We start from the raw sequence: 72,089 nt of genomic DNA, 5'->3' as shown, positions 1-72,089 counted from the left end.
CATATATATGATTTGCAAATATTTTTCCCATTTGGTAGGTTGCCTTTTCATTTTGTTGATGGTTTCCTCTGCTGTGCAAAAGCTTTTTATTTTGATGTAGTTCCACTTATTTATCTTTTGTTGACTTTACTGTTGGAGTCAGATCCAAGAAAATCATCATTAAGACTAATGTCAAAGTGCCTACTTCCTATGTGTCCTTATAGGGGTTTTATAGTTTCAGGTTTTACATTCAAGTCTGATCTATTTTGAGTTAATTTTTGTGTGTGCTGTAAGATAATGTCTAGTTTCATTCTTTTGCATTTTACTGTCTTGTTTTCCCAACTCCATTTATTGATGAGACTATCTTTTCCCCATTGTATATTCTTGCCTCCTTTATAAAACATAAATTGACTACATATGCATAGGTTTATTTCTGGGGTTTCTACTCTATTCGTCAGTTAATGTATCTGTTTTTATGCCAATACCATACAGTTCTAATTACTATAGTTTTGCAATATAGCTTGAAATCAAGAAGCCTGATGCCTCCAGCTTTGTTCTTTCTTAAGATAGCTTTGGCTAGTTAGGGTCTTTTATGGGTTCCATACAAAAATTTTTTTTTTTCTATGAAAAGTACTATTGGAATTTTGATAGGGATTGCATTGAATCTATAGATTGCTTTGGGCAATATGGACATTTCAACTGAATTAATCCTTCCACTCCATGAGCATGGAATATCTTTACATTTCTTTGTGTCATTTTCAATTTCTTTCATTAATGTTGTATAATTTGTAGTATACAAATCTTTCATCAACTTGTTTAATTTATTCTCAGGTAATTTTTTTTTTGGTGCAATTGTAAATGGGTTGTTTTCTTCATTTCTCTTTCTGATAATTTGTTGTTTGTATGTAGAAATGCAACTGATCTTTGTATATTGATTTTGTTGTATCCTGCAAGTTTACCGAATTCACTTACTGTTTCTAATAGGTTAAATTTTTTTTTTTGCACGTGTGTAGTCTGTAGGTTTCCTGTATATAAAGTCATGTCATCTGCAAACAGTAGCAATTTTATGTCTTCCTTTCCAATTTGGATATCTTCTAATTTTTTTTGTCTGAATGCTCTGACTAGGACTTATATATTATGCTGAATAAAAGTGGTGAGATTAGGCCTCCTTGTCTCATTCTTGATCTTAGAGGAAAACATTTTAGCTTCTCACTGTTGAGCATGATGTTAGCTGTGGGCTGTCATGTATGACCTTTATTATGTTGAGGCACATTTCCTTTATATCCACTTTGTTGGGAGCTTTTATCATAAATGGATGTTGACTTTTGTCAAATGCTTTTTCTGTATCTATTGAGATGCTTATGATTTTTATCCTTCATTTTGTTAATGTGGTGTATCACATTTATTGATTTGTGGATGTCAAGACATTCTTGTATCCTTGACATAAATCCTACTTGTTCATGGTTATGATTCTTTTAAAGTATTGAATATAACTTGCTAACATTTTGTTGAAGATTTTTTCATCTATGTTTATCAAGGATATTGGTCTGTATTTTTATTTATTTATGTACTGATTGATTGTTGTGTCCCTGTTTAGTTTTGGTATCAGGGTAATGTTGTCTTCATAAAATGGGTTTTGGGGACACCTGGGTGGCTCGGTGGTTGAGCATCTGCCTTTGGCTCAGGACATGATCCTGGGGTCTTGGGATCGAGTTCCTCATCAGGCTCCCCTCAGGGAGCCTGCTTCTCCCTCTGCCTGAGTCTCTGCCTCTCTGTGTGTGTGTCTCTTGTGAATAAATAAAATATTTTTAAAAAATAAAATGGGTTTGGAAGGCTTTAAGGATTCTTTATTAATACCAAAATGTTTGATAATGAAGGCAAATCAGAGAAAAATTCCAATAAAATATTTGAGTAAAAGTATTTTTATCTGTAGCTATGGATCTCTATCTCAGAGTTCCTGTTGACAAGGGAGCTGTGGTTTGTAGGTAGCCAAATCTGAGAAGTGTGGAGACAAGAATAATGAATAGTGGTCAGGTGATGACACCTTGGAATGTGAATTCTTTGGAGGCAGGTGTGGCATCCTCTATACCTCAGAGTCCTCCATACTGCCTGGTCCAGAAGAGGCTTTCAGTGGAGGATTACATTCAAGCCTTGGATTAGTAATAGAGGGACAGTAGGCAGGGGATAATTGTTTTATTTTAAAGATGAAGATCTGACGCCTAGAAAAGGATGATTTGCCTAAAGTTTCCAGCGATTAATAACCAGGTCAGGCCACATCTCACACCTCCTGCCCCCCAGGCCAGTGCCTTTCCAGTCCTCACAGCACTGTTCATCATCACCACCAATGGGAAGGGGATCAGCTCCTCCCCACTCATCCAGATTCCACCCTGTCTCTGGAACAATGAGTGTCACAGGCAGAATAATGCCCCCCAAGGGGCTCCGAAGGATGTCTATCTTCCAGTCCCTAGAACTCATAAATGTGTAAGATCATGTGGACTTAAGGTTGCAAATCCATCTACCTTGAGATAGGTTCATTCATTGGGATTATCCAGCTGGTCCAGTGCTGTCACAAGTCCTTTAAGTTCTCTCCTGTACAGCAGGAGAGAACTAGAGATATCAGCATGGGAAAGACACAGTTCAGTGCTGCAGGTGTTGAAGACGGAGGAAGGACCATGAGCCAAAGAATGCTCTAGAAGCTGGAAAATGCAAGGAAATGGATTCTCCCCCAGAGCCTCTAGAAAGAATGTAGCCCTGCCAACACTTTGATTCTTAGTTCACTGAGATTCAATTTGGACTTTTGACTGCTAGAACTACAAGGTAATAAACTTGTGTTGTTTTGAGCAAATGAGTTTGTTGTAATATGTTAGAGCAGCAATGGGAAACTCATACAACAGATACTCCTGATTCCTGGCTGGGCACCTCTGACAAGAGCATTGTGACCTCCCTCAGTGAGAGGAGGGTGTGGACAAAGCCCACCTCTTTATAATTAGTCATCATGCTTAATTTAATTGTTTGCTGATCCAATTAGTAATTTATCCATCAGCTATGATTAAATCGCTTTTAGGCCAAGATCAGGGAATACTCCTAGTGAAGCCCAGGAGGAAAAATACCCTAAACGGAGCCTTACATGAACCCTTCTGACAACAAGCCTCTGAAGTGGGTATTGTACCCATTTCACTGACAACGAAACTGAGGCTCAAGAGGGAATCAATATGCTGTTCAAAGTCCCATGGGGAATGGCAGCTTGAATTCAGGTTTGCCTGGGCTGGCTCTTCTCCATACTACACACTCCAGCCTCAATCGCCTCCTTGCTCAATGTTAAAGAGGAATTTCAGAGTCCCTCCGTGGAGACTCCTTCTCTGCCGCCCACTACAGACATGCTAAGTTACCACATGTGCTCTCTCTGTGTGGCCTGGACATCATCCTTCATTGCCCCCACGGAGGTCTTGTCCTCTTAATTAGATCACACACTCTGGGAGGCGGCACTGGCTCCTTCTGAATTCTGCTCGGTGCCTGGAGCCTGCTTTAGGGGCTCACCGAATTCCTCCAGGAGGAAAGAATCAAATCTACCAGGAGAGCAGGAGAAACCCCTTCCTCTACTTTCTTTTTCTTCATTTCCTTAAAAAAAAAAAAAAAAAAGATTTATACGTTTATTCCAGGGAGAGAGAGAGAGAATGAGCAGGGAGGGGCAGAGGGAGAAGATGCCAAGCAGGCTCCATGCCCAGCACAGAGCCAGACGCTGGGCTCAGTCTCAGGCCCCTGAGATGGTGACCTGAGCTGAAACCAAGAGTCCGACACTTAACCGAATGAGCCACCCAGGCACCCCATCCCTTCCTCTTCTTTCAATCTATGGGGAATTCCCACCCCCTTTCCCTGAAAACCTAAACCCACTTCTGCAAGTAGTTGTCACTGGGTATTATAACAAAGGTGTGTGTGTATGAGCCTGGAAGAAATTCTTTTAGTAGAAGTTTTAAAAACTCAACATTGAAATGCTTTGGGGAATGCTTTGATATGCATGAGGGAAGTCCTCTAGAGTTTTGTTAGGGTCTCTCTCTCTCTCTCTCTCTCTCTCTCACACACACACACACACACACACACACATTTCTACAATATGAAAGATTCTCTTTGCCTCCTCCATACTCAAATGATGGTCGGTTTTAATTCCAGGGAATTTCTCTGTTGCTGTCCTGTGTGGATGGAGAGGTCTTCTTTGCTTTGCTCAGTAAAATCCTTTAATTCCTTCATTGCCGAGTGCTACGAGAAGGGCCAAGGAGTTTGGACCGCAAGGTGGGGCAGGAGAAAATACCCTGGCTCTGAACCAGAGGACTAGGATTTCTCCAAGGTCAGGCACCTAAATCCCAGGCCCTGAAAACTCCTTCCCCTGTTTGCATGAAAATTACACATGTGAGCCCTCCAAATCTACTTAATTGACAAATTGATGTGTGTCTCTGGAATTGTTTGTGCAACCGGCTGCATGTGAATCTGAGAGAGGCGAGGGCGTCAGAAGGGCGAGCTGGGATATTTTAATATTCAGTATTTCCAGACTCAGCAGGCAGCAGGCTAAATCTGTCCGCTGATGGGCAGACATGAATTATGAAACCACTCACGTAGGTTGAGAGGTTGCCCGGGGCTGGGGAAGTGTCGCCACCAGTGTCCCCGCGGGCTGGCTGCGGGTAGGGTCGCCCCCCCAGCAGGGATGGTCCAGGACAGGTGCGTGAGCAGGTGCGGGTGTGGCCCTCATGCAGCGCCACCAGCAGGAGCCCCGCAACGAGCTGGGCAGCGGGATCCCAAGACCCAAGGGATGACCCCAGTTTTCTGTGCGGCCAGAGGGTGAGGCTGCCCCCTAGTGGCAAAGGTCCACAAGGAGGGGAGGCCCTGAAGTCAAGGGGTCCCAGGGACCTGTGACCTCCTTCCTGCCCTAGGTTCTGACACCTACACCTCCTCCCTCCACAGGGGCAGTGCGGGCTGAGGGGTGCCCCAGGGTGAGCCTGGAGGCTGGGAGGTCAGGTCTAATCACCAAGGAGAGAAACCTGAAGGCCAGGGGTAGGGTAGGTGGTGGTGGTGGTGGTGGTGGTGGTGGTAGTGGTGGTGGTGGTGGCAGTGGACAGCCTCCAAGGGCCAGGGAAGGGAACCAAGGAGCCCATCCTCTGCAATCATATTTACCAAGTCAATAATAACCATTTACTGCTGATCTGTGTCTGCAATGGTGCTGAGCACATGACACGTATTTTCTCAATTCCTCACAGCAATCCTATTCATTAGATATCATTATTTCCCCATTTACAGACAAGAGGCAAAGAACCCCAGTTCATCATTACCATGTCTGTGGTAGTTAACAGTTGGGTAATACTTAATGTAACACAGGCACATTACAAGCATTATCTCACAGAATCTTCATGCTTATTTGAGGATGTAGGTTTTATTATTCCTTATTTCCATTATATCATTGAGGAAGCAGAGGCTTAGAGAGGGTGTGTATCAGTTGTAAGCATTTGCAATGTAGCAAACCAGCCCCAAAGTTAGTGGCTTGAGACAGAAATCCCTCATTTTTTTAGCGCAGGGAGGGGACAATTTGGGCTGGGTTCCCCTGGGCAGTTCTTCTAGTCTCAGCTGGTCCAGGGAGAGCATCATGCATCTGTGGTCAGATGCTGGCCAGCGAGGGAGCTCTGCTTCAGGGGATCGGTTAGTCGGAGGCTGCGGTAAGGGTGGAGGTGGGTGCATGGGTGCCTCCTCACCCAGCTGGCTAGCCTGGCTATGAGCTGGGCAGGGGGTCTGAGGGGGAGCCTGGAGACATGCAAAGCCTCTTGAGGCCCTGGGCTCAAAACTGGTACGAGGTCACTTCTACTGAATTTGATTGGCTGGAGCAAGCCTAGGATCCACGGACAGGGAATATAGACTCCTGATGGGAAGGGCTGTGAAATCACAGGGCCAAGAGTGAGTGTTGATACAGGGAGGGTTGGAGAAGTGGGGCCATTTTGACAATGTATCTCTAGGTGGGTACCAGGAACAGGTCTGGGAACAGGTCTGGGTGGAGTAGGATTCCCTGGTGGAAAGAACAGTATATTCAAAGGCCCCCGAAGACTTCTTCTAGTCAGGATAGAGCACGTGTTTCTGAAAAGTTGGTTGGGGTGCCTGGAATATAGGAGGGGAAATTTGGAGGAGTTAGGGACGGGGTGTTATTCCAAGCACTTCATCTGGGTTAACTCCATCGTCCCAATAACCTCATGAAGCAAGCAGTGTGGTTACCTCCCCTGTTTCTAGATGAGGAAAATGATGGAGAGGTCAAACAATAGTCCAAGTCACACAGCTAGAAGCAGCAGTGTCAGGGTTCCAAGTCAGGGGGTCCAGATATAAAGCCTCCACCCCGAATCACTTACCACCCTGCTGGCACCACAACAGGTAGGAGAAAGGACATGGGAAAGAGGAGTTCGGGTGTACAGTAGGAGGGAGGATGTCGGAACTACTTTCCTGAGGGGCCTAGAGACACTGGGATAGAGATTCCCTGTCACCTCCTATTCACCCAAGACTAAGGCTGCTTGTTTTTGTTTGGATGTGGGAAGAAGCTGGGCTTTCTGACTCTGTGACCCTTACAAATAAGAGCACAATAGTATCAAGTGTATTCACTAAGATACTTTTTCTTTAAGCAACAGAAACTGATTCCATCCAGCTCAAGTTTAAAATGAAGTATTTTTCTTTTTTAAACATTTTTATTTTATTTATTTATTTAAAAAAAAATTTTTTTTAGGTATTTATTTATTTATTTATGATAGTCACAGAGAGAGAGAGAGGCAGAGACACAGGCAGAGGGAGAAGCAGGCCCCATGCACCGGGAGCCCGACGTGGGATTCGATCCGGGGTCTCCAGGATCGCGCCCTGGGCCAAAGGCAGGCGCCAAACCGCTGCGCCATCCAGGGATCCCTATTTATTTATTTTTAAATAGGTTCCACACCTGCTATGGGGCTCAGACTCATGACCCCGAGATCAAGAGTCCCATGTTCCACCGACTGTCCAGCCAGGCACCTCTAAAATGATGTATTTCTTAGGAAAGTGCTGGGAGAGCTCACAGAATCAGATCGTCCTAGGAAGGGTAAGGGCTGCACAAGGCCCTGGGACCTCAGAGGCACCAGTTGCTGGGCTCACTTTTCATTTGCTGCCAGTCCCATGACTTGGGTCTAAAGACTTCCAATCACTATGACTTATGTTTACATCTTGGCTTCCTGTGGGAGAGAATCTGGCACAATTTGGGTGGCATGTTTTTACATTGGACAACCTGTATCTGTCCCAGGAAACAGGGACATGAGCACAGCCAAGGCCACTGGGAGAAATCACTATGAAGCCATCCTGCTTGGTGTCTACTGCTTGGCAGCAGCATGAGCGCTAAGCACCCCTACTTACATCCACCCGGACAGTTCCAAAGACATATTTTTTCTCAAGGAAAGGAAAAGGCTTTCTTCTCCCAGGGATCCAAAAGTTCTAGAGCTTCTGACCAAACTCTCACCCGCGGCTTTATTGCAGATATGAATTCTCAGCAAGAGCATACGAATGTGATTTTATTAATTGACTTTTTTTCCGAGTCTAGCAAATAGTTTTCATTAAATTATAACAATCCAAGGCAGATGATATCCTTAAGCTCAAACAATTTTGCCATACAAAGATTATATTTATATTTGAGTGCTTTTCAATCCTGACTTCCTAAGTGATTGGGTTATAAAATATTTATTAGTGGTTCAAAAGCATTGCTTTTGCAAATTCAGTATCTTCTCTAGGATAGGTTCTAGGGCAGACGGCTCTTTTTGGCTGAGTTCACGGTGTGATGTGCAAAGGTGCCTCCTTGCATTTACTGAGGGGTGAAGCCAGGCTCTATAGGTGATCAGCTCCTCTTCTGAGCTTCATATGTGCTTTGCCCCTAAAACTGAAAAGGCCACTTGCACAGATTCCATGAAATCCATGGTTTTCAAAAATAAGTTTGGCTACTTAAATTTCTAGATGGGAGTTTCTTATAGATGGGCACAACCGGCTTCCATATAAATATTTTATAACTGCTCATTCCAATTCTTAACATAAATATGATTTTCATGAGCATGTAGTCTATTGGGAGAGTATTTGGGGTGGGAATTTAAGACTCAAGATACTCACCAGACCTGGATTTGCCACCATTCAATTCATGATAAGACCTTGAGCGAACACGCTCATATTTATTTTGTTTATTTCAATATATCAAACTAAAATTGGTAAATATCAGTTAGGAATGTGTTTAGCTACAAATCAGGGAAAACCTGAAAGGGGTTTATTTTTTCCTTCCTTTCCTTTCCTTTTTTTTTTTTTTAAAGATTTTATTTATTCATGAGAGACACAGAGAGAGAGGCAGAGATATAGGCAGAGGGAAAGTAGGTTCCCTATGGGGACTCCAATGCAGGACTCGATCCCCAGACCTGGGATCATGACCTGAGCCGAAGGCAAACACTCAACTGCTGAGCTACCCAGGTGTCTCAGGGTTTATTTTTTTTTTCTTTCTTTTTTTTGGGAGGGGGTTGTTTATTTTTCTAATGAGACAGATCAAGAGGCAGGGAGTCAAGAATTAGGAGTCAAGAAGCACCCCCCTCCCAAATAGTCTTCTCGTTACATCTTGTTTGCCAGAACCGAAATATGGCCACCTCTACTCACAAAGGAACCTGGGAAGGTGATCCTTTTATTTGAGCATATTAAAGCCCTGAATCAAAATAGGGGTCTGTCAGTAAAGAAAAATAATGAGTGTGGGGTAGCAATTTAACTGTCTCCTTTTTATCCCAAAGGGGCAGAAGGAGACCATTGCTTATTGGTTCACTTGGTCTTTTAGCTGGCAGTGAGCATTGTGTTAAGTCCTTCCGCTGGTCAACTCAGGTAAATTAATCTATGTGTGGCAGACAGGAACTCTAGTGGAGAGATGAAGAAACCCAGTCTTGGAAGCATTGAGAAAATTCCTCAAGGTAGCAGAGAGGAATGAATTCAAAAGTATCTCCTTTTTCTATTGACTTTAGGAGGGCTGGATGAGGTCTCTGGTTACTCTGAATAGTTTCTGTTGGCCTTCAGGGGAGGGGTTAGAGCATTCTCTCCCTTCTTTCCTTCTAAAGATGTTATTTACTTATTTGAGAGACACAGAGACATAGGCAGAGGGAGAAGCAGGCTCCCTGCAGGGATCCCAATGCAGAGCTCGATCCCAGGACCCCAGGATCACCCCCTGAGCCAAAGGCAGATGCTCAACCACTGAGCCACCAAAGTGTCCCTCTCTCTTCTTTTCACTCCTCACCCTGAAGAAGGTTGGGCTTGTGGGTAAGAGAGGATTCCCAGAGGCTCTTATGTCCATGTTTGTGGGTGCTGGGATTCTTGTCCAGACCTGGTCTTCCCTGAGGACATCATCATTCCTTCCCAGATTTCCTGCAACAGAGTGGTGGCAGGTTCCTCCTTGGAGCAAGGAGCAGGATCACTTCCTCACTGTTGCCCCACCCAAACTTCATGCTGGGCATTTGCAGGGATGGGAGAGAAGGAGAACAGGAGTCATTTGCCCCCAGCTCTCAATAGCAGGTAACACTGATTAGCTGGCCCCTACAAAGGGGCGACGTTGTAAATAGTCAAGCACACAGTGTCGGGAGCCTTTGGATCACACCTGGCCAGTTCCTGGCTACGTGACTTGCGAGTTGATTGCCGTACAGCTCAGTTTCCCCATCTGTGAAATGGGAGGTTAACAGTACCTGTCGTAGGGTTGTTGTGAGACTCTGCACACACAAAGCACTGAGGACCATGCCTACCATAGCCAACACTGGTGCGTGCTTAAGTCAGCTCCTTCTGACTGTCCTCTCCTCCAGACATCTTTATGATTAACTTGCTTTTATAGATTCTTTCTTTGGAATCTTGAAAGCCAAGTCTCCTGGGGGTTGTTCTTAAGTTACTATTTGTTTTTAATGAATCCTGGAGTTATCAATTAATGCCTCGGTTCCTGCTGTTAATGCAGAGCAAGAAAAAATAATAGCTAATATTTCAGCTCTTACTCTCCTGCCTTTCCAAAATACCGATTAACAGTACAGTGTGAGCTATGCCCCCTGGAGTGGTGTCATATGGTGGCCCTCCGATTAGTCAACTTGGGAGGGATGGGTTGGTAAATAGTGAAGATCACTTCACAGTTGGGGCTGAGCCTTCATGTTTCTCATCCAGTATTTTCCTTGGCACCAGCTCTCCTTCCTATACACACACATTGCAGTCATGAGTGTATATGCTCACATGTTTGTGAAATATATTTCTCAATATGGATCACGGTGGGCCCAAGGAAGACCACTTTCCATGTGCTGCTTTTCTGTGTGTTCTCAGTCACTGCCAGGAAAATGCCACCTGGAGACAAGAGGTCAAAGCACTGGATCCTCGTCCCTTCTCTGCTCTCGCCTCAAGCCATGATATTGGGCAAGGGACCCACCCAGTTGGGCCTTCAGCTTCCCCTTCTATGAAATGATCCGTAGGGCCCACCCAGCTCTGCAGTTTTCCAGGATTTTCCAAAAGATGCCTTTGGACTTTGGAAGTGCAGCGTGCTCGGGAGATGTTGGTTTTCAAGTTTTCCTTTCGAGGATTGCCTTTGTGTTTTGAGCATCTTGTTGCTGAAACATATAATCAAGAAAGAACAGACTGAAGTTCCTTTTCCCTTCTCCAAATGTGATGCTTAAATAAAATGCAGTTTCCTGGAGCAGATACAGAGGAGTAGAAATGGATAGGGTTTCTCCTCTCTTTGAGCAGTCCCAGAGGAGGCTGCAAACAGCAGGGCATCCCTTCAACCAGATGGGCCTCTGAGCCTGGAGAGCCAGGCAGTCACAGAAAATAGAGAAATCAGTGGCAGAGATGAGGAAAGGCTGTCTGCTGTGATGTCGGCTTATTCTCGCAGCTGAATATAGTCAGCCTGGAGGCTGGGGAGAAGAGGGAGATTAACCCGGGCTGGTGGGCTGGGATGTTCCAAGTCACAGTTCTGATCAGATGAGACAATGGCCCAGTGAGCTAACTTTGGATGCAAGGCCTTCTTGAGAGCAGAGCCAGTCTCAGGAGACGTTAGGACACGGCAGGGTGAGCTGGCACTCGACACCCCTCCCCCTTTAGTGGCTTTGCCTCATTTTTCTTGGTGTTGTGAACAGCTTTATGTATCCAGGATTCTCCAGAGAGCTTCCCATGTGCCCCACCTAGGCCAGTCTTGATTTATCCAGTGACACTCTTGATTTCATATGTTTTCCTACTCCCTTCCTTAGACCATTAATCTTATTAAAATTTTAGTGGGGGCGGGTGGAGCATGGTGGGGTAGAAGGAGTCCATGGCCTTTGGACTCAGTCTTGGGTGATGATTGATTGTGGTCTTTTTGCTCATAGTCATGGGGCCTTGGGTAAATTACTTGATTTCCCTCAGCCTCGGTTTTCTCACCTTTGAGATGGGTACAGTCATACACAACATAAATAGTAGTTCCCCTCATCCTTGGTTTTGTTTTCTGCAGTTTCAGTTACCTGTAGCCGACTGCGGTATAGAAGCAGGTGATCCTCCTGATGGATTATCAGAAAGTCAAAAGTCATCTACCACTAGGTCGAAAGGCCTGTGTTATTCACCTCACGTCATCTCATCATACGGCATTTAATCATCTCACATCATCACAAGAGAGGTGAGCGAAAGAAATAAGATATTTTGAGAGAGAGACTATATTCACGTAACTTTTATTACAGTGTATTGTTACAGTTATTCTATTATATTATTGTTGTTCATCTCTTACTGTGCCCAACTTATTTTTTATTTTTTAAAGATTTATTTATTTGAGAGAGAGAGAGAGAGCATGAGCATGGGGGGAGGGACAGAGGGAGAGGAGAATCTCAAGTAGATTCCCTGCTGAGTCCAATGCAGGGCTCAATCTCATGACCTTGAGATCATGACCTGAAATGGGTTGAAATCTAGTTGAAATCTAGAGTGGGATGCTTAACCGACTGAGTGACCCAGGGCCCCTACTGTGCCTAATTTATAAATTAAACTTTGTCATGGCTCAGTATGTACAGAATAAATATAGCACAGAGCTTGGTACTGTGATTTCAGGCATCTGCTGGGGGTCTTGGAATGTATCCCTCACCAATAAAGGGGCTACTGTAGCATTATTGAATTAGATGAGATACAAAGGTTGCCTCAAAAAGAAAACCACCACTAGAAATGCCATTTCTTCCTACTTGTCCCATCTTATACTTCCTGTGCATGAGAATCTGGGGAATTTAGAAAATATACGATGCCTCAGATCCACCCTATCTCCTGGTGGGAATCAGTGCTCTTTAAAAGCTCCTCAGGTGGCTGTTGCAGCCTGAGTTAAGACCCGCTGCCCTCAGGCATTGCTGATCAAGGGTGTGCTGCTCCATGTCTCTGCTGCCTCTATTCCCATCCCCATTGGATCTGACTCCTAAAGTCAGTTTGCCTTGTGTGTTTTAATCTGACAAACGGCAGGTGATTAATCAAGGTTTGTGTGCTAGATCCCTCCCTGAGCCCTGGGTATTTATTTTCATTGGCACCTTGACAGGAGTAGGGCCATATTCTCTTCCGGCACTAAGGGGAGGGAACGGGTGGATAAAGATTTACTGAAATGTTGTGGCAGAGATGATAGGCTGCAGACAAGACATTCTCTGGGACATTAGCTGAGAATCAGAGGGGCCCAGTAGGACTGGTGAAGCAGCTGGGCAGATTTCCTGTCTTCATTCAGCAGTGCTGGAGCAGGAAACCTAGCAGCCAGGCTAGGACAAACTTCAAGAATTTAGAACTCAGGGGGTTGGGTCAGGATGTGCCTGACTGTGTGGTGTGGCCCAGGAAGGGAGGCAGGTGTTTTTGACTGACGGTGGCTTTCTGAGTTAGTCCTTCTTTCTCCCAGTTACATCTTGCAGGAGACCTTCAAACTGTATACTCTTAGGCTCCTGGGTGGCTTAGAGGTTAAGTGTCTGCCTTTCGCTCAGGTTGTGATCCTGGGATCCTGGGATGGAATCCCTTGTCAGGCTCCCCACAGGGAGCCTGCTTCTCCCTCTGCCTCTCTGCCTCTCTGTCTGTATCTTTCATGAATGAATGAATGGATAAAATCTTTAACAAACAAACTGTATACTCTTGACCCCCCCCCAAGGTCATCTAGAGATAATTTCCATACAGCCCATAGTTTCCTGCATCTCTCAGCTTGGGGGTGTTCTCTGGCCTTGGGAGCTTGGCACTCACTGGGTGGCAGGCTGGAAGTATTGGGAAATTAATTGCTTGGGTGCCACCTTCACATGGAGGAATGTCAGTTGGTGGATGAACACCCCCAGCTTCCCTGCCCTTTGGTGGGACAGTCCTAAGCCATGTTCTGCATGGTTTCTTAGACGGTCTCCTGCGTGACAGAGTCCCAGATGCCACAGTGACAACACCCCTCATCATGAACCTTTTGCTGGCTTTCCTCCCTTCCCTGTCTCGCTTTCCTTCTGAAGTCTTCATGGATAGAGGAAGGAAATCATGGTAAGTGTAGTGCTTTCCAATCTGCGAGTTTTGACCCATGAGGGAGTTTTGCATCCATTTCTTTTTTAAAAAATTATTTAATTTTAATTAATTTATTTGAGAGAGAGGGAGAGCAAGAGAAAGAGCAGGGAAAGGGGCAGGGGGGAGGGGCAGGGGCAGAGAGAGAAGCAGACTTCCTGCTGAACAAGAAGCCTGTTATGGGGCTCAATCCCAGCACCCTGGGATCATGACCTGAGCTGAAGGGAGCCTACTGAGCCATCCAGGTGCCCGTGATGTCCATTTCTAAAAAATGAAAGGGAATGAATGTGACATAGCAGAGTGTGCTACATGTTGTGAGGGCACACACTGTTATATGAAAATTTCATTTCAGTCACATGTGAATATACTCATATGCTGGTGAAATATATTTCTCAACATGGATCATGGTCAAAAAATTTGAAAACAAAGAAACAAAAAAAATGAAAACATTGCCATCATGGGCCTCTGTGGTTTTTGTCTTCCCAGAATCCATTTTCCATCTTCCTGAAGTAATAGCACTTCAATATTCCTCTCAACAAGGAAAGAAGACAGTGCCCCTAATTAGACCTAGTCTTGGTGGGACAATCAATCAAAGTGTTGCATCACTCCTTGGTCAAAAGATGGTCTCATGACCCATGACAGCTCAGTCAGATTATTGTTCCAGGGAACTTGAATCTAGAGAGGACACATGAAAGGGCTAAAAATCATTAAAGATGGTTCACTCAAAGGGCATGGATGTCTGGATGTTCATATCTATATGTTTCCTGAAACCTAGATCTTTAAACTTCCTTAACTTTTATTCCCTTCTAAAATTTGGTTGTTGAGCCATTGGGTTGGTTCTGTGAAATACCTGTGAATTTCTTCCTTCCTTCCTTCCTTCCTTCCTTCCTTCCTTCCTTCCTTCCTTCCTTCTTCCTCCCTCCCTCCTTTTGTCTTTCTTTTCATTTCTTTTTTTTCTTTTCTTTTCTTTTCTTTTTTCTTTTCTTTTCTTTTTTTTTTCTTTTCTTTTCTTTTCTTTTCTTTTTTCTTTTCTTTTCTTTTCTTTCTCTTTTCTTTTCTTTTCTTTTCTTTTCTTTTCTTTTCTTTTCTTTTTTTCTTTTCTTTCCTTTCCTTTCCTCTTTTCTTTTCTTTTCTCTTCTCTTCTCTTCTCTTCTCTTCTCTTCTCTTCTCTTCTCTTCTCTCTTTTCTTTTCTTTTCTTTTCTTTTCTTTTCTTTTCTTTTCTTTTCTTTTCTTTTCTTTTCTTTCTTTCTTTTTACCCTGTAGGTAGGTAGATCTATCTTCTGTTGCTGGAGACCAAAGAACTCTCCCATACCTGAGGACTTTGGAATTAGCTGAGCCTAACTCTACTGTCACTTGCCTGAGTGACTGGAAAATGACTTCTCTAAGCTTCAGGTTCCTCTCTTGTAAAATGAGGATAGGAATGCCAGATTGGAGGATATAGAGGATGTTTATATGGCACTTGACCCTAGACTTTCAATTAATGGCAGCTACTATTGTGAGCCAAATTTTAATCATCTCTCCCTGAGTAGTCATGATTTTCCACTTATTGAATATCTGTAGAGTAGATGAATGAATCCATGTGACAAGATAGATTTTCACAACTAAAACCCATAGCTGAATTTCTTTAAGGAGTTACACCACCTTGGGTATTAAACATGTGATTTGTTGCTCAAAAACTTAATATGAGAAAATCTCCATGACCTGGGGTTAGGCAAAATAATTCTTACTAAGGACAACAAAAGCAAACTCCATAAAAGAAAAAAATTGGATAAATCAAACATTATCAAAATTGAAAACTTCTGCTCTGTGAAAGACAATGTCAAGAAAGTAAAAAGACAGCCTAGAGACTAGGAAAAAAATCTTATACAAATCACATAATCAACCAAGGACCCATATTGAGGATACATAAGACCTTAAAAACATACAACCTAATCTAAAAGTGGGTGAAAGACTTGAACAGACATATCACACAAGAGGACATATGGAGGGCAGAGAAGCACTTTAAAAGATGTTCAGCATCATTAGGCATTAAGGAAAAGCGAATTAAAGCCATAATGAGTTGCAACTACATACCTATCATACTGGCTACAATAAAAGTACTGACAATATCAAGCATTGAAAAGGATGCAGAGCAACGGGAACTCTCCCACGTTACTGATGGGAATAAACTATGGCTCAACTACTCTGGAAGATGACTTGGTGGTTTCTTATAAAGTTAAACATACACTTGCCACATGGCCCAGCAATCCCACTCCTGAGAAATGAAATGAAAACTTAGGTTCACACAAAACCTGTCCACATTTTTACAGCAGCCCTGATCATAATTATCCCGACTTGGAAACAATTCCAATGTCATTCAACAGCTAAATGCGTATACAAACCGTGGTCTATTCATACAGTGTGCTAAAACTCAGTAATAGAAAGGAATAATCTCAAAGAGGTCATGTTGAGTAAAAGAAGCCAGTCTCAAAAGGTTACCCACTGTATGATTTCATTTGTACAGGGATTAGGGGAGGGTGGAAGGTTTGGCAGTAAAGAGCACCAAGGAGTTCTTTGGGGGTGATGGAACTGCTCTATATCCTGATGATGGTGGTGGTTACATGAATCTATACACATGTTAAAATTCAGAGGACTGTAAATGCAAAAAACCCCACAAAAAAACCTTCCTGTATGATAGTTAAAAATCTCTTTTCATCATGTAGAGTGAGATTGTGTTCATTTGGATATTTTTGTGTCCTGTAGATCTACCCCAACCAATACAGTAGCCACTGATCACTTATGCTAGTCCCAACTGAGGTGTGGAGTAAGTATCAAGTGCACATCAGGTTTTGAAGACTTAGTACAAAAAAAAATGACATGCAATATCTCAATAATTTTTTAATCCTGAAATAGTACTATTTTATATTGAATTGAATATTTATATTGAAACAGTACTATTTGGGATAGATTTGGTCAAATAAAACATATTATTGATTAATTTCACCTCTTTCTTTTTACTTTAAAAAATGTGGTTACTTGAAGGCTATCACTACAATAGGTAGTTTGGGTTGTATTTTTATTAGACAGCTGCTCTGGATGACGCAGTCAGGGAGGAATGGGGAGGTCTGGATTTTTCACTCTTCATCTGGATCTGCAGGTGCAGGATTGCCCTCCTCAGGGCTGAACAGGATGCACCCAGGGCTGAACAAGACTGCATTTGGGGGCCGCTCACCCCCTCCCAGTCTGTCTGAGAGGTGAATGCCTCTTTCCACAGCTGCTTCATTTCCTGTCTGGCTTTTGGGAGGCTTTGGAGGAGAAGCAGGTGAGGGCAAGGTGAGACGGGCTTCATCAGAGGTTGGGGTGGTGGTGGCATCAAGTGATGGGTTAGACATGAGAGAACCTCGGGCCTTTGTTAGACTTGAGCTAGAATGCCATCTTAGCCACTGGCTAGCTGTATAGCTCTTGTTCTTTCTTAGCCTGGGTTTCTCTGTGTGCAGGAGAGAAAAACAGGTCTTGGAAGGGTTTCCTGGCCTGTGAGGGCTGCGCTGAGGGTGCCTAGGAGAGCGCAGGGAATGCACCCAGGAGGCCTTCTGGAGGTGGTCCTCTTGCTCCTTCTACTAAGGCTCCTGCACCCCGGGCTCTGGTCTCCCTCCCCCTCCCCCTTAGTTGAACCCCGCAGCACTCTGCCCAACTTTTCTCCCTGATTCAGCACTGAGAAATGCCAAGGCAAGCGTTCCCATGAAGCTGCTTGTCAGCAAACACCCACTCCTGCCTCCGCTGCCCCCCCCATGTGTCAGAGACGGGCTTGGACTCCACGCGAGGCCGGGGCGCTGCCAGCTCCAGGGCTGACTCACACACACCCCTGCACAGAGGCTTCAGAGATCAGAAATTGGAGACTCCCGAAGAGTGCGGCAATCCAGGGAAGGCGAGAGGCCCTCCGGCTCTCAGGGGGGCTCCTGCTATCTCCCTGGATTCCATTTCAAAGGCATGAAGGCCTTGGTTTGGGATGTGTGCGCCTGGTCTGTCTGGTTCACTTTTTCTCCTTTGCCTTTCGTTTCAATTGAGCTGCTGCTAGTTATTTTGTTGCACGCCTCCCACTGCTCAGTGTTGGCATCAAATGGTAGGTAGGTACGGTGCAGCCTTATCAGCTGCATAGTTTGTCAAAGAAGCTTATTGGGTACCTGTTTGGGCAGGCACTGTATGGGGCTCTGTGGAAGGGATGTCCGAATTGGAGGTCTCTTGGGGCTCCCACGCATGGTGGTGGTGGTTGCTACCTGGTAGGGCTATATTGATCACCACCAGGACTTTAAGAGCCACAGGGTTCTGTTGGATCCCCAAGTTCAGGGGGCCGTGTGGCTTGAGGACCTCAGATTTAGGCCTGGGGTGGGACTCAGGCCATCAAATGAGGCCCTCTTTCGGGATGGAGCAGTGTGGTATGGGGGTCAAGGACATGGCTGTTGGCATCTGGCAGCCATAGGGTGTTTGCATCTGGGCTCCTCCACAAGGGGTCCTCTGGCTGCAGAGCCTGATCTGGGTAGGCCCCGCTTTCTCGGCTGACACCTGGGTCATAATACCACTTCTTGCAGCTCATGGTGAGAATGTGACACCTGCCCTTTACTGAGCTGCTGCTGTGTGCCACAGACCTCACTACTTTCCAGGGGGTTTCAAATTTAATTCCTCTAACAACCCCACGAGGAAGGTATTGGCTTTATCTGCGTTTTACAGGTGAAGAAATGGAGGCTTAGGGAGGTTAAATACTATGCCCAGATGTAGATTCTAGTGCTCTGCTCCACACACTGCCTGACCCAACCTTCTCCATGTGGATGCTCCGGTGGGGACAGGGACGAGGGCTTCTGGAGCACGTGGGGTGGGGTCTTGGACAGCTGAGATTCCTCCCCTGGGAAGCCGGGAGGTGGCAGGGGCTGGGACTGTGCGTGAGCTAAGGCTCTGGACCTCTGAAGCATCTGCATTGTTCCATCCGACTTCATTGGCAAAATACACACTCAAAGGTAAAATTGGAGAAATTTAAGATGGTGATTACAGAGCGTCAAAACCCAGGCATGGGTGACCCCTTGAGGGCTGGGCCTGTGTGACTGCACTGGGCAAACAGTCACAAAACTGACCCTATTTTAAATGCTTTTTATGGCATGAACTTTTCTAAAGTGAGAAGTAAGTGTGTGTGTGTGCGTGTGTGTGTGTGTGTGTCTGTCTGTCTTGCTGTGTATTGGGTTTCCTAAATTGGGAGTGGACTCATCTACATGGATGTGTGTATATTAAAACATCCAGCAGCAACTCAACCAGTGTGACTCTGGGAAAATGAGTGCAGTGTCTGGTTATCTGCATACATGGAGTCTCTGCTGTTGGTTCAGTGGCCACACTGAAGACGCCTGAGTGTGCAATGCTCCTTCCTGCCCAGTTCAGAGTGTTTAGTTCACACCTTCCTTGGGAGGGAGAATAGTGCTGTGGCTAATAGCTTCCCTCCAAGGACTCCAAATACTTGGAGTTATTGATCAAACTCCCGACTCTGCAATTTTCTTGCCATTTGACCTTGGGTCAACTACTTAACTCTCTGGAAGCTCAGTTTTGCCATCTGTAACATAAGCGAATGGTACCCAAATTCTCTGACTCTTTGAGGATTATAATGACAAGGGCATGAAAAGCATCCAGCACAGTGCCTGGCATGTATCGACACTCAGTAGATATTGACCGCTGTCATTATTCTTGAGTTTAAGAACAGCAACAGAACTTAAGAATTGTGTGTGTGTGTGGGGGGGGGGGGGAGGTAGTTAATTATCAAACTGGAATAGTACCAAGGATAAGATGGATGAATGAATTCTGAGAACTTTTCTCAGTAGTTTATTATCTAATAATAATGCTTGAGATGTGTTCATCATTGTATAGTCCACAAAGCACTTTCTTACACATAATTCCACTCTAGCCCCACAACACCCTTGCAAAGTAAGAAGAATGAGAAATTTATTATCCTGTTTTACAGATTGAGAAACTAGAGGCCCAGAGATTAATGACTGCTCATTTATTCAACAGTCATTTAATGGGCACTTACTGTGTGCAAGACACTATGCTAGATTTGGGGATAAAAATGAGTAAGAGGGTTTTTTTCCCCTGCCCTTTTGAAGAACTTATTGTGGGTCAGGGTAGCTAGAGCAGGCTTGCAGGAGGATGCTGACCTTAAGGTAATGTATCTGTCAGGATAAATCAGGTGATGGTGCAGAAATAGCAACAACAAATTTCTGGGACTTAAAGAAATGAAGATTTATTTCTCATTCATGCTATTGGTCCATCATGGGTCAGCTAGTGGCTCTGCCCCCCTAATTTCACTCTGAACCAGACAAGTGGAGCAGCCGCAGGTTGGAACATTGCCGGTTGTGGTCGTAGAGGAAACAGATCTGAAACTGGGAGGGTCTCACACCAGCAATCAAATTCTTCAGTCATGGGCCAGACTTTTAATATGGTTGCACCCAACCACGGGGGGGCAGAGCAGAAAGTAAAATTCCACTATGTGCCCAGAAGGCAGAAAGCTGGAAATATTTGGTGAGCAGATGAATAACTACTCCAGCTGGGCAGGCTCTGAAGGATGGGTAGGAATCAGGTGAATATTGGCCAGGTGGGTTTGGTGGGGAGCGTAGAAGGGTGAAGAGGAATTGGAGCCTTAAAGAGAAAGAGGCTGAAAAAAAAAAGAGAGAGAGAGAGAGGCTGGTAGGAGGTATGGGGGGGTGGGGGTGGGAAACAATGGGAGAGACAGGAGGCAGAAATGCGAAAGGCGCTGGGGGAGGAATAGTGAGTCTGCCAGTCTCACTGGAAGAGTTTGATTCAACAGTTTATTTAACAAGTACTGACTCAGCTCCTATGTATATTAAGCGCCGGGACTGCAAAAGAAGGAAAAGCATGGTGCCTACCTTTGAAGAGCCTACAGTCCAGTAGGAGAGCTAGATTTTGTACATGGAACAAAGAGAATCAAAGTATAAGAATATTCTTATTCAAAGTATAAGAATATAAGAAGAATAGTGCTTATGTTTGCCGGGTACTCTTCTGGGATTTGTACATATTTGAACTTATGTAATCATCTTGTAGCTTCACAAGGTAGATGCTATCATTCCCATTTTATGGGTGACAAAACGAGGCATGGAATGGCTAAGTGGAGAGCAGAGGTGGGCTTCAAGTCCAAGGACTCTCAGTCCAGTGTCTGTGCTCTTAATCCAAAAGCTTTACTCTACTGTTTTTTGTTTGGTAACTTGTGAGTTGGGGCTGTGCCTCTACTCTTGGATGGCAAGTAGTTTTGCCTGCAGATCCAAAATGATAGATTGTTATTGGCTGCTTGGAGCTCTGTGTTGGGAAGAGTTCCAAGACCAAGCTGGGACTCAGGGAGGAGAGAATGATGTGATTAATTAGTAATGCCTGCCACGGCATGAGAGGTGGTATTGTCAGCACAATGTATTTGGTAACCCTCGTCTATTTAATGCCCAGGGCGAAGTGGATTTAATCAATTTATTAACAATAAAGACAAAACCAAACAACTAATTCGTTGACCGTTTGCCTCACTTTTCAGTCTGTTTTCTTTCTTCAAGGCTCCATCACGTTTATGGCAGCCTAGGTATTCCTTGCTTGAGCAGTTAGCTTTCCTTCCTGGAGATTAATGTTTAAAATATCAAAACTGTAACCCCTCAGGCAATCATAACACCTTAATTGTCAAAACAACAAAAATATCAGCCATGGCCAATGTTCAATCCATTGCACCCCTGGTAAAGTCATCAGCCGGGATGGCATGGCAATGACAATAATTAAAAAAGGATTCTAATTGCTGAGCCTGATTTCTGTGCAAGGAAGAAACCATCAGTTAGCTTGGGGAATTCAGCCATGAGAGAACCCAGCTGTAGCCTGCATCATTAGGGGAATTCCTGCCCAGAAATGTTGTAAGGCTTTCCTCTGAGGGGAAGGTTCTAGAAACATTGTCTCCCTGCACCTCCTTTTCTTGGCTTTTCTTTCCTGGGTACCACTTCTACCTATACTCAGACTTTCATTTCTTTCATATTATTTCCCATAATTCCTAGGAATGGATCCCAAATTTGGGTGCATGGAGATATAGCTAGAACTTGGAGCTCAGAGCTCAGATGATGAATAGGTTTCTTCTCCCTGGCCAGCTCTGATCAATTGCTCGTGGCTACTGAAATGCTGAGTTGAGAGGGTTTGCAATGGACGCAGCCCGAAAGCATATAGGGATTTATTAGTGATGTCTGCAATGAGCGTGGGCTAGGGACAATAATTTGTGTAAGCTTCCACTGGCTCTGCCAAGATGGAAAGCCTGCACTGTTCCTACAGCTGTGATGTTAGTGAATGAGCTTAGGGTTTGGCCTGAAGAGGTACTAGTTCGAGTCCTATCTCTTCGCTTGGAAACGTCACTTACCTCCTTTCAGTCTTAGTAAACCTTAAGTAAACATAATACTTCTTGTCAAGTGGTTGTAAGAATTGTAGGGATGATGTACATTCCTTCAACAAATACTTGTTGAGCACCATGGGAGGTGATGGAGGTACAATGGGGTGGTACATTATGGACATGATTCCTGCCCACACGAGCTTATTGTCCAGTGTGTGTGTGTGGGGGAGGATATATTTGTTTTCTAATGCTGTAACCAATTACCACACATTTAGAAGCTTTAAACAATATACATTTTTGTATCACACGTTCTGTGTATCGGGGGTCTGGGCACAGCTTAGCTGGCCCCTCAGCTCAAGGTCTTATAAGGTTAAACTCAAGACATCCACTGAGTTGTTCTGTTCTGATCTGGAAGCTTGACTGAGGAAAAATCCACTTCCAAGCTCATTTAGGTTGCTGGAAGAGTTTACTTTCTTTCCATGGTAAGACTGTAGGCCTTGGTTTTGGCTGACTATCAGCTGGATTCCATCAGGCCATAGAACATTGATTGTCTCAATGCACCCCCAACCCCCATCTCTTTTCTTAACTTTTCTTTCCTGGTTACCACTTCTAGAAGCTACCCATAGAAACTGCCCATGACAACTAGAGGCTTCTTGTAGCTCCCTGGCCATATGGGCTTCTTCAACAAGGCCAGTTACTTCATCAAGTCAGAAAGCAGAGTCTCCTGCTCCAGTCTGCTGAAATGGAGTATTATGTAACCTAACATATCCACGGGGGTGACATCCCTTCATCTTGCTGTATGCTATTAATTAGAAGCAAGTCATAGGTCCTACGTATATTCAGGGGGAGGGGATTATATGAAGGCATGGAAAACACAGGGTCACTGGGATCATTGGGGGGTCACTTTGGAGTCTCTCCATCACAGGGACATACAAACAAGAGTTTGTGTATAAGAGAGTACACGTATGGGACACGTAACCACAAGAATAACAGTAGTGTGATAGTTGCTATGATGAGGAGATTCAGAGTGTAAGAAGGCCTAGATTGGGACACTCAAACAGTTTCAGGGTTGTCAGGACTTCTTGGAGGAAGGATTTTTCAGGCTGAGACCCAAAGGATGATCAGGGTTAGCCATGTCATAGGATTTTATCCAGATGCTACTTCTTCTCATGACTGTGTGCCACCCAAAATTGGAACACGTCTTCAGATAGGATCTTTCAAGCACTTACAGTGAGACCCTTTCCATATTTGCTCTGGGATCTTTTCTTTGTTAATGGACCCCAAGGAAAATCAGCTCCTGGACTCAAGTTTTACAAGATGACAAGGAGATGAGTACTAGGGTGAGAGGGAGATGGCGGGTCAGGAATGGGCTTCTAGGGATTCTCCGTCCAGCTAGTGTCAATTCCCACTGGTTCTCCCTTGGAAGGAAGAGAAACTGATGGATAGAATGAGAAACCCACTATCTGGTTCAGAGTGGGCCTATAGTTGAATAATCTACGGCCCAACCAAAGCTTTTCCCATTCCATACAGATCTGTTTAGAAATAACGAGAACATTGACAGTGCCATCCAAAGTCATGTCCCAATTTGTTAAGCTTTTAGGAGGCATTACTTGCTGTTTTTGAGAATAATGCATTATAGTTGTGAACATTTGCTGTATGACAGGCACTGGCTAAGCCCTAAGTGCTTAGATGGATTATCTATCCCAAGAAGAAGCTTCTCAGACACCTGGGTAGCTCAGTAGGCCAAGTGTCTGCCTTCAGCTCAGGTCATGATCCCAGAGTCCCTTGCTCAGCGTGGAGTCTACTTCTGCCCCCCTCCCTGACCCTCCCCCCATTCTCTCTCATAAATAAATAAAATCTTTATTAAAAAAAAAAAGCTTCCTCCATGTCTTCTAACACATTAAATTCTGGTAGAAAGATTATCTGTGCCTTTCCTTGCTGCCTATTAAAACCTTCCTCATCTTGCATGCTCCACCTCAAGTCCTACCTCTTTTAAGAAACTGGCCATGAGCACCCCAGGGCATATCATCCCTACCACCAAGTTTATCACCCCATCAGCCTCTATCTTCCATCACTTATAACAAGAACCATAGCATTTTGGTGCTCTGACTCACCTGTCCCTTTCTAGCTGCTCTTCTACCTTATACTCTATCTATCCCCAATCAATCTGACCACAATAACCCTGGTCTCTCTTCCTGCAATTCTTGCCTCCCTCTGCTCCATCCTGGGTATTGTGAACAGATTGGATTTTCTAAAGTTCAGTCTCGATTGTGTCACTTTATCCCTCAAAAACATCCAGTGCCTAATGTTTAATCCACACCAATTTTTCTTTTTCTTTTTCTTTCTTTTTTTTTTAATGATATCTACATGCAGTGTGGGGCTTGAACTCATGATCTTGAGACCAATAGTCACACACTCTACTGACCGAGCCAGCCGGGTATCCTTAATCCACACCAATTTCACTTCCAGCAATTTATCTCAGGCATATTTGCCCATGTGTGAAATGATGGCTGCCGTACATACCGAGTGCTGGATCACTGGTAGTAGCAGCAGACCTGAAGCAACTTGCACATTCATCAATAAAGGCTTGGTTAATAAGATCTGGTACATTTGTAACTGTGGTTTTTAAGCCTGGTTGCACATTCAGGTCACCTGGGTGTGGTATATTAGAATGATCTCAATTTCTCTGCTATTTCTCCTATTGAGAAATAGAGTCTAATGCCCTTTTTCTTGTTTGGGGACTTGCTTAAGTAATAGAAGGGGATCAAATAGATAGTCTGAGACCTCCAAGGCTAGGTTATAAGAAGCTTTGTAGCTTCTGCATTGGCCTCTCGGAACTTAAGTTCTGGGATGAGCCAACTGCTAGGTAAGAAGTCTGATTATCCTCAGACCACTATACTGTGAGGAGGCCCAAGTTAGCTGCATGAAGCAGGGTGGGTTGGGGGAAAAGAGAGAGAGAGAGAAAAAGGGGGAGGGCTCTATTCAGCCCCAGCCCAGGCCCTAAGCATGTGAGTAAGGAAGCATTTTTATATACTTCAGCTTCTAGAAATATGATGTAGATAGTAACCAAGGCTTCCAGCTGATGTCAGAATCAAAGCCCCAGATCCGTGGCTCCAATCAAACCATTCCTGCTATCTCCCATCCATTCAAACCACCCCACCAGAGTGTGCCCTCCACCCCCAGTCGCTGTGGAGCATAGACAAGCCATCCCTACTACACCCTGCCTGAATACTTGGCCCTCCGAATTGTGAACATAACAAACTGGTCATTGTTTTATGATTCTTAGCTTTTGAGGTGGTTTATTGTAGAGAACAGATAACTGGAACTCCTGGGGATCTTTTAAAATCTTCCCAGGCCATTCTAATGAACAACCATGCTGAGAATCACTGGTCCATACAATTAAATGCTATCTATCCATTTGAAGTGAATAAAGAAGCTCTCTTTGGGGTCACCTGGATGGCTCAGTCAGTGGAGCATGTGACTCTTGATCTCAAAGCTGTGAGTGTGAGATTACTAAAAAAAAAAAAAGCAAATTAACTTTAGAAAAAAACTTTAGAAAAAAAGAAGCTCACTTTGTTCTGCTCTGGTATGATACCTAACTTATATTGTCAAGGGGTAATTAGAAAGTTACTGGAACAATTTTTATTTTTTTTAAAGATTTTATTTATTTATTCATGAGAGAGAGAGAGAGAGAGAGAGAGGCAGAGACACAGGCAGAGGGAGAAGCAGGCTCCATGGAGGGAGCCCAACGTGGGACTCTATCTCAGGTCTCTAGGATCAGACCCTGGGCCAAAGGCGGCACTAAACCACTGAGCCACCCCGGCTGCCCAACAATTTTATACTGTGCTACCATTTGTGTAAAAGAATTATGTAGGTACGGATCGTTTCTGGAATAATATATAAGAAAGTGGTAAGGAACTTGTGTTGGTACCAGAGAGGGAGACTGCATGGCTGGGGATCTGAGGAAAAATTTTTTTACTCTATGATAGCATTCATATTTTAAAACACATAAATGTGCCAGTTTAATGGTAAAGAAATTCTGCCTGGAAAAAAAGAAAAGAAATTATGCCTGTTGCTTACCAAATCCTTTAGCCTGATCTGGCCTCAACCTTCATTTCTAGGCTTACTATTCACTCCTCTGATTTTACATTAAAAACTGGTTGTGTTAAGAAGAATAACGGCCCCTCTCCAAGATGTCCTAATGCCTGGAACCTGCAAGAGGGACTTTGCAGATGTGATCCAATTAAGTAGTTTGAGATGAAGACATAATCCTGGATGATGTAGGAGGGCCCAGGGTAATCCCAAGGGTCCTTGTGAGTGAGAGAGGGAAATAGAAGTCAGGGAAGGAGAGCTGGGGAAGTTAGAGGTTGGAGTGATGTGGTTGCTGACTTTGAAGATGAAAGAAGAGATGCCCTGAGGCAGGGAATTTGGGCAGCCTCTGGAAGCTGGAAAAGTCAAGGAAACAGATCCTCCCCTCCTCAGAGCCTCCAGAACCAAGAGATCCCTGGGAACACAGTGACTTTAGCCCAGTGAGACCCATTTCAGACTTATGACCTTTAGAACTATAAGGTAATAAATTTGTGTTGTTTTAAACACCAAGTTTGTGGTAATTTGTAACAGCAGCCATAGGAAACTCACACACTGGTGTTTCTCCAGATGGTGGTAAAATAGGCCTTTCAAGGGAATATTAATGAAAATAATTAAAAAGTTCTCCAATATAAAACAAACAAAACTAATAGATTATAGTTTTTAATCAAGTTAAATGAGGTATAATTTACACACAAAATATGTATCAAAGTGTATGCATTTTATGTGTACAGATCAATGAGTTTGACATATACATACAACCATGTAATCTAGCATCCCAGTCAAGATATAGAACATTTCCATTACTCCAGAATGTTCCCTTGGGCCACTTCCTATCCCCACAACTCGCCCCAGGTAACCACTGACTTGCTTTTTTTCCCACTAGACAAAGTATTTTTTTAAAAGATTTTTTTTTTTTTTAAAGTAGGGGAAGGAGCAGAGTGAGAGGGCAATGAGTATCTCAAGTAGACTCGGTGCTGAGCCCAGAGCCTGACGTGGGGCTCGATCCCTGGAGAACAAGATCATGACCTGAGCTGAAAACCAAGAGTCAGATGCTTAACAAACTGACCACCCAGGGGCCCCTAGAGAAATTATTTTTAACTGTGGGGTTTCTCAGGATCTTTAAAATGTTGAGAGGGTTGTGAATGTCCAAGGAGAGGTGCTATGATCAGGGGTTGCATGTCCAGATTTTTTTTTTTTTTGACCATGAGTCTTTTTGTTCTAGAGAATCTCACAGAATGAGGGGCTCTCAGAACACACCTGAGAAGTGCCTTTCTGCTCACCTGCTCAGCTCAGGTGTTTCCTCCCTCTTGAAGTGCCCATCTCTAGCCTTTGAAAATGTACTCATGGACAAGCACCTCCATGAAGTAGATCTTTCTCTCTGCTAAGTCTTATATTCTCTGTTTCACATCTGCAGGACACACATTGTATAATAGTTAATATTATAGCAACATTACATTTGCATTATAGACACATGGCTGTATGGTCTTTTCTGAGGGCAGTGAGTGCTATTTGCTTTACTATTACATGATTACGAGGAAATGCTCAAGTGTTCATCAAAGTCAAAGAAGCTATGCTCCAAAGTAACTGTTGAGCTGCCCTAAACTTGGGGCCGTCACTGGCTAAAACATTTTGAGGCTCTGCTTCAGACACCCATAGCCGTGTGAATTTAATAGGCTGATGGTGAATGACTCCCTCATCTTCTTACCGCATATCAGCCCAGCACATTCCTGAGTCCTATGGATTTTATTTCAGAATGGTCTCTCCCATCCTTAGCTTCTTTCCTATGTCCTCTGCCAATGCCCTGTTCAGGTTCTTACCATGTCTCACTTACATTATTACAACAGCTTCCTAGATGGTCTCTCCTCAGTCTTGCTCCTCCTCTTATCTACATTCCATTCTAATGCCAAGATCCTGATCTTGTTCTTTTGCCTGAAAATCTCAGCACAGTTGCCCTTTGCTTGTAAGATCACATTAGAAGGGCTAGTGTGGCAAACTTGGTCCTCCCCACATGAGAACCTTTGCCTCTTAAGCTTCACCTCCTGTTCTTCTTTTCCATGTCCCCTCCATTCCAATGACTGTGGCTTCTCACAGCTTCATGGGCACACTGCCCTTTCAAGGTGCCATGTTGTTCCTTCAACTTGGGATGCCCTTCCCCTTCTCCATCTGGCAAACATCTAGTCATTGGATGACTGTTCCAAATATCACCCCAGGAAGACTTCTCTTCTTCCCAAGGTGCAATGAAATCTTTTGCTTCATTACACGTCAGTAGTAACTGTATGCATTTCTTTGGCATAGCTCTTACCTAACCGCATCACAATGTAGTGTATCGGTTTAGATGCTGTTTCCCTCATTACAACGTGAGATGTGTGAAACACAAGTGACCCACTTTATCTCTGTATTCCCAGCACTTAACACAGTGCCTAGCAAAATGTCTTTGTGACTGATAATGCCTAGTATTTACTGAGTTTTTACTATGTGCCAGGCACTGCATTAAGTATCTTTGTGGGTTAACTTGATTAGTTCACTTCTTACACAGCCCTATGAGGAAGATTGTTAATGGTTCTGTTTTGCAGAAGAGAAAACAGCCTTGGAGTAGTCAGAAACTTTCTGGTACAGCTGTTTTTGTCTATTTCACCCAACTGGTAAGCGGCAGAACTTGTATTTCAACTTGGGTTTATCCCATTTGTTCTCCTAATGCTCCTTACTAGTATTTCATGAATGAATGATGGGATAAATGAATGAATGGTGAACACAGCCAGTTATTGGGATATTTAAAGTATATATCTTCGAGCAGCAGACCAGGACCATTTCCTTGGCTTGGAAAAGGAAGAGGAAACGTCTCAGCAGAGGTAATAGCACTAGGAAAGCCTGAAGACAAAGGGGTACGACTCAGAGAAGTGAGAAGACATTCCCACTTGTGGGGAGGACCAATTCTCATGTGGGGAATGTCTCTTACTACAGAGTAGTAAGTGACAGTGTCTAGAATCTCAACTCAGGGAAGGTTCCAGGATGGGGCCCTGAAGCTTGGCTCCTGCTTCTAGCAGCCCCCTTCTCCAGGGAAATTCCAATGCTAGGCTAGGCATTTCCAGTTGCAGGTTCAATGAATCAAGAAGGAGCTCCCTGTCTTCTGGGGAAGGCCACCCCTTCCTTCCCTGCCAACCCCCAACGCTCTCCTCATCTCCAGACCTGAAGGATAGTGTCAAGAAGATGTCGATGTGTCACCAGGAAGAATTAGTGTTGCTCAACAAACCTGCACTTCCCTGGTCTGTTCACTCTGTCTTCTATCGTGCCATTTCAGACCTTATCCTCCTGCTTATACTTGTAGCATTTATTTCTTCTCTCTCTCAACCCATTAACTTGATTCCTATTTCAGGGAAAAATCACAGACACTGGAGGAAACCTCTGGGAGCTCTGTTACTTTATTTACCAGGTTACTCACGTTGGACACATATGTTCGACCTTTTCCGGCATTACTGGTCAGACTCTCCATGCTCCTTTATCAGGCTGGACTCCCTGGTGTGCTCCATCTCATCCTCCACCTTCGAGAATTTCATCAGCAATTCTTCCTCTCCGGCACTCATCAGTGGATCACTTTTATCCACATACACACATGCTGTTATTTCTCCTCCCCGGGGCTTGCATGTACTGTTCCCTTTACCTGCCATGCTATTCCAGTAAATATTTGCAAAGCTTGTCTCTTTGTTTCCTTTGGCTCTTTGCACAAATATCATCTGACCATGCTGTTTAAAAGTGCAAAAATCGCAGAACTATGCTCTCCTTTCCTTTTGGAAGCAACAAGAAAGAAAAATGTGAAAACAAAGATTTAAAATTTTTTAAAAAGTGCAAAAATGTCACCCTCCCCATCCCATTTTAATTTTACTCTGTAGTATTTATCACCTCTTGACACGTATGGACTATTCATTTGACCCTCCAGGGCAGGGATTTTTCTTTTTCTTTTTTTTTCATTGCTGTATCTCAGCACCTAGAATAGTACCTGGCACACAACAGGCCCTAATGAATGTTTGTAGAAAGAATGATTCAGTGACTTCCCTTCCCTGACATCCCTGCTGGTTTGTAGCAACGGTGTGATTTTTCCTTACAAAGAGAGAGAGCTATTCAGAAAGATATTACCACCCACCGCTTTCACTCAGAAGTTCTTAGCACAGAGCTTCTCAAACTTTGATGTGCATTTGAATTGCCTGGGGGCTCTTGTTAAAATGCAGTTTCTGATTCAGCAGGTCTGTGGGGCCCGAGACTCTGCATTTCTAACCAGCAACCAGGTCCTATAGATGTTGGTGATCCAGACCGCACATTGAGTGGCAAGGCTGCTTTGGTCATCTTAAGCATTGGTCTTTTTTTTTTTTTCTTAAGGAATAGAGTGAGTATACATATTTACATAGTGCATTTACATATTAACTGTGTAAACATGACACTGAGTTTAAGCAGTTCTATGTTCAATGTGTTTGTAACTGTAGTTTACTAAGTTTGTGCAGTTTCATCCAGGGTTATATACGCCCGGGGACGAAATGTTGGTAGTCTGTTGAATGATGACTGTCCATTGTCTGGGCAGATTTAGTTCAGTTTAGTTTTGGGGTGTGTGTGTGTGTGTGTGTGTGTGTGTGTGCAAGAATAACATTATTGAGGCTAATAAGTTTCCTAGCAATTGTCTGATGCAATGTGCCATGTTTTGGCAGGAAATCAATACAAAGACAAGTCCTGCCTTTCCGCTCAGATGATTATTACATCACTCTGTTTCTGTCTAGAGAACAATATGGAGTGTTTCTTATGATAATCACCAGAATCAATTAGTTTTAAAATCGTAGAGACTCCCTACACTGTGGGTACAGTTTGTGTGTCCCATAGAGGGGAAAGGGGAAAGGCAGGCAGAGACTGAAAACCAGCCAACACCCCTTTGCCAAGTCAGGTGTTCTGGCTGGAGTTGCATTGCCTTTTTCACCTAGAGAGGGTGCTTTTTTGCAAACTGAATAAAAGTAGCTGTTGTTTGGTGACTGGTCCTAAAGCTAGAGAGCTGCAGAGGAAACAGGGAGTGCTGAGCACAGCATTTGGGTATTAGGGAGGTGGAGATACAGAGAGCCAGAGCACTTGTTCTTATCAACGTCAGCATCTAACATTCATTGAAGTCTTAGGATGCACGAGGCCCTAAACCAATTGCTTTACATACATTGTCTCATTTATTCCCTATCACAGCAACCCCCAAAGTTAAGTAATAGTATTATTTATTTCATCCTTCTTACAGAGGTATAAAACTTGGAGAGGTTAAGTGACTTGTCTGGGGTCACAGAGCTATGCTAAATGTAATTTTTAAAAATACACATTATAATCTTCAGGTACATATTAAATTAATCGAATTAAATTAAAGTACAAATTGTATCATATCAAAGATTTTATTTGAGTCATTAATTAGTGCAAGAACCAGTAAGATGTTAAAGCTTACCCAAAGAGCATTAGAGAATTTGGGTATATGCAGGTGATTTAACAAAGAAATATAAGGATGGTATGGTAGCCTGGAAAATGCTCCTCCATCCTCCGAAGACGTCTATGTTCCGATGCTGGAATTTATGAGTACATTACCTTAAAGGTAAAAAGCACTTTGCAGGTGTAATTAGGTTGTGAATTTTGAGATGGGTAGATTATCCCAGATTATCTAGGTAGCCCAATATATTCATAAGTGTCCTTATATGGGGGGGGGCAGGAATATCAGAGTGAGAGACGGAAGAGCAGAGGCTAGAGTGATGTGCTTTGCAGATGGAGGAGGAAGAGGCCACAAGCTACAGAATGTAGGTGACCCTAGAGGCTGGAAAAGGCAGGGCTACACATCTTCTTTTAGAGCCCCCAGGAGAAACCAACCCTGCTGACACTTGATTTTAGCCCAGTAAAACTGATTTTGGACTTCTGGTTTCTAGAACTAAGATGAATTTATGTTGTTTTAAGCCCGAAGATGTGGTACATTGTTATAGCAGCAGGAGGAAATTAATACAGAAAGATTACTGGATTAGATAGAAAGCTGGTTAATGTCCAACAGAGCCATAAACCATAACCCTTGGAGCTAATTCTTCCACCAGAGTTAAATGATTTGCATCTTTACTGAACCTAAATTTACAAGTTAACCTCTGCCCCTGCAGAGATGAAAATTGCCTGGTCAGTACAAAGTCAAGTCCAACACTGCACCAAAAGAACACCCAGTAGTCCCTTCTGGATATTCTCAAGGTTAGGACACTCTTCTAGATAGCTAGGAAGTGAAGGAGCTGGGATTTGAGCAGGGTTTTTCCAAGTGCAGGGCTTACCTTCTCACTAGCATCAGTTGGTAGAGTAGCAAGGTAGTCTGGGACAAAGCAAATTGTGCATGGGAACTGAGAACATAGCCCAAAGACTGTCAAGGTGAATTTACCAATTCTTTCATGGTGCATTCCCTGAACACAGGACTTTCTCCCTTCCTGGCCAATGGTGGAAGTTCCTACTTAGAGGCAACTGGCTGGCTCAGTTGGTAGAGCATACAACTCTTGATATCGAGGTTGTAAGTTCAAGCCCCACACTGGGTATAGAGATTAGTTAAAAATAAAATCTTTAGGGGTGCCTGGGTGGCTCCATTGGTTAAACATCTGGTCTGATTCTTGGTTACAGCGTAGGTTATGACTTCAGGGTCATGGGATTGGGTTCTATGCTGAGCATGGAGTCTGCTTGTCTTTCGCCTCCCCTCCTACCTCTGTTCACATTCTTTCTCTCTCTCTCTCAAATAAATAAATAAATAAATAAATAAATAAATAAATAAATAAATAAATAATAAAATCTTAAAAAAGAGAAATTCCCACTCTAGCTTTCTGAGAACTTAGAGTCAAGCTTTTAAATAAGTGGTTAAAGTAAGTTCCCAGTGGGTGTATCTTGAGAGGTGTAGTATGAAGCTGAACTCTCACCTCTACTCCTCCCCACCTTGTTTAGGAGCAAAGGTCCCTGAAAGTCTTTTCTTTAAAAATATCTTACTTGGTTAAGCATCGTAATACCTTGTCTAGCAAATGCTTGATAAAAGTTTGAATTGCATATGGTTTGGGGGAAGAGAGAAGTGAAGACTTTGGGGTTGGGGAATAACTAAAGGAGCAAGTGAGAGGTGCCAAGAACTAGCATGGCCTTCTTAAGAGATGGTGTGCTGAAGGTTCTGACAGGTGGGCGGCTTTTATAGGGGAGTTGGAGCTATGGTTAGACTGGTAAAGTGTGGGCCAGTGTCTTGATGAGGGCTGGGGAACATAAGTTTACATTATAAGGCAATTATTCTTGACACTGAGTAAACATTAGAGTAAACTGGGGAGAATTAAGAAATGCACCGACCCTATATCAATTTGCTAGGGTTGCCATGACCAAGTACCACAGACTATGTAAACAAAAATTTATTTTCTCATGGTTTTGGAGGCTAGAAGTTTCAAGATCAAATTGTCAACAGGATTGATTCCATCTGAGACCTCTTCTTGGCTTGTAGTTAATCATCTTTCCTTGTGTCTTCATATGCTCTTCCCTCTGTAGCTATGTCCAAATTTCCTCTTCTTATAAGGATACCAATCAGATTGGATTAGGGTCCATCCTAAAGACCTCATTTTAAACTTTACCTCTTTAAAGATTCATCTCTGAATATAATCACATTCTGAGATACTGAGGGTTAGGACTTCAACATAGGAATCCTGGGGGGACACAGTTCAGTTTATAACAGACTCCATCCCCAGAGGCTGATTCAGGCAATCAGGAATGGGGCTGAGACTTTGATATGGGAAACTCCATTTTAATGTATGCCCAGGAATAACAACCACTGCTGTGGGGTCTACGCTGCAGGTGATTGGGAATGAAAACTGAGGAATAAGTGGGTAGATTTCTGCTGGTGAAAGCCGTGTACCTGGCTCACCAGGATGGCTTTGGGAAGATCATTCAAAGATGTTGTGCATTAGTGGTTTCCTCTGTGAAGTGAAGACAATAGCTTGGCCTGCCTTCAAGCAGGAGGCCGGACTGGATATTTTTTGAGGTTTCTTTCAGTTCTAAGATTTCTTATTCTGGAAGCAGTGGTAAGGTCAGTTTATGGTGGTGGTGAGTGTTGGAAGAGACAGGGAGAGAGTCACTTTTAATGTGCTCATGGCCACCACTGTAGCATCCCAGCCCTACCACCATTACCATCATTAGCAACATCACCAACATCACCAGGTTCACCACCATTATTATAAGCACCATCACCATTGCCAGTGTTCTCTCTATGCCTGCTGCCATCACTCCTCCCGCACTGGCATCAGCATATTATCATGAAAAGCAACTCCATCAAACTCAAATCCCTGTGCCTGTGCTCCATATTTCCCTTTCCAAGAGGCTGAAATGTTCCAGTTTAAGGCTGGGGCATAATCTTTCTTTTAATTTTTTCATTTAGGACTTGGTCAGTAAACAGTGACATAAACCCAACCAGACATGGAATAAGCAAAACAGAAACTTCTTGGCTCAGAGAAGAGCAAGGGCAACTCTGATTTCAGGCATGGCAAGATTCAGGGCTCAGATATAATCATGTGTCTTGCCTTTCTGTGTGGCTTGTGCTCTGTTGGCTGAGTCTCAGGTTCCCTGTGGTGGCAAGATGGCAGCACTAGCCTTGTCCTCTCAGATTTCTTGTATAATGGAAAAGAAAATAATAGAATTAAATAATTCAAAAATATTTATTGAAGGGTGCCTGGGGGGGTTCAGCTGGCTTAGTGTCCAGTTCTTGGTTTGAGCTTGGGCCATGATCTCAGGGTCCTGGGATCTATCCCCCCATCAGGCTCACTGCTCAGCAGGGAGTCACCTTGGGGAATCTCTCTCTCCATCTCCCTCTGCTCCTCCTGTCTCTCTGCCCCTCCTCCACCTCAGACATTCTCTCGCTCAACTAAATCTTTAAAAAAAATTTATTGAGGGCTCACTGTATGTCACAGGCTCTTCCACATGCTAGGAATACAGAGAGAAAGAGAAAAGCTTCCTCTTGTCATGGGGCTTTCACAGGAAAGCCCTTGAGGGGTCTGATTGGATGTCTTTGGACACCTGCCAGCTGTGAACCAATCACTGTAGCCAGGAGTATGGGATGTGTTAATTGGCTTGGGCTGGGTCATGTGTCCCACTTAGGAAATGTCGGTTTCTTTCTGAGTGCAGGGACTAGTCATAGTTCTATTTGTGGTGTGCCCTGGGGCATAACTCAGGGACTTGTCAGTAGTAAGCAAATGAGAAATAACATGAAAGGAGTGAACAACTGAGTAAGCAGAGGAGAGAAAGTGTGTGATAGGCAAATGTATAAAAACACTTTAAAAGTGGACAGAGGTAAACAAATCAAACCATAAAAGGATGGCTATCAGCTGCCAATCAGAAAACGGATATAATATTAACTGTAGATTATTTCCTAAAAATATTTGCACTGTGTGTTTCTTATCAGGATAAGAAAATCCTGCTCGTTATTCTGGGGAGCATTAGAAACAAAAGGAAAACTGTGGTTACTTTCTGAGTTGTCCTTGGGCCACCAAACCCAGGGATCGCTCTGGGACTCATACTTTGAGGAGCAGGTGAAAGAAGAGATGAAGAGGGCTTACAGCTGGCAGCTAAATATGTTGATGTCATTATGTAAATGTCTGCTACCTTCATCTTTCCTCTTTCACTCTCTCTGCCTGCGATGGGCAAGTAGGAAACATTTCTCCCCAGTGCCTGAGGTTCTTAGGCACAGCTTCTCAGTTCCTTTGATACAGGCTGCCCTTAGTGTTCCTTTTATGTGTATTTCAATTGGTAAAAAAGTAGAAGGCAAGAAAAAAGTCTAGAGGAAAAATTTATACCTCTAAAACTAGCATGTCAAAGAGCCTTTCATTGGTTCTGGATACTCAAAGTTCAGTTTCACGTATCTTGTACAGCATCTAGATAGTTCAGCACTTGCAGGAATATGTGTGTTTTCATTCCACCATTCAAGGAAGGACATGCAGAGGATGCATCAGAAGAGGTAAACTAAATTATTAAGAGGAACCTACATTTGAGCAAGAGCTCAAAGTCTATGAATTCAAGGATGGAAAGACCAAAGCTTTGAAGAAATAAGCAAATGCTATGAATTCACGAAAGACATAGAAAATATGTCTGTAAATGAACTTGTTCACCAAATTTCAAGACTCAGATAAGAGGGGCACCCATGAAGTTTCAAAAGGCTAAAAGAATCACAAATCCTGAGTGTGTTTTCAAACAATGGGGATAAACACTCGGAATTCCATGACTTTAGAAGTAGCAATGTTTGAAAAGATAAAGTCCTTTGAGAATTTGGATAAATTCATGGATGACAGACCAAGAGTGAGTCTTCAGAGCCTGGAGGATGCTCTAGATGCAGCCCTGCCCACAAAGGACAATCACATCCACCCTCAATTCTGTCAGAGATGGAGTGTAAGACAAGTGTCCAGATGGATCATGGGCAGGCCGAAGACAGCTCTCAGCAATGCTTTGAGAATAAGCGAGGAGATCTGCTGTGTATTTGAGGGTTTGGTTTTTTGGGTTTTGTGGGTTTTTTTTGACTCGATGGTTACCATTAGAATTAATACCATGAATAAATGATTTAGCAAATAAATAAAGGGGAATGCTGAATAAAGGGTTTTTTGTAACTTTTAATTTTGAAATAATTATAGATTCATGGGAAGTTGCAAAAATAGCAGAGTCACATATACTCTTCACCCAGCTTCCCCAGTGGTGGTATCAAGCTGTAGTACAATATCAAAACCAGGAAACTGACATTGGTATGTTACTATTAACTAAACTACAGATCTCATTTTGTTCTTATCATTTTTGAAGTGAGTGTGTTTGCGTCTATGTAATTGTATTCATGTGTAGATTCCTATAACTACCATCACAATCAAGATGCACAACTGTTCCAGGGAAGAACTCCTTCACACTGCCTCTTGCATTCCCACTTCCCTATCTTCTCCCATCCCTGGCAACCATGAAGCTATTCTCTATTTCTATGGTTTTGTCATTTTTTATCATGTTACAGAAGTAGAATCATACTTCAAAAGGCATGTGACCTTTACAGGCTGACTTTTTTTCATTAACATCATGCCCCCAAGGACCATTCAGGTTGTTGCGTGTGCCAATGGTTCATTTTCGTTGGTGGTGAGTGTTTCATCATGGATATACGAGTTTGTTCCACCACTCACCTATTAAAGGACATTGCAGTTGTTTTCAGTATTTTGCTATTATAAATAAGGCTGCTGTGAACATTTGTGTACATGTCATTTGTGAATATAAGTTTCCGTTGTTCTGGGATAAATGCCCAAGGACTGTGGTTGCTGGGTTCTATGGTAAGTGCATGTTTAGTTTTATATGAAACTGCCAAACTGTTTCCCATAGTGGTTGTACCATTTTACATTGCCGCTAGCAATGTCTGAGAGACCTAGTTTCTCTGTGTTCACGTGAGCATTTGATATTATCCCTATTTTTCTTAAGATTTATTTTTATTTATTTGAGGTGGGGAAGGGCAGAGGAAGAGGGAGAGAGAATCTTAAGCAGACTCTGCACTAAGCATGGAGCCTGATGTAGGGCTCAGTCTCACAGCCCTGAGATCATGACCTGAGCTGAAACCAAGAGTCAGATGATTAACTGACTGTGCCACCCAGGTACTCTTGATATTATCCTTATTTTTTACTGAGCTATTTGAATAGGTGTGTAGGGATACATCATTGTGGTTTTAATTTGCATTTTCTTAATGACTACTGATGTTCACTAACTTTTCTTGAGCTTCCTTACCATCTGTGTCTCCTCTTTTTTGAGATATTTGTTCATGTCTTTGGGCCATTTTCTAATTGGATTCTTTTTTTAAAAAAAGATTTTTAAAAAAGTAATCTCTATACTCAACATGGGGCTTGAACTCACAACTCTGAGATCAAGAGTCACAAACTCTACCCACTGAGCCAGCCAGGTACCCTTTAATTGGATTCTTTATTTGTTTTTGTACTGTTTGTTGAGTTTTGAGAGGCCTTTATATAGTCTTCATACAAGGCGTTTGTCAGATATATGACTTGCAAATATTTTCTCCTAGTCTGTAGCTTGTTTGTTCATCCTTTAAATGGGGTCTTTCACAGCAGAAAACAAATGGAGGTTTTAAATTGCCATTTAGAAAAGCCTGACCTGTACTTGAGAGCGCTGGGCATGGTCTCTCCATTGGTTACCACTCATCAGGGCAGATCATGGGTCTAATTCCCATTTGGATGTGCTCAGTCAGCTTTAAAATAGCTCACCCCCCCCAGGGGTTAACTCTATTCAGTGGCTACAGGTCAGTGTTTTTCAGAACATCACAAAAAAGATGAGCTGACAAAGAGCCGTCCACCACTGAGAGAACAATTCGAAGGGCATGTCCTCACTGATCCAGGAAGTGAGTCTGGAGCATCATCTCTTCTTAGAAAACTGGAAAATGCACCATCACCAGGATGGCGTGAAAGCCAGCATTCCAAATGCCCGGAGGGTTCTCAGGCTGTTTCACCACAACATCAAGTAACAAACAGACTTGAATTCACCGGGTGAATTTAGCCAAAAAAGAGGGCCAAAACACACATGGAATTCAAAACCAGAAATAATCTCGAGTTTGAGTCATCCAATGCACTTGTCTACATTGATTGCATTCACCAGCTAAAAGTCAAATCCACTCCATGAGGCAAATGCAGCCTTGACTCAGGTTAAGGGTTGCTGCCATGGGGACTACAAGAGTAGAGATTTTCTGACACACTGCCGGCATGAAAGGAATGGATTACAGCTCCGTCTTATGTAAATTTCCACTGGGGGAAAAAAGATTAAAAGGAAAAATAATCATGCTTTAGTCATTTTCATTTAAGGTAATAAGATCCTTTAATTCCTTCTTGGAAAAAGAGGCAACAGCTGTCCTGTCATAAATAGTAAGACACTTGACTTGACATTTTGCAGGAAACCAATCTTTAGCTGAAATTTTGACCTAATGGTGCACTAAGTTATGTTTTTGAAGAGGAAGATAGATTTTCTCTCAATACATGACATAAGCCGATTGGCCCCAGCAGGAAGAATTAAATACAAATTGTATCAACCTCAGTGTTTGAAGTAGACAGAGAAATCTTATCCTTCCTGCCTCTCCTGTCCAGACTGAGTGGGATCTGGAGGAGGGCGAGCTATCAGATAAAGACTATTTCACAGAATTGGTAAGTGGATGTTGGATGTTTGCTTCTGCGACATTCATTGTCTTTCCATTTTGGCTGTAGCTCCCAACTCTGATGTGTGGGTACACCTCACCCAGCCCTCAGCCTGTGTGGCCACTTGAATGAACGACCACACGGCCCTTGCACAGCACTTTGATTTAGGCGCTATCATTATTGTTATTACCATTTGCCAACGGGAGGACTTCTTCCCAGGCAGGGTGACTTGCTCAAGGTGTCAAAGCTGGTAAGTGGGAACACCTGGATTGGAACCCAGATGGTCTGACTCTGGAGTCTATGGTTTCAAGCCTTCCCAGTGTCTGCCTCTGTCAGGCTGGATGTCCATCTTTAATCTCCACCTGTAGCCCAGAATAATAGCTAGTCTGGTTGTTTTTCTCAGGGGCCCAGAAGTGTGGAGTGTTTTTTATGTAAGTCATCTGGGGAAGTTGATCTTATCTTGGGAATTCTACTGGCAGCTGAGGATGGAGGGAATTTTGTTTTTCCCTGTTCCCCTCTGGGTTCTACAAGGAAGATAAAAAAGTTTGTTGGGGGATAATATAGAAATGACTGTATTCTCTCCTTTCTTAGGTAATGGGTAAGCGGTTTATCAGCTATCTTGCTCCACACATCCTCCTTATAGGAACCCTGTGTTTTAGCGCATGAATAGTCACATGCTCCAGCCAGGCCAAAGTCTTTCCTGGAAATTTTGTTAGAATTATGGAGAAGGAAAGTTCTTTTTGGAGACAGTTGGCTTTAATTCTCACATTAGTCTGGAGCTGTGAGAGACTGTCTTCTCTAGGAGCAGAGAATCTGCCTGAGAATAAAGTCAGAACATGGGAAAGCAGAGTGGAGAGACATGTTGTTATCATGGTACCCCTGGATTTAGCCATATCTGAGATTTAAATTAATCCTGAGTCTAAAGTTGTGTGAACTGGTAAAGTAATTTCATGTTTGTGTGGATTCCCTGTATGCACGACTATTAAATTTGATTTTCTCCTGTGTGTGTATGTGTGTGTTTGTGTGTGTGTGTTTAAATTAAGTAAGCAATATGCCCAATGTGGGGCTTGACTTCACAAGCCCAAGATCGAGAGTCATGTGTTCTCCTAAGCCAGGCAGGCACCCCTGATTTTCTTCTGTTAATCTGTCTCATGCCAATTTGATTCTAAGGCCTGCTAGAAGGACCATAGCACAGAGGAAGGTCTTCCTCCCCAACAGCTGGCAGTCAGCAGGATCACTTTAACTTGCTGGCCACTTCTTGCCCTGGACTCTGCTACATCTGAGAGGTGCTTAGGACATCTGACAAGCAGCTAGCAGAAGGTAAGATTTCTTACCATGTCAGCCTCCTGGACTCTGTCTGCAGAGTCCAAAGGAGCAAGAATGGTGAGAGTCTTTTTCTCTATTTCAAAATTTAGGTTAGTAGGAGAAAAATATGTGTGGAACTAGTTCCTTGGTCCTAGTAATGCTTTGGTTAAATTTGATAGAGTATTCTCTTGTTACTAATCTGTTGCCTCCCATGGTCTTTGTATGTGTCATGTGATGTGTACACGAGGTGAAGTGTGTTGCTAAGGGCCATCCTGGAAGCCTAAGCCACAAAACTGGTGGGCACAGGTCAAGTACTTAAAAGCTGTTAGAGTGCTCGCCACCTTAAGAAGACTCCCCTGATAGGATAAGTCATAGGAAAGGTTATACTGACCCTAGGTCATCTGCCAACCTCAAGAAAAGTTCTGTGTGGGCACCTGGCCGGCTCATTTACAGTTGGTCACGAGATCAACTCATGATCTTGGAGTCATGAACTTGAGCCCCATGTTGGAGGGTAGATTGTACTTAAATTTTTAAAATTTTTTTTAAAACTTAGAAAAAACCTTAAATATAATTTAAAAAAGAGAAAACTTCAGTGGATTGAGGTATGTTGTAAAACATCATACCGTCTCCAACCCCCTGGAACAACCCTCTTAGGTATTGGTGTGGTTCCAAGGGACCTAAGGCTTGGCCAAGACTGTTGATGTGCATATATTTTCCCTTCATCTCCTCTGTTCTAAGAGCTTGGCTTTGTGACCATGAGAATATTCTCTTTGGTTTCCACTATTGGAGAGTGCACTTAGCAGGGTGCATTTTGGTGGCCAAGCAGATGAGGGAACTGACTCCGACTCTCTCTCTCTTCTGTCTGGCTGTGCCAGTTCTCATGAGAGGTTCCAGCTCATAGGAACTTTTGTTGTCTAAGCCTTTGCTGCTTGTTAGTGCTGGAAAGTCCCATTCCAGTATTGTCTACACGTGTCATAGTAACAGGCCTATGACTGGAGGCATTTCACAATTTTGTGGCAGACTGGACGTATCATTTCTACCACACCATTCTTTCCACCTGTACAATGAAGGTCCTCACTTTCTTAGACTAATTTTGGGAGCAAAATTCTGGATCACGGGCTGTATCACCTCTGCCCTTGGATGCATCTTGCATTTTTGGCTAAGCCATTAAGGCTTATTGGTTTGATTTGCTGTTAGATTCTACTTGTCAATGGCCAGATGATGAATCCTTTCAATTGGCCATACTTTAAAGAAAATATTCTTTATAGAGAGCTCTCAATTTTCTTAGTAGTATAATGGCTAGCCTTAGGGACTCCCTTGATAAGATAAGATCACAGAAACTAGGCTCAAGGCTCAGAAACAAATGTCCATATCCAATGTAAATTTCCCTTAAAATTTGGCCTCATTTACCTATATAGGACCTCATCAGCCCTATAAGACTTACAGGGAACATTCAGCTCTAATCTCTAGGTTCAAAGTGTACATGTTGCTCACATAGATGCTGAAAGCCAGGAAATACATTTAACAAAAGCACATGAGACTGGCAATAAGGTTCGTTTTGCTCCTACAGTCCAGGAATTGAGAATTGGGCTCTGCCAACTTCAGGCATTCCTATGCAGTGTTCTTTGCATGTGTGTATTAGAACCCCCCACCGCATTGCAAAAGAATTTGTACCTCTTGGATGGTGGCAAAGTCTTTTAAAGATTTTATGTATGTATATATGTATGTATGTATGTATTTGAGAAAGACAGCATGAGTGAAGGGAGGAGCAGAGGGTGAGGGAGAGGGACAAACAGACTGCACTGAACCAGGAGCCTGATGCAGGACTCTAGGACTTGATTCCGAGGACCCTAAGATCATGATCTGAGCTAAAACCAAGAGGCCAGCACTTAACCAACTGAGCCACCCAGGCACCCTTAGTGGCAAAATCTTTTAAAGTATAAGCTTCTACTTTTAAAAGATCCTACAAAATTCAGAGAGAAATGTAAAAGGCTAATGGCTTATTTGCTACCTTCCCTTCAGAGGGAAAAGGGACCAAAATTTCTCCTAGTCCCTCCTACAAATGATCTGTGAAAAGAAAAAACCAACAATGTTCAGGGACTAACAGAATTAGAGGGCTTTTATTGAAATCCTTTACACAGACAAAAATCTTTTTATTCCAATTTTAGTTAAAAATCTTCCTAATATAACAAAGCAAATTTAGCTAAAAAGTCAGGCCAATTGCATAACATTTAGGCTGTAATATAGTTGTTTGGGGGGAATTAAAAACAACTCATTATCTTACAAATCTCCATAAAACCAGAAATGGAACTCCAGAAAGAAGTCAAGCCTCATCTATCTGCCAATCCCCAACCTTGCCTATTCCTCTGAAATGTTTGTGGATATTTTAAAGATCAAGATTGGAACAAAATTATCCTGTACTCAGGAGAGAGGAAGGTGAATTTAAATCACAATTTCCCTGAAACTCTGAAAAAAAAAACAAAACCCCAAAACACTATTTTGCACTCTTTCTGTACCATGAAATATAAATCTTCTGTCTTTATAATGTAAATACAGTCTACAGTTGCCTGAGACTGAAGAAATAAAAGGGGTTAAAAGAAATACAAACTGCTGGAATGAATGGCTTTTGTGCCCAGACTCTAGCACCTCTTAGACCCATATGTTCCAACTCTTCACCTCAGACAAAATATAGGTGCTTTCTCTCTGCCTTGGTGATGTAAATTTTCTGCCCTCATCTTTTCTAGGACCTCAGAGCAATTCTTTGAGGTAGAAACAACTAGGAACTTTAGGGAAACAATTTTCTTTTCTTTTTTTTTTTAAAGATTTTATTTATTTATTCATGAGAGACGGGGGGGGGGGAGAGAGAGAGAGAGAGAGAGAGAGAGAGCAGAGACACAGCAGAGGGAGAAGCAGGCTCCATGCAGGGAGCACGACGTGGGACTCGATCCCAGGACTCCAGGATCACACCCTGGGCTGAAGGCAGGTGCTAAATTGCTGAGCCACCCAGGGATCCCCAGGAAACAGTTTTCATTTAAAAAGAGAGAGAGAGAGAGGGAGAGAGGGGGAGGAATTTGGAAATTGGGCTTTTAATGTCTTTCCCACAAATATTAGTAAGAACAAAGGCTAAAAGATTGTTTACATCTTGTCTGTGTATGTGTCTATATGTGTTTTATTTTTTTCTACCTCCGGATGATATTGCTGAAATTCACTTGTATAAGAGCTCTATTTAGTTGGTTGAAGGCAAGCACTTGTAAGAAGTGGGCATTCCAAAAGTCAGAAACTAGCTCAAATGTTTTATCAAGTTCACGTAAATCTGGGATAGTACTAAAGCTAATTTAAGGTTGTTGGTTTAATTAAAAGAAAATTTTCTTTGGAGTTATACATTAAATGTTAAAACTTATTTTACCTGTGCTTAATGAAGATCAGATGGGTACTTGTCTTTGTTGCAAATTTGTCCAAAAAAATTAGAATAATAGTTGACTTTGTCAAATGTCTCATGAAGTTTTGTAGGTAATCTAAACATAATTGTTAAGAACAAGTATATTAAATAGATGTAAATAAGATTAAAATGTTTATATTTATGGGTAAACTTACAAAACATTTTGGAGTTTTGCTAAATTACATGATGAGCCAAGTTTGAGTATCTAGATCATTTCCAAGTAAGATAAGATAATGAAATATTAAATACTAGTTTGTCTACTTCTGTCTTACTGTAGAGAAACTAAAATGAATACAATTTATTAGTAAACTTGGTTTGTGCTTTATTTAAAAACTGTACTGTGAAAAATACATGTTTAGAAATTATAAAAATTTTCATAAATTTTCTAGCCAAAAATATTGGTATAACAAACCATCTTTCAATTGCTCACTGTTTAGTTTACACTAGAAATGAAGGTTTGTAAGTATGAAGAATTCCAGTAAATGCAATAAGACTTCTAGAGGGCAGCCCAGGTGGCTCAGCCCTTTAGCACCACCTTCAGCCTGGGATCTCCTGGAGTCCCGGGATCGAGTCCTGCATCAGGCTCCCTGCATGGAGCCTGCTTCTCTCTCTGCCTGTGTCTCTGCCTCTCTCTCTCTCTGGGTCTCTCATGAATAAATAAATAAAATCTTAAAAAAAAAGACTACTAGAAATAAGGTAAACAACTTTGTATTTAAGCAAAGTAAGATATGTGTTCTTTTTTGGAAAATATGTGGAATGGGGATATACTTTTGTTGAGAGAAAAGAAAGTAATTTTGTTCTAAAATAAGACTAATTAAAGACGAAAAACTTAGGACAAATTCTGAATGTAAACAGGAAAGTTGTAGAAGATTTATAGAGAAGGAGTCTTTAGAAGGGAATTTTGTGTTTGGTCAGTACTGGTTAAGATTAGAATAAATTTACATAAGTAAGTGAGTTTTAAATAAAAAATACACTGGTGCAAAAATTAAAATTTTTGTTTTCTCTTATTTAAAAGAAAAAAGTTTTCTAAAACTATTGATCTACTCTTAATAATAAATTGTAAATGTTTTTATCTTTAAAAGTTATCTGCCTAGAAAGCAAAGGATCTGTTTTGCCAAAATAATTTCCTATGTTTATCAAGTCTTTGATTTAGTTGAAAAACAAAACAAAATAACAACAAAAAAACCAACTAGATTTTGCTCATAGCTATGTAACTTTATGTATTTGTCTTTGGTATCTTTTATTGTCACTTTTGTTAAATGGGTAATTAAATGTTTTATAATGATCTGTGATTTTAATTAGTCAAAAATTTTGATTTTGGGGGGGCATACTTCCCGAAATCAAATTCTAAAATAAAATTTTCTTTAAAGTTTATATTTAAATTCCAGTTAGTTAAGATATAGTATAATATTAGTTTCAAGTGTACAATATAATGATTCAGCACTTCCATACATCACCCTGTGGTCATCCACAATAAATACACCCCTTAATCCTCATCTATTTCTTCCCCTCCACTGCACCTACATCCTTTCTGGTAAACCAACAGTGCTGTTCTCTATAATTAAGAGTCTGTTTTTTGGTTTGCCTCTCTTTCCCAATCTTTCTTTTTCCCCCTTTGCTTATTTGTTTTGTTAAATTACACATATAGGTGAAATCATATGGTATTTGTCTTTCTCTGACTGACTTATTTCAGTTTTGCATAATACTCTCTAGCTCCATTCATGCCATTGCAAAGGCAAGATTTCATTCTTGTTTATGGTTAATATTTTATTGCATATTCTATTGTATATATATTATGTTGTATATATTATATATATTATGGTGTATGTGTATATTATGGTGTATATATAATATATGGTGTGTGGTATAATATATATATACACCTCATCTTCTTTATCCATTCATCAATCAATGGACATTTGGGCTGTTTCCATAATTTAGCTATTATGGATAATGCTGGTATAAACATGGGGGTGTATGTATCCTTTGGAATTATTATTTTTGTATTCTTTTCCTACATTTAATTTAACAAATTTTTTTAAGTAAACTCTACCCCCAACATGGGGCTCAAACTCATGACCCTGAGATCAAAAGCTGCATGCTCTTCCAACTGAGCCAGCTAGATGCCCCAGGGTACTTTCTGAGGAAGCTCCATACTGTTTTCCAGGGTGGCTGCACCAATTTGCATTCCCATCAACAGTGCAGGGTCCTCGTTTATTCACATTCTTGTCAACATGTGTTGTTTCTTGTGTTGCTGATTTTAGCCATTTTGATAGGTGTGGGATGATATCTCATTGTAGTTTTGATTTGTATTTTTCCCTGACAATGAGTGATGTTGAGCATATTTTCACGTATCTGTTGACCATCTGCATGTTTTCTTTAGAAAATGTCAAATCATGCCTGCTGCCCATTTTTTAACTAGATCAGTTTTTTTGGGGGTATTGAGTTTTATGAGTTTGTTTTTGTAAGCTCTACGCCCAATGTGGGGCTTGAACTCACGACATCAAGATCAAGAGTCACGTGCCCTACCAATTGAGCCAATTAGGCACCTCTGAGTTTGATAAGTTCTTTATGTATTTTGGATAAGAACCCTTTATCAGATTTGTCATTTGCAAATATCTTCCCCCATTCCACAGGTTGCATTTTAGTTTTGTGGATTGTTTCCTCCTCTGTGCAAAAACTTTTAATTTTGATGTAGTCCCAATAGTTTATTCTTGATTTTGTTTCCTTCGCTGCAAAAGACATTCCTAGAAAGAAGTTGCTATGGGTTGGTGTCAAAGAAGTTACTGCCTGTGTTCTCTCCTAGGATTTTTATGGTTTCAGGTCTCACGTTTAGGTTTTTCATCGATTTTGAATTTATTTTTGCATATAGTGTAAGAAAGTGGTCCAGTTTCATTCTTCTGCATGTTGCTGTCCAGTTTTCCCAATACAATTTGTTTGTAAAGACTGTCTTTTTGCCATTGGATATTCTTTCTTGCTTTGTCAAAGATTAATTGATCATGTAATTGTGGGTTCATTTCTGGGTTTTCTGTTCTGTTCTATATTGATCTATGTGACTATTTTTGTGCCAGTATTATGCTGTTTTGCTTGCTACAGCACTGTAATATAACTTAGAGTCTGGAATTGTGACGTTTCCTGCTTTGTTTTTCTTTCAAAGTTGCCTTGTCCAATCAAGGTCTTTTGTGCTTACATACAAATTTTAGAATTGTTTGTTCTGGATCTGTGAAAAATGCTGGTGATATTTTGATAGAGATTGCATTAAATGTATAGATTGTTTTGGGTAGCATAGACATTTTAACAACATTTGTACTTCAAATCCATGAGCATGGAATATCTTTCCATTTGTGTCCTCTTCAATTTCTTTCATCAGTGTTTTATCGTTTTCATAGTACAAGTCTTTTACCTCTTTGGTTAGGTGTTTATTCTTAGGTATTTTACCGTTTTTGGTGCGGTTGTAAATGGGATTGATTCCTTAGTTTCTCTTTCTGCTGCTTCATTATTGGTGTATAGAAATGCAACAGATTTCTGCATGTTGATTTTTGATCCCACAACTTTAATAACTTGTTCATCAGTTCTAGCAGTTTTTTGGTAGTCTTTTGAATTTTCTATATATAGTATCACGTCATCTGCAAGTAGTGAAAATTTCACTTCTTCTATGCCAATTTGGATGCCTTTTACTTCTTTTTGTTGTCTGATTGCTGTGGCTAGGACTTCCAGTACTATAGGGAGCAGTAGTGAAAGTGGACATCCATGTCTTATTCTTGACTGTAAAGGTAAAGCTCTCAGTTTTTCCCCATTTAGAATGTTAGCTGTGGATTTTTCATATATGGCCTTGATGATGTTGAGGCATATTCCCTCTACACCTACTTTGTTGAAGGTTTTTATCATGAATGGATGTTGTACTTTGTCAAATGATTTTTCTGCATCTATTGAAATGATCATATGGTTCTTATCCTTTCTTTTATTAATGTGATGTATCATGTTCGTTGATTTGTGAATATTGAACCACCTTTACATCCCAGCAACAAATCCCACTTGATTGTAGTAAATGATCTTTTTAATGTACTGTCGCTAGTATTTTATTGAAAATTTTTGCATCTATGTTCATCAGGTTTATTGACACGTAGTTCTCTTTTTTGGTGATGCCTTTATTTGGTTTTGGTGTGAGGGTAATGCTGGCCTCATAAAATGAATTTGGAAGTTTTCTTTCCTTTTCTATAAAATAAAATCTTTTGACTATAGTCTGAGATGTTCCAGGGGACTCCTGGAAATCTTAAGGAATTTTATGAAACATTAGACTTATTTGGTATGTTAAACAGGAAGCATTGTCAAATAAGTGATACTAAACTTTGTTAAGATTATATTTTTGTAGGGACTTTTAAAGCAAGAGTTTTAAAAAAATGTATAAAATTCCTAGAAACCTGATATCCTTATTTGTTATTATCTTGAGTGTTGTATGTCACAGAAATAGCAAAATTTCCTTGCTGATTGCATTATAATGAATTCTAATAAAATCTTTAACCATGGCCATTTTTAAGTCTTATCCTTTGCGTTAGGATTTATACTGATACTCTTACAAATGTGTTTCTTATTCAGTGAGATGCATAGGAAAAAACTTAAAAAAAAAAGATTTCATTTATTTATTCATGAGAGACACACAGAGAGAGGCAGAGACATAGGCAGAGGGAGAAGCAGGTTCCCTGCAGGGAGCCCAAAGCAGGACTCCATCCCAGGACCCCGGGATCATGCCCTGAGGCAAAGGCAGACGCTCAACCACTGAGCCACCCAGGTGCCCTGAAAAAAACCTCTTGAGTGCAGGTTTCTGATAACCTTATGATCATAAAACTGAAGTAGGTAAGAATTTCCAAAACTAATGGAAAAACTGGATTCAAGCAAAACAACAATTAATAACATGGGACTGAATAAACTCAAAAGGAGAATAGTAATTTTTATGATTTTTTTTAATTTTTATTTTTTTATTCATGATAGACAGAGAGAGAGAGAGAGAGAGAGAGAGAGAGGCAGAGACACAGGCAGAGGGAGAAGCAGGCTCCATGCAGGGAGCCTGACACAGGACTGGATCCCGGGACTCCAGGATCGTGCCCTGGGCCAAAGGCAGGCGCCAAACTGCTGAGCCACCCAGGGATCCCCGACTTTTTGTTTAAAACATTGCTGGCTTTTTAACATGTCTTTTTCTAGATCTAAGTAAATATTTTCTCTTAAGCTAACTGACCTACAGCAATTTGGTAAATTATAGCATTATAAGCAGAATTGCAGTATTTATCCTTTCTTTCTACTTGAACCCTCTAGAATTAAAAGACTCAGTGAATATTCATGTATATATTATATACATATATATATAGTATTCTTATATTCTAATGGCAATGTATTTATTTACAGAATTTCAATAAGAATCCGTTCTTCATGTAACAGGATACCATTGGAAACATTGCTTATATTATCAAGGCTTTGACTTGAATGTTCCATTTGAGACCTGTACAGACTCAGATATGACCAGATAGATTTAAGGAACTAAGGTTGACTTTATGGAACCAATAAACCCCATGGAGATGTTGGCCTGATACCTTGCATACAGTTTCTAGCAGCTTAATCAGGTAAGTAAAGAAGGTCACTTCCTGGCAGGTGCAGGAAACTCAGGATATACCAGGGACATGGAGAAGAGAGGAATTCACCCAAATCCATAGGTACTATAGGGAAAGTCTGGCAGGTATTTGGTGCAAGTTTTGGTTGGGCTATTAAAAGTTCAATATAGGGGTACCTGGGTGACTCAGTTGGTTAAATGACCGACTTAATTTTGGCTCAGCTCATGATCTGAACCTTGTGAGATCTAGCCACTTGTTGGGGTCTATGCTTAGTGTGGATTCTGCTTAAGATTCCCTCTCTCTGCCTACCCCTCCCCCTGCTCGGTTGCTCACACACTCTCTTAAATAAATAAATAAATAAATAAATAAATAAATAAATAAAATCTTGCTTAAATTTATTTATTTATTTATTTTAGAGAGAGAGAGAGAGAGAGAGAGAGAGAGTTGGAGAGTGCAGGCGAGGGGTGGAGAGGCAGAAGCAGGGGGAGAGAGAGAATCTCAAGCAGATTCCAAGCCCGGCACAGAGCCCTATGTGGGGCTAGATCTCATGCTCAACAACTGAGCTACCCAGGTGCCCCAGTAAATAAAATCTTAAAAAAAAATAAAGGAACCTTTATGGCCAATCACTATTTTTGCTTTGCTTATGTAAATAATTAAGGCAAGGTGTTAAAAACTAGATTTACTTTGCAAACACATTAATTTGCCTATCTTTGTTAAAAATGAGGATGATTATAAAAGATAAAAATGTCTTGATAACATACCTGAGTAATTATTAGATTCTAATACTGTTTATTATAAATTAGAACAGATCCTGATTTCTTCTAGTGCCTATCACTCTCCAAATGAACACGTCTTATTTTCCTCCCGCCTGTATGTTGTATTCATTTAAGACCTAAAACTGCCCTTTTTTCCTGAATTCCTGCAAACTGAATATGAACGACTTGATATAAACTTCAGAGAAACCACAACAGCTCATGTGTAGATAGTCTCATGCCTATTGCTGTGTGGGATCTTCAAAGATCTTGAGGTATTTGAACTACAAACCAGGAAAATCTGTTGACTGTCATGCCTACTCTCACTGTATCTGATGATGCTTTGGGCTTGACATCTAGAATTCTTCTCCACTGGTTATCCTCAGGACTTAAAAACTGATTTATATTATGACCTAATCATTAACCATTGTTTTTCTTTTTTCCCCCATAGAAATGCCTCTTGTGTAATTCTGATTTCTTTCTTTCTTTTTTTTTTTTTTTAAAGATTTTATTTATTTATTCATGAGATACACAGAGAGAGGGAGAGGTACAGACATAGGCAGAGAGAGAAGCAGGCTTCATGTATGGAGCCTGACGTGGGACTCGATCCTGGAACTCCAGGAACACACCCTGGGCCAAAGGCAGGCGCTAAACCACTGAGCCAGCCAGGGATCCCCAATCCCTTATTTCTTGAAGCATAGGCCTAACTTTGAGAACACATTAGTATCCTGAAATGAGTTTAACTGAACTAACCTATGGTCAGGAGTAAGACTAGCTCCATGAGGGATGCCTGGGTGGCTCAGCAGTTGAGGATCTGCCTTTGGCTCAGGGTGTGATCCTGGAGTCCTGAGATCAAGTCCCACATTGGGCTCCTTGAATGGAGCCTGCTTCTTCTTCTGCCTATGTCTGTACCTCTCTCTCTGTGTGTCTCATGAATAAATGAATAAAATCTTAAAAGAAAAAAAAAAAAAGACTAGCTCCATGAGATGGAACAATTTTCTAGCTCAACTTTTAATATGTAGAACTTCCAGGGAAGTTCCAGGCAGGAGCCCAATTCTGTAGGGTCACAGGGCAGGCTGCCCCAAAATGTGCTCCTTTGGCATGAAGATTATTTTGAGTTAAAAGTAATAAAAACCCAACATATGCAAGAGAAGTGCTCTGCTTCCTCCCTGACTGCCTAAATTTACATTGGGAAGGAGAGCCTGCAAGGGGAAGACAAGTATAAAGTAGCACCCGCCCCCTTTGCCAAAAGCTCATCTGGATGATAGAACAACCTTGTTTTTCTGAACATCTCCTTTACCTCCTTGCTAACAAATTTTCTCCATTTGTGTCCTCAGGCCCCTTCCTTTTTCCTTAGCTCATGCAGGGTTCATATTGCCTCATTGTCTTTGGAATTCCTTGTTGGTGTGGATTCCCTTTCTGTATGCATATTCAATTTAATTTTTTCCTGCCCCCTCCCTTTTTTTTGAAGTTGAGGGCACATGGCTGGCTAAGTGCATAGAGTATGGGACTCTTTTTTTTTTAATTAATTTATTTATATGCGAGAGAGAGAGAGAGAGAGAGAGGTCACAAGCAGAAAGAGAAGGGCAAAGGGAGAAGCAGGTTCCCCACTGAGCAGGGAGCCTTAATGCTGGACTTAATCCCTGGGATCATGACCTGAGCTGAAAACAGATGCTTAACCAACTGAGCCACCTAGGCCCCTAAGTATGGGACTCTTGATTTTGTGGTCATGAGTTCAAGCCCCATGTTGGGCATAGAGCTTACTTTAAAGAGAATGTTATGTAAACGAATATATCCTTTTTAATAATTTATACTGGTTTGAGCTGCATTTTGACACTTGCTATCAAGAGTCCTGAAAAATATACCTTCTTCTGTCTTCTTATCTCCAGCCATGTTCTTGTAACTGTAACTTCCCCATTAGGGGAATTAAGAGGTTAATATAAGATGTAGAGATGGCAGTACCATTTCCCTATGTAAGATCTTTTGATGGCTCCCCAGAGCCTACTCAGAGGAGGCAAGCTCAAAAGTCTTAAGAGAACAGGGAGACAGTTTATATGAAGGAGGGAGGCCAGGTGGAAGACAATAGAAAGGGGTTCAGTGAGTGAGAAGTGCCTTGCCTCTAGCCATTATATTCAGAATGCAAACACTGTGCTCACCAAACAGAACACATCTAGAGGTTGGTTTTGGCCTCCTGGCTCTGGAATCTGCAATTTCTGGCCTATTTTGCGGGTTCAAGCTCCTGCAGACAGCCTAGGAGGCCTTCGTGACCATGCCTCTGACACTGGCTGAGACTCATTTCTAGTTGCTAGATGCTCTAAGATTGCTAAACTGGCGCTGGCCTCTTGCTCTTCACCATTCTGTGCTTTTGCTAATGTAACTTCTTTACCTGGAATCTTGGTCCACTCACTCTTTTTATCATCTCTTCATCTTTATCTTGCTAAATCCTATTTATTCTTTAATATTCACCTCAGGTGTTACCAGCTCCAGGGATTCTTCTCTTGGTGGGACAGGTGTGCTTCCTCTAGGCTCCCATAGTTGGCCTTACACCTCCTTGTCATTACGCCTGACAGATCTTGTTTGCTTACTCACAATGGTTCCTTCTCCTGTTTACTTGCCGGGAGAATCTGTCTCTCCCTACAGAGGCTGAGAAAACCTGACATTTTCTTTCTCAGCCTGCCTTGCAGCTAAGGTCTGGGATGTAATCTGTTCCTGCTGGCAGGGATTGGATAGAAAATCAACTAACTCAAGGGGGGACACCTGGGTGGCTCAGCTGTTGAGCGCCAGCCTTCGGCTCAGGGCGTGATCCTGGGGTTCCAGGTTTGAGTCCCACATCAATCTCCCTGCATGGAGCCTGCCTCTCTCTGCCTGTGCCTCTACCTCTCATTCTGTGTCTTTCATGAATAAATAAATAAAATCTTTAAAAAAAAAAAAAGAAAAAAGAAAGAAAGAAAGAAAATCAACTAAGGGATTCTTGGGAAAGATTTTCCTCCATGACAATAAAGGAGTAATGCAGAGAACACCCTGCCTTTCCATTTCTATTGTTGAATATAATTCTCTGAGAAGTGATGTTTGGAGCCCTAGCAGCCGTCTTGCAACTATGAGGGGAAAGCCAAGAGAATCACAGAGAGAGAGAAGCAAATCCCTTCCATCCCAGAGCTGCTGAACCACATTAGGAGCTTTCTCCCTCATCTTTTTTGTTATGTGAGGTATAGTAATAACCTCCTGTTGCCTAAGTCACATCTGGGGAGATATTCTGTTACTTTCAGGTGAATACATTCTAAATGATTCAACATATGTTCATGTTGCCTTTGTGCCTCCTCTTTCTGTAAGTTATTTGTGAGAAAGGATGATCTTATACTCACCTTTGTATCCCTGATGTCTAGCAGGGTCAGAACTCAACAAATGTTCATTGAAGTAGTGTTTATTTTATTTTTTTATAACTTTTCCATTAAGAGCTACAGTAAACAGTGTGTGCCAGACAATGTCTGTTCTATTCAGGAGATCGGCCTTCAGTGTTGGAGAGTGAGAAATATATCAGTGAATCTTATATGGGTAACCCCCTGGGGACTTATGGGAAGGTTCTGATACAAATGTTATGTCATCTCAGTGACTATTGCTATTCACATTGTTGATTCAGACCTATGAAAGCTTACTACAAAGCCCAGCATGTATGTCAGATGAAAGTGTGGTGTATTGACTGGAGAAGGAAAGGGGTAGTGGGTGCTTACAGCCCCCCTCTGTCATGCTACGCCTTCTCATCTCCTGCTATGGTCCCTGAGGCCCCTTTCTGACCCCATCCCTGGGTCAATGGGACAAAAATGATAGCTGCTTTCATAAACTCAAATCCATCAAACACTGTAGACTTCTCTTGGTCCTTAGTGGCTGCCTAAACTCTATTATTAAAAGTTGGAGGTTGCCCTTAGCTTCTTGGAGGTTTGTGAGATTCCATTTTTATTGAAGTGTGCAGAGCATTATACCAGCTTTAGCTAAAAATGGTGCAGCGAATCAAAAAGGCAGCTACTTTGGAGAATCCATTTGGCAACCCCAGTCCCTTAAGTACATACATTTAATTTTATGGTTTGTTACACAAATCAGTTGAACTTGTCATATCAGAGAAAGCCCATGTATTTTGGAAAGCCCTATAAATTAAGAGCAGACATTCTTATATGGGGCTTGTGCTATTTTGTTTTTATTAATAAGGGAGGAAGATCACTTTAGATTTTAGTATTGACTCATGGAGAAGCCATTCCCCTTTTCGCATGTTCACATCCCTGCTACCTTAAATCTAATCTCCTCAGATCTTCCTGACTGAAATTTAGATGGTAGAGTTAGATCTCCATGTGATCTAGAGTCTCAGCGTTTGTAGCCAGGAAAGTGACTTCTACAACGTGGTATTAGGGTGGTGGGTTTGTGTGTGGGGTGGGAAGGAGAGGCATAACATTATGCCTAAGTCATTAATGGTCATACCCAAGAGAAGCCCAATGTCTGAGTATATGTGGGGTGTATGTTTTCAAAGGAAAGGAGGTTAGATTACCTTTTCATTTTTTCATGGCCACGAGTTTGCATCTCTTTAGTTTCAGAAAAGTAAATATAAGTCTCTCAGCCTGGATGAATTGCAACGCATGGCCAAAAAACTACCCTATGTTCTGAAACTCTTGGCTGAGCTCTCATCACCTGTATGGCTTCCCTGAATCCTATCTCTCTTCTTCAAGGAAACAGCATTCTTGGAGGCCCCTCAGTTACATTCTGTTCTCCTGTATCCCTGGTAACACATGATGATACTTTTTGTTTTTCCTTTGATCAACAACACAACTTTGAGATTTTTACACTGTTCCTTTCATGTTATACCTCCTTTGTGGCCCAGACTATCCATTTATCCATCCATTCACGCACTCATCCAGCCACCCAAACACACACCCATCCATTGACCAATGCACCCATCTACCCATTCATGCACCCATCTACTCCACAAGTACCCATCCACTCAACTTCCATCCATCCATTTATCCAACTATCTATCTACCCACCCATCCACTTACCCATCCATCATTCATCCATCCATCCATCCATCCATCCATCCATCCATCCATCCAACAAGTATTTGTTAACCACATTCTATTTGCCAGCAGTTTTCTAGGAGCTGAGGATATAGTGGTGAACAAGCCAGGCATGTCCTTATTATCACAGAGTTTACATTGTATCTGGGGAATAATATTAACAAACACTAAATGTAACAACATCAGATGGTGAAAGTGCTGTGAAGAAAAATGTGGCAGCCATAAGAATGGGCCTCTCTGATCTCAGACTGCAGGGTGTGTAAGTGACCGAGAGAGACTCTGTATTCTGAAATCCCTCACTGTGTTTGACTAGGACCATGCTTCTCAGGGGCTGTTCCTCAGCAATAAGACTCAGTGAAGGAATCCTTGAGTTTGGATACTCTCTGGTGGTCTTGCTCAATTTTTCTTAGAAATGTACTGTGGCCTAGGACTTCTTACCCTCTCTCCCTCCTGTCTCCCCCCCGCCCCCGCACAGTCTCCTTCCTTCAGGCACACCTCTTCATGGCAGCCTACCAGCTCTCCCAGCCCATCCTACATCCCTTCTTTTACTGTCTCACACCTTCGCTCTGATAAAAGTTTGCATTTTGTTCTTCCATCTCAGCATCTCTTTCTTGGAGGACCTGGGCTAATGCTAATGCAGCCTGAAAGAAGAGGCTGTGACTTGGGGTTGGAGTGACTTTGGATAAGTGGCAGGAAAAGCCTCTCAGAAGAGGTGACATTTGTTTAGGAATTTGATTGGAAGGCAGGATGACCCACACAGACACCCGGAAGAGGTGTACTTGGGCAGAAAGAAGAAGAGCACATGTTGAGGCATAGAGACCAGGGTTTTTGAGAGGAGCAGTCCTTAAAACTGCTGGATGGGGAGGGAGGGCAAACCAGTCTCTGGATTCCCTTCAAACTCTCTTGCCTTTCAAGTGGCTCTAACTTTATCTACTTTCCATATTTGGCTTTCCCTAAGATTTCAGACGAACAAAGGCTTCCAGGGTTTAAAATATAAATACTCTGCAAATCACTGCTCTAGATGAACTCTGTGATCTCTGCCCTATTTTATACCTCTATCTATCAGTCCATTGTCCATGGAGAGAATAGGTAGGAGAAGAAACTACCTCTATTTGGAAGGCTAATTGTTCCGCAGAGATACTGGATTAGTACAGGGCAGGTGTGGATAAGGGGAGTTAGAGTCAGTGATTAAAGGGCTGGCTGGCTGGAGGCTGGTGCAGGGAGTAGGGAGTCCCTGCAGTTGGACAGCAGCCAGAGGACCGGCCTGTATCAAGTAGGCAGAGGCGGGCTGACAAACGACTGCCGTGTGTGCTAAGCCTGTGGAGATCATGGGGCGTAAAGGGTTGTCCTCCATGTGAGATGGAGAGGTGTTTGGAGAGGTGGCTGTACTCAAGGACTTTGGTTTCATTTGTAAACTATTAATATTACCCAGGAGAAAAGTGATAGAATTTACCTGTTGCCAGAGGGGTTAGTAACTGAATTTATAAAAATCTCCTGGCCCTACCTCAGTGGTAAAACCTTACTTTCTCCCCACAGAGTGTTCAGTAGAAAGGGAGACCAATAGCAGCAATGCAAAGAGTGAGCTGGAAATGAGCAGATTTCTTTTTTCACCAATCCTTAACGACTGTGTAGAGAAACCAGAGCCACTGATAGGAAAGTGGGTGTATATGCACTGAGGTGAAGATGTGTTCACCCAGTGAAGACGCAGGAATCTTTAAAGTGTGCTTTTGAATTAAATTTATTTAGTAATCAGAGGCTCGACTACAGTGGCTAAAACATCTAAGAATGTTTTGTCTTATGTAAAATAATTTTTGAGGTAAGTAGTGGGTGCTGCTAAGACAGCTCTACGAATTGTCAGACACCCGCACACCTTCTGTCTTTCTACTCTGCCACATGTACCTTCCATTCTTATAGTTCAAGATCGCTGCTAAGGCTCCTGCCATTGCATCTAAATTCCAGGCAGCAGGAAGGAGGAATGGAAAAAGGCTTGTTCTTTTCCTATTAAGAAGCCATTCAGCATATCACATACAACATTTCTGCTTATGTGTTGTCAGCTAGAACTTAGTTTCATAGGCACGCCTCACTGCAAGGGCGGTTGAGAAATGAGTGATAATGTTCTCAGTTTAAAATTTGGGTTTTGGTCTATAAGAAAGAGGAGGAGAGTGACTTTTGAGAAGCAACTCATTGTCTGAGTAACTTAGTGAGAAGTATACATAGCTGAAATGGGACACAGCATTCATTCATTCATTCATTGAATCATTTGCTTCCTCCTACACTACTTCAATAAATATTGCGTATTTGGGTGCTAGGGACCTGAGAATGAACTGTTTTTGCCTGCAGAGTACTCCCTAAGTGTGTTAGAGATAAGGGCAATGACATGTGAGAAGCGACCAGACAGATGGGTCTAGGTCCAGTGATAGCCAAAGCAAAAATTTTAGTTCTGGTTGGGCTGGGGAGCCTTGCAGAGAAGAGGACACATGAACGGGGAGTTGGAGAATGAGGAAGTCTCCAAGTGCAGATGGAGAAAAGGCATTCTGGGTGGGCGGACTGAGAAGTGTGGTGGAATCTGTAAAGTCCCATTGGTGTGAAATAGTATGACAGACCCATTTGGGAGCTGCAAGCATAGCCAGAGAAAGCTAAAGAGATGGGCAATGAAGCCCTTTGGTGTCTGCTAAAGACTTTGGAAAGATGCTTGTCTATTCTAGTCTGTCTGATTTCAATGAAGAATTGAAGGCAGTCGAAGGCATTTGGACTTTATCTTGTAGGTAACAGGGAGCCCACTAGTGGGTTTTGGCCGATGGAATGTGGGCTGAGGTAAGTGTGTCAGTTCTGAGCCTTAGGAGACACCATTGTTTCTACTCGCCCCTCTGGAAACTTCCACCGTGGGAAGAATATACCTCGGTTCTTGGGGTTCCTTCAGCTTGGGCTCCAGACTGAGATGTATGAGGCAGACCTGCACTTGATCCACAGGTTGACAAAGAACTAACCCAGCCACCTCATAAAGCAACAAACAAATGCTTATTTTGTTCACCTCACAGATTGGTGATTGTTAGGCAGGAGCACTGCAGTAGAAGCTTGCTAATATACCTGGTGATTAGATTCCTATCATGTCACACTGTGCTTGCTAGATGGGTCGGTTTGGCCAAGCCTACCTGTTTGGTAGACTAGATAGCTTCATAGCACATGTGAGGGAAATACCACACAAAAGGGGTATTCCCCAACCCAGGGGTGTGAGGCTCATCTGGATGGAAGAGCTTGACACCCAGGTGACTGCCAGTGTTGGTTTAGCTCAGGACTTCTCGACCTCCATTATACTGACATTTTGTTGTGGGGGGGCTGTCCCATGCATAGGAGTTTAGAAACATCTCTGGAGTTTACCCACTAGATGCTGGCGACACTGCTCTCTCCAGTTTGCAACCACCAAAAATGTCTCCAGGCATTGTCCAAAATCACTCCCTGTTGGGAACCATTAGTTTAGCTGACCTGGATTCAGTTTTTTGGTAAGGCAAGAACAGAAATTTATAACTAATGACATTATTTATTGAACACTTACTGAATTTGAGGCTTCTTGTTAAATACTTTTAGCAATTGAGCCAATTTGGAAAGTATATTAGTTTGTATTACTATCGCCATTCCAAAGTACCACAGACTGGGTGACTTAAATAACAGAAATTTATTGTCTCATTGTTCTGGAGGCTGGAAGTTTGAGATCATGGTGTCATCAGGGTGAGTTTCTTCTGAGATCTCTCTCTCTGGCTTGGAGATGGCTGTCTCCTCAGATTGTCTTTCCTCTGTATGTTGTCTGTACCCTAAGCTCCTCTTTAAGGACTCTGGTGACACTGAATTACCCTAACAATCTGATTTTAACTTAATTACCTCTTTAAAAGCCAGTTCTCTAAATATAGTCACATTTTGAGGTGCTGGCAGTCAGGAGTTCAACAAATGAATTTGTGGGAAACATAATTCAGCCATAACAGAAAGCCTACAAGGGAGGATACACAGAGGTGGGGGAAACTCTTGTTTCAGGAACACATTTACTGGGTAGAAGAGCAATTTCAACTCTAGAATCTATGCTTTTGATCATACTCCATACTGTGTCCCCAAGAAATTGGTTCTGAGAAGAGACAGGAAGGGAGACACCATATAAGTACATGCAATGTATTCTCTGTGTGTTATAGTAGGAAAAAAAGGATAGGCTTGTTCAGATGTGATGTTCACTCCCCTTACATATCTGTGCATGAGAAGAACTTCCTCCAATAGTCACATTGTTTCCCTGGTTTCCCTGGTCACGTCAGAAAAGCTATACAGATTGTAGGAAGTACTCAAGCCTCTGCTGGGCTGGACCACTCAATCCTACTCAAGGAAAAATGTATTTCTGGACCCTGTGCTCTTTGACGATTGAATTAAAAAGCCTTAAAAATGTCTACCTGCTAGTCTAGCAATTCCATTCCTTGGAATTTATCTTTAGGAAGGAAGCAAATATGTGTATGAAGATTTATGCATAAGATATTTGATTTTAGCATGATTTGCAAGAGCAAACATTGGATAGATATTGGATAAATAAATTACAGCATGTCCATATGGTGGAATGTTCAACTCATAGATGAATATTTTCCTCCAAGGGAAAAACCTTCATGATATATTATTCTTTGAAGAAAAAATATTTGGATACCATATAGAGTATGTTCCGAATTTTTGAAATTGTGTACGGTATGTCCTCATGACCCTGAACAAGGAGGTACTTCTAGAATCTAGCAGAGATGAATTGTAGTCTTGGTTTTCTGCTGTCCTGCCAAACCTGTTCTGTGCCCAGTTCTGAAAACTGGAGCAAGTCCTAGGGCTTCTTTTGTCACTCTTATCCAAGAAAAAGTCATCTACTCACTACAGTCACAAAAACCCAGTCTCTACTAATTAGTATGTCCGCTCCATGGAACAGCTCAGATTCTCCAATCTTCACTGAAAATGAATATTTCTTCCCTTTCCTTCTTCAACTGTGTCAGGCTGGCGCCTGTAGTGAGAAGGGGGGGTGGGGCTGTTGTGTCTCTTTCTCTTCACTGGGTGCTTTGGTTCTCTCCCCATTCCGTCCAACACGTCCTCTGGTTCCTCCAGAACTGGGAAGAGGGAGAGGGAAAGAAAGAGGCAGGAAAAGGCTCACCTGACTGGTGTTATTCTAGCCACCTGGGTTTTCTCATGCCTTCCTTCATGGGTCCTTTGCAGCTGGTCCCTTCCTGTTCCTGGTGGGCACCTGCGGTTTGCTTGACCGGGAGCTTATGTCTCTTCTGGTGGCTGCTGCACGACTTCTCCCTCCCCTGCTGCCCCAGCATCTGGCCAGTTCTGGTTCTTGGAAACCTTCATACATCCTTTGTCCTGATGACTTGGGGAAAGTGAGCCACCTTCAATATAACCTCTCCTTACTCCACCCTCAGGGCTGCTAGTCAGCCACAGTCACTGGCCCTTTGGATCCCTCAACGTGATTGGAATATCAGTCAACTGAGTTCTGCATGTTCCAGGGACTATGCATTGAGCCTTCTTCTAAGAGGTCTCACTGAAGCCCCGGTGCCTTGGACAGAGCCCCCACAGGGAGGGTGGGAATCTAGACACTGACGGTTCTCTTCTCAAATCCTTACCTGACACCAACCCCCACCTCTGCCTCTCCAACTTCTTTAAGGTTCTAGAGGTGGGTAGATTGGGCTTTTTTTTTTTTTTTTTTTAAAGTAAACTCTAACCCGAAGATGAGGCTCAAACTCAAAACCCCAAGATCAAGAGACATATGCTCTACCAAGTGAGCCAACCAGGTGCCCCTGGATTGGGATTTTAAAACCTGACTAAATCAAGTCATCTTATCCTGTGTTCTGGTGGTCTTACTTCTCACTTTGAAATGGGAAGCAGTTGGCTCTTGTCTTGGAGTATCAGCTGATACTGAAATGGAAGGAACCTGTTCTCAACATTCTGTTTTGCACAAAGAGAATAAAGAGGCAGCCAGCATGCACGTCAGTCTTGCAGAGGCATGTCGGGGAGAGAGGATGGGGGTCTGGATAGAAAGATTGTCAGGGTCCCTTCCAATCCAGAGATTGTATGGCAGGCAGGCAGGGAATATGAGAAAGTATCATTATGTTCCCTGACTGTGATGTTGGAGAGACAAGACATGAAGCATGATAGCGGTGGGCCATCGAAAATGTTCTTAATGGTAATAAACTCAATAACATTAAGTGTGAATAACCAAGTGCTGAGTGTACAGGACAAGCTTTATGTCTTAGAGAATGGAGGTGAGTCAGCTCACTGCTGCAGAGGGTGTCTGAGAAGAGGTAGGTGGAAACTGAGTTTGGCAGTCAGCAAGGGGAGACATGCCCCACCTAAGCCTCCATGGCCTCTCTTCTCAGGCTTTGTACTTACTTGTTCTCCCAAATGCCACCCTGCCAGGAAGTCGTTCCTTATCCCTGTAGCTGGAGGTAAACAAGGCATCTCTTGTCACCATTGCATTTTGTTTCTACTCTTGTTTGCCCTGGCCCATGGCAGGTAACACACACACACAAACACACACACACACATAAACACACGTTATTATGATGTCCCCAGGCACTCAGTGAGCCTTTGGCTGGGTCAGAATTAGGGCTGAATTCCTGTTTTTTTTTTCCTTTATTTTTTTTGAAGATTTTATTTATTTATTTATTTATTTATTTATTTATTTATTTATGAGAAACACAGAGACAGAGACATAGGAAGAGGGAGGAGAAGCAGGCTCTATGCAGAGAGCTCGATGCGGGACTTGATCCCAGGACTCCGGGGATCACACCCTGAGCCAAAGGCAGATGCTCAACCGCTGAGACACCCAGGCATCCCTGGGTTCCTGGGTTTTGGCTCTCCAGCCCCTCCTCCCAGGTGTTTCCAGAAGCCTGGAAAGTACTTCGCTGGATATTCCAACCCTCCTGGCATTTGTGATTAGGGATGTGTGCCCAAATCCATTTTGTGTGTTTCCAACTCAGAGCCTCCTGGAAGGGAGGTGCTCCCCAGAGACATGGCAGGCAACTGCAGAAAGCTGCAGTCCCAGCGTTGGTCCTGCTGAGGAGGGCCCAGCCCCCCTCCCGTCTGTGTCTCTTCACTGAGCGGTTGGCCTGCGTTTCCAGCAGGCCTGGGCTCGGCGCTGGGCATGCTGATGGACTCCTGGGGTGGCTCTACTCTATGGGAGCAAGGGACAGGCCTGGCCCTGGAGAGGGGTAATGATGGCCCAGTTGGTGCATCCGGGTTAGCAGTAGGCGTGGCCACCACCAGGCCCGCAGAGCTACTACACAGGGCGGCTGGAGAGCCTTCTGATTCTGCTCCAACTTTGCTCAACTGCCACCTCCCTTAGGGAGAGTTCCCTGCTCCACAGGCTGAGTTAGATGCTCCTGTGTGTACCGGAGCCACCGCACTCAGCCCTCGACTGTGGGAGCCCTCCGCCAAGCGTGTCTTTGGAGGGCCAGGCCCATGCATTTATCATCCCACTGTGGGTGCTGCATTGGCGTCAGAGCTGGGTTTCCTGTAGGAATTTACACCTGGTTCTACCTGCTCACCATCCTTCTCTCCCCTTTCGTCACAGTGAGTCTCAGAAGACTGAGTAGTTTCTTCTGAAAACACCACCCTCTTAACACCGGGAGGGCAGCCCTGCTGGGGAGTGGAGGAAGACGGGGTGGCCATGATTCTAGCCAGTGTTCCAGTACAAAGGACAACTAGAAGAAGGTCTAGAACAGTGCAGACTGATGGAAAAATAATGTGAAAAAAAGGACAAAGAAACAGTGAAATCTAATAATATATTTTATTTAACCCAAGATATCCAAAATATCATTTTCACATGCAATCAGTACAAACCATTATGAATGAGATAGTTCTTTTTTTCTGTACTAAGCCTTCAAAACCTGATATGTATTTTATAGTCAGTGCATCTCAATCTGGACACTCAATTTTCATCAAAAATACTTGATGTGTATTTCAATTTCATAAAATTTGCCGTTGAAAAAAACTGACCTATCCACCCACGTCCTTCCAAACATAAAGTTTTCCAATAACTGAATTAAGTATCTGTTTTTAAATTTAGATGAGTTTAAATAAAATACAAATTCAGTCACGCTGGCCACTTCTCAAGTGTACTCGTTGAGTCCCATGCAGTTTCTAGAAGGAGGGCTGGGAGGGAAGAGAAGACGTGACTGAATCAGGGGAAGAAAGCCCAGTGGCTCTCAAGGGTGGTGGCAGCTTCAAGCCAAATATACAGCAGCTTCTCCAAATATACATTGCGCTCATTTTCCTTAAGACTTTTGGGGCTGAAGGCAGATGGCAGTCATGGTGGGAGGCTCAGCTCACTTCCAGGACAGTCTTCAGTGGGGTGAAACTTGTCTGCATTTTCTGCAGCATCATTAAACTTGGACGGTGGTTTCCTGCTGGGGGGCCATGGAGGACTGAAATTCTGGGGAGAGGCTCCTAGGTACCCCCCACCACTGAGAGGGGTGAGGGAGCTGCGGAGGGCCCTGGAGCTGACGGAGGGATCAGCTGCTCCCCCTACCGAGAGCCACAGGACCTGCCTGGCTGCAGCCACCAGAGAGTTAACAGGGGCTGAGGCTGCCTTTTGTAGACTTGCCCTTCACATGCTGGAGGCGGTCAGTGATCCTGTGGGCTGGAGGACTGTTGGCAGGGGTCAAAGAAAGACTGGATCTTTTTGGGGTTATCAAGCCTCGGAACACAGAGGCCTTGACTTTGGAAGCATAGAAATGTTAGTGCAGAAATGCATCTTAGAATACAAAGGTAACATGGGTACCTGGCTGGCTCAGTCCGTAGAGCATGCAACTCCTGATCTCAGGGTCCTGAGTTCAAGCCCCAGGTAGGATGTACAGCTTACTTGAAAAAAAAAAAAAAAGAACAGGCGAGTAAGATAGTTTAATAAAGTTCTGTGGTCTCCAAACTCAAAAATTGTTTTTCTCTAGACTTTACTAGCTGGTGTCAGGTGTGACAGACACATCCCTGGAAAATTCAGCTAGGAGCTGGGTTCCGTTCTCGGCAAATGGGTTGAGAGACCTCTGGCCAACCCAGTGGATATCCAGGCTAGCGGAGGAGCGCTGAAGGAGATGAAAAAAGTCTTCACTCTCAAGGAATCTGCATCCAGGGGGAAGACAGAGGGTAAACTGCTAATCAAAAACGTAATGCAATTGCAAGGGGTAGTGGGCAGGGGGATGGGGTGACTGGGTGACAGGTACTGAGGGGGGCACTTGATGGCATGAGCACTGGGTGTTATACTATATGTTGGCATTGAACTCCAATAAAAAATATGCATATAAAAAATGTAATGCAGAGCATGATGTCTAGTGGCAGATTTCCTTCGGGTCCAAAGGAGGGTTCAGCAAAGAACAGCCCACAGGCCAAATCCAGCCCAAGGCCCATATTTTGTAAGTGAAAAAGGCTGGTCCCTCAGCAGGCTGGTTTGTTTGTGTTGTCGGCGTCTGCTTTTGCCCCCTAACGGCAGAGCTGAGTACTTGCAGAGAGTGAATGGCCCTCAAAGCCTCAAGTACCTACATACTATCTGGCCCTTGAGAGAAAAAAGTTTTCAGGCCCCTGGTCTAAGGCAGGGGACAGCTATTTTCAATAGAGAAGCATGTTGGATCGGCTTCTGGGAATAAAGAGCCGAAGAAAGGGAATTCTGGCCACAGGCCCGGTGACCTGATTCCAGGACAGAGGAGCGGGCCAGGCTCCCAGCCTGGGTTCTTCAAGCCTGTCCTTACTCCTGAGCAGAAAGGAATTCAATCAATTTTTCCACACCTTGTAGAAAGAGAAAGAGAGAGGATGAGTGAGCCGAAGTTTGTAAAGGCTTTGAGAGTAATATGAAAAAAAGCATCCATTAATCAAAAGATATTATTTCTATTTTATTGTTAAGTGGATGCTAATTTTCTTTTTTTCTTTTTTTTCTTTGCAGTCCCGGCTGCCAGCTTCCTCCTTCCTGTTGTTCTGCCTTGGAAAACCAAACCAAACCAAACAAAAAACTAGGCATTACCACCACAGACCGCAAAGGCATTTACTTTAAGAAACGTGTTTTCATTCTTTTTCAAGATCCAAATAGGTGCAAGTAGGCTTAGATAGATTCCACAAGGTCCAGACTTCAAAAGGTTTAAAGGGTGTGGGAAGAAATGCCTCCCTCCTATTTCTTGTAAAGATTTTATTTATTTATTTGAGAGAGAGAGAGAGAATGAGCAGGAGGGAGGGGCAGAAGGAGAAGCAGACTCCTCGCTGAGCAGGGAACCCCATGAGGGACTTGACCCCTCTGTTGACGAAAGGGAAGAAAAAACCCGATGAACTCCTTGCTGAGCAGGGAACCCCATGAGGGACTTAACCCCTCTGTTGCTGAAAGGGGAGAAAAAAATCCAGAGAAGAAATGTGATTGGTGTGGAGGATACTCCTTAGGCCAATGATCAGTGGACTCCTCGCTGAGCAGGGAACCCCATGAGGGACTTGATCCCCTGGGATCATGACCCAAGGCAGGTGCTTAATTAACTGAGCTACTTGGTTGCCCACCTCCCTCCTATTTTTGAGGCTCTCTGTTCCTCAGTTTGGAGGCGGCAAATGGCACCAATCTCTTGTAGTGTGTATCCTTCTTGAGATATTTTAAGCAGGAGGAAATATTGACACACACACATATTTTTTTCTTCCTTTCAACACAAATGATTATCTCCTATATATACACCATTTTGCAAATTGCTTTCCCCCCCTCGTTAATGCCTTTTGGTAAGTGTTTCACATCACTACACACAGAACTCCCCCCTTCTCTTCTTTGTGGTGTAGTGTCCCATCACATAGAGGTGCCACTCTGTATGGAAGTGTTTTAGTGGCACCTAGGGCTGTTGCTCTACCCTGGTGGCATCGCTGGGCTCAGGGGACAGGGTCGATAACAGTGCCTGGGTAGAGGTTCATCCTACTGATGGCTTGAAAGATGGCCCCTCCTTAGTCCTCCGCAGGCCAGGCAAGGGGGTGAGGGGCATTTCATTCCAGCAATCATGTCACAGCGTCCTTCTGCCTGCTTTGGCCACCTGTGGGATTAACCCTGTCCTTGTGATTGCCTTGCCTCAGGCTGCTGTGGGAAAAGCACGTATTCCAACTGGAAATCGAAGTCAAGATTATTCTGATATAGTTGGATCAGGTGGTGGCGGTGGCGTTTGGCAGGCGTATTAGTCATGGCTTTTTATTGAAAGTTATAAATACCAATCTCAAACTGGCTTAAGCAAAAAGGAGGATTTGTGGACTCACACAGGCAAACAAGGCGATTGGGGAGTTGTGGCAGACACCCAGTTTCCTACCTGATGTACATTCTCTCCATGTTCTCGGTGTGCCCAACTAAAAGCGCTCAGCTCTTGAGGCTCCCTTGCAGCTAGGGTGGTCACGTGACCCTTCTCTGATGGAAGTAGGCATGCACAGGTTGGCCCATCTGAGAATCCTCACACTTAGCTGGCGTATGCTTTTTTGTCCTTTTTGCCTGGAATGTGGATATGACACCCAGAGATGCAGGAATCATCCTGGAAGATGAGAAGGAGAGTCAAGTGATGAGTCAAGTCAAGTCAAAATGGTAGGAGAGGGCTGGGTCTCTGCGGTCACCATGGAACCTGCATACCAGATCTCTCCTGTCAGCCTTTCAATCAGATGCCACCTGAGAAAAATAAACTCCCCTTTGGGTCGGTCCTGGAGTTGGGCTCTTATTACATGCAGTTCAACCCAGGCCAGCTCTGATTCTGTGCATCTGGAGTCTAGGATTTCATAGTGTCAGGTTTCTCTATCTCTCTAGTTCATTCTCCCAGAATCCTCAATGGGGCAAGGGACATGACACCAGTAGCTCTGGAATGCACTGTGAAGGCTTCCGATCCAGGAGAAAGAGGGAGCTAACCCCTCTGTTGCCAAAAGGGAAGAAAAAATATCCAGAGAAGAAATGTGATTGGTGTGGAGGATACACGTTAGGCCAATGACCATGGACAAGGGGTTGAAGTAATATGGCTGACCAGGTCTGTGCCACCTAAGCTTATCTGGAAAAGAGAATGAGAAGCAGTTTCCAAAGGAGGAGAGGGGATACTTTTACCAGGAGGGTGGGAAGGTGGGAGGACAGATGAAAACAACAGATGGCTCTCTAGCAGGCACTGGAGTTTAGACATGTGGAGAGGAGAGAGAAAGGCATTTCAGGGAGATAGTCCCCTCCCCTAGGAAGTCTTTTCTGATGGCCTGATTTAGCCACTCCTCTTTCCACCCCATTAGCTCCCTTGCTTATTCTCACGGTAGCACCTGTCTCTGTGTATCACTGTCTGTCTCTTCTTGGTGGCTCCTCAAAAGTGGGTACTTCATCTTATCGATCCTGTATCCCTCCCTCACTGGTGTGTAGTGGCCATTGAATGTGTGGATGAATGAATGAAGGAACAGCAGGAACAAAGACACAGAAGAGGGAAGTCCCCTCTGGTTTGGTTGGAATCTTGAGTGTGTGATTTAAAAAAAACCAGTAAGTCCTGGGGCGCCTGGGTGGCTCAGTCATCTGAGCATCTGACCCTTGGTTTCGGCTCAGATCATGTGTCATAGGTCATGGGATTGAGCCCCACATTGGGCTTTGTCCTCAGAGTCTGCTGTAGATTCTCTCCCTCTTCCGCTGCCCCTTCTCTGTTCACACACATGCTCTATCTTTAAAATGAATAAATCTTAAAAACAAAACAACATTCCAGTAAATCGTAAAGTGAGGGCAACGTTGAATGTTAGGTTAAGGAGTTTGGGTTTTGTTATGGAATTAGGGAGCTACTGAAAGCTTCTGAGCCAGAGTGGCATGATCAGATTTTCTATGGCCAAAGTCTAGATCCTTTTGACTCCTGGCCTCTGTCTTTATTTTCCATTCTCTGGCTTCTCTATGATTCTTCTTGGCCTGACTCTTCATCGGTCTCAAATTTGGTCCATGTTACCCACCAGTGCTTCTCTCTGCCCCACCCCTTTCACCAGTCAGTTCTGGGCTGATTCTGGTCTTCACTGCGCAGGTGGAAAGGATGGTTTTCCCTGACTGGTACCAACTGGATGTCCTTCTAAGGAAGTTTCCACCTGAGCAGCTCTTGTCTGCCCTCTTCTGGGCACTCGTGGCTACAGCTACTTGCTCTTTGGAACTGGATATAAACAGGTCACAGCCTCATGATGTGGCTTGTCTTCTTATATTTGCCCCCAGGTCTCCCTTAATTACTTACAAACCAAAACGGAAGTTGTTGTTGTTTGAGTGACAACCATATGTGTAGGTTTGTCTGGTAAGAGCGACATATAGAAAACACTTCGGACTTTCCACTGTCTAGCTATTTTTCATTGTGGGCTCCAAGGGCTCTCATAAATGGCAGACCATTACTTTTTGCTAATTTACATGCCTCTTCTATTTATTTGTCTGAACAGAGGTTACTTTAGTTTATTTCACCGTTGGAGAGGTAATACATTTGAACTTTATAAATATGTAAGCCTTACATTTTTATATACCCTTGGAGAATAGTCTTCCCAATAAATCGCTACTGCTTTCATCCTAGTAGAGAAGTCCATGAACATATTTTTATCTTTCACAATAGAATCGAGGCAATGTCCTAATTAATGATTTTTATAAGAGGCAATTTCTGTTTACAGAGAATTTGGGCCTGTAACGTGGATCAGAAACTGTCTCCGGGGTTTTTTTGATCTCATGACATGATGGATACACATCTTCACAGAATACCTGATTGCATTCTTGGCCTCACCGTGGGTGATGGAATGATTTTTTTCTGAATATGTGGGTTTTCTTAGGCCAAAGCTAAAACTTGGCCTGCCCACTCTGGTTAGCAGACTCATTCAAATGCATTGGCTCTAGATCCCATAATTTCTGCACAGTCCCCAAAACCACATCTTGCTCTCCTGGGTCCACATTTTGAATTCCTCATTTTCCCTATCTATTCAAGTCCAGCCTTTCCCTCAAGACCTACTTTTAATATCCTTCCTCTGAGATTCCTCCCCTGCATCCTAATCTCTTCTAAACAGTAACACAGCTATAGCTTCTCGCATATATTTAACAAAAATCATGCATTATCTTGTGGCATCTTTTTACCTTTTTAATGAATCATTATTTATAAATTTGTATTGCCATTTAACTTTACAGAAGTTTATGTCCCATGTCTTTTCTTGAATAATAAAAGCTTTAGTGCCAGAAACTCTATCTTACACTAGGTTGTTTACCCCACAGAATGTTGACTATCTATTGCTACATATTCAATAGTTGAGCAGCAAGTGCTGTTGATTGACGGGTTGTTGTATCATTTGCCTATCCTAGCTCTAATTAGTATACTTTCCTGAGAACTATTTACAACAGACAGATTGGCCCAGGCCATCATTAACACTTCCCTGAAATATTTTCATGCATTTAGATGCTTTGCAAAATGTATTGCCCAAATGGTGCTATGTGTCTATGTGTGCACATAACAAAGGGAAGCCAAATTAAAACCATCCTTTTAATTCACTGTTGATGCATGATCATTTTAAAATGTAGCTTTCATTTTCATCAAAGTTATGCACTTACATAATTTTAGGAGTTGTCTTAGTCTGCTTGGGCTACCATAACAAAATACCGTAGACTGGGTGGTTTAAACAACAGACATTTATTTCTCACAGTTATGGAGGCTGAGAAGTTCAAGATCGTGGTGCCAGCAGATTTGGTTTCTGATGATGGCTCCTTTCTGGCTTCCCTTCTTGCTGTGTCCTCACATGGCAGAGAGAGAGAGAGAGAGAGAGAGAGAGATTGAGAGAGAGACCTACTAATCTTTCTTCCTCTTTTTATGAGGATACTGATCCCATTATGGAGACTGACACTCATGGCCTCATCTAAACCATTGCTTGCCAAAGGCTCCACCTCCAAATACGATTGAATTGGAGATTAGAGCTTCAACACATTAATGTGAGGGGACACAGACATTCAGTCCATAAGAGGGGTCAAATAATTTCACAAGGTACTCTAAAATACAGCAGCTCCTCCTTGCTCCACCGTTTCCCTGCTTTCTAGAATCAACATGTTTGGCTACTTTAGATGCTTATTTTGATGTTATCTCCTTATCTCTATATTATGATTACACTACTACTTTCATTTTTCTTCTTTCAGCTTCAGGCATTATCTATTGGCTTGCCACTGTGTCAGCTCTCTTTAACCACCCACACTGTGCTCTATCATGTGCAGTTCCTGACCTTCCACCTTCCCATTTTCTTGCTACTGTTATTTCATAATTTTGCTTAAGTTAATATTTACTGTGCATATTATCCTGTCTATATAAACGTTATTCACAGCTGGACATGATTATTTTTGTTTTCTTGTATGACCATTAGGTTTTCCTGGAGTTAACAGTTGTATTGTTTTTTTTCCCTCCCTTGCTTTGTTTTCTAACCCCAATTCATCCCAAACTCTCTTCTCAGTTGTTTAAATCTCCTCTCAGCACATTCACTCACATCAGGTATTCCTATACGGCCATCTGTTTGGTCTTCCGTGCTCTTCTGAGCTATTGCAATCTGAACTATTTTCTTTCTAAGCTCAATGTGCAGCTGTTCTTCTTGGATCTCCCTTCATCTTCATCCCTGAGATTCCTCTGGCTCTTTCTTGGATTGATTCTTATATTTCCCAGACCCTATATCTTCCTTTCTCTTGGTTTACCTTCTAATTTTGGATGAACTTCCCAATAGCTTCTTGAGAATGGCTGAATGAAAGGCAAATATTTTGAGACCTATCATGTCTGAAATGTTTGTGTCCACCCTAACATTAAACTGATAACTTTGTTTGGTATGAAATTCTAGGCTGGAAATTATTTTTCTATAGAACTTTGAAGTTATTGCTCCATTATCTTTTTGCTTCTAGTGTGGCCCCTGAGAAATCCATGGTCATCCTGATTTCTTGAGTGACCTTTTTAGCTTTTCTGGAAGCCTTTAATATTGTTCCTTTGTCCCCATTGTTCTGGAAATTCATGGTGATAAATGTTAGTATGGACTTGTTTTTGTCTATTGTACTAGTTATTTAACATACTCTTTCCATCTAGAAACTCATGCCCTCCAGTTTTGGGAATTTCTTGAAATTTTTTTTGTATTTTCATTTCTTCTATTTTTTCATTCTCTTTTTCTGAAACTACTTATTCAGATGAAGGACTCCTAAACTGATTTTAAAAGTTTCTTTTCTATCATATTTTCCTTCTCTTTTACATTTCACTCTACTTTCTAAGAAATTTTCCTAACTTTATCTTCTGATTCCTCTGTTGAAATTTTCATTCTACTTCATTGAATTTCTAAGAACTCTCTTTTGGTTTATACTTGTTTTATTTTTGATAGAATTTTTTTAAATTAATAAATACAATAACTTCTCCTACTTCTCTGAGGATGTTAATGATAATTTCCTTTCAATCTGTTATCTTCCTGCATAGTTTTCTACCAGTTGCTTTCCCTAATCCTAATATTTTGACCTCTATTTTTCAAGTTAAAGAATTTCCTTGAGATCATTGGCTGATGCTCACATTTAAAATGGGACTCTTAAAAGCTAACTGGAAGCTCTTTGTGTGTGGGTGGAACTTGTTAATTGTGGACTTCGTTAGAATGAATTGTAAAGGGTAAGTTGGTTTGGTTGGTTTGATTCTTCAGGAGTATTATGATGTCAGCACGTGTGTGTTTGTGTGTGTATGTGTGTGTGTAGAGTGGTTAAGTTTCAGCATATTTAAGAAACAGTAGAACAGAACCTTCTAGTTAAGATTCTCCAGAGAAATAGAACCAACCAGATCTCTCTCTCTCTCTCTC

General features: G+C 42.6%; 1 long non-coding RNA gene across 2 annotated transcripts; it reads left to right on the top strand.

Moving 5' to 3' along the window:
- The first annotated feature begins 17,298 nt into the window (after nucleotides 1–17,298).
- Nucleotides 17,299–66,988, top strand: LOC140603392 (uncharacterized). 2 transcript variants are annotated; one of them, XR_012006370.1, is made up of 3 exons: nucleotides 17,299–17,604; nucleotides 64,247–64,439; nucleotides 65,230–66,988. It is a non-coding gene; the product is annotated as an uncharacterized lncRNA (long non-coding RNA). The 2 variants fall into 2 exon arrangements; XR_012006371.1 differs by lacking the exon at nucleotides 17,299–17,604 and adding an exon at nucleotides 49,293–49,498.
- Nucleotides 66,989–72,089: the final 5,101 nt, after the last annotated feature.

Source organism: Canis lupus, chromosome 14, assembly GCF_048164855.1.
Source record: "Canis lupus baileyi chromosome 14, mCanLup2.hap1, whole genome shotgun sequence".
Taxonomy (NCBI): Eukaryota; Metazoa; Chordata; class Mammalia; order Carnivora; family Canidae; genus Canis; species Canis lupus.
Note: the sequence above shows the minus strand (reverse complement) of the source record. Positions and strands in the feature narration are given on the sequence as shown.